Source organism: Drosophila navojoa, chromosome 5, assembly GCF_054131105.1.
Source record: "Drosophila navojoa isolate 15081-1374.11 chromosome 5, UAZ_NAV_1.0, whole genome shotgun sequence".
Lineage (NCBI taxonomy): Eukaryota > Metazoa > Arthropoda > Insecta > Diptera > Drosophilidae > Drosophila > Drosophila navojoa.
Genome location: NC_142893.1, coordinates 23,388,345 through 23,447,584, shown reverse-complemented (window position 1 = coordinate 23,447,584; position 59,240 = coordinate 23,388,345). Strand labels below are relative to the sequence as shown.

The 59,240-nt window shown below is 40.0% G+C and overlaps 5 protein-coding genes across 9 annotated transcripts; 4 read left to right on the top strand and 1 right to left on the bottom strand.

The window, feature by feature from the left end:
- Positions 1–1,376: 1,376 nt before the first annotated feature.
- Positions 1,377–3,961, bottom strand: LOC108655115 (E3 ubiquitin-protein ligase RNF25). Its single transcript, XM_018106829.3, has 3 exons — positions 3,811–3,961; positions 3,651–3,722; positions 1,377–3,583 (listed from the first exon to the last, which is right to left on the bottom strand). The coding sequence occupies exons 1-3, from the start codon at positions 3,816–3,818 to the stop codon at positions 2,494–2,496; spliced, it is 1,170 nt and encodes a 389-aa protein (XP_017962318.1). The 5' UTR covers positions 3,819–3,961; the 3' UTR covers positions 1,377–2,493.
- A 906-nt stretch (positions 3,962–4,867) lies between these two features.
- Positions 4,868–21,284, top strand: LOC108654788 (sodium-dependent neutral amino acid transporter B(0)AT3). 2 transcript variants are annotated; one of them, XM_018106331.3, is made up of 10 exons: positions 4,869–5,237; positions 12,110–12,429; positions 13,783–14,015; positions 14,079–14,656; positions 15,344–15,491; positions 16,184–16,545; positions 16,612–16,774; positions 16,843–17,046; positions 17,375–17,443; positions 17,581–18,544. In XM_018106331.3, exons 2-10 carry the CDS (start codon positions 12,162–12,164, stop codon positions 17,584–17,586), a joined length of 2,031 nt encoding a protein of 676 aa, XP_017961820.1. In that variant the 5' UTR covers positions 4,869–5,237; positions 12,110–12,161; the 3' UTR covers positions 17,587–18,544. The 2 variants fall into 2 exon arrangements, with proteins under 2 accessions (XP_017961818.1, XP_017961820.1); XM_018106329.3 differs by lacking the exons at positions 17,375–17,443; positions 17,581–18,544 and adding an exon at positions 18,627–21,284 and having other exon boundaries at positions 4,868–5,237.
- A 1,901-nt stretch (positions 21,285–23,185) lies between these two features.
- On the top strand, positions 23,186–34,831 carry LOC108654790 (Phosphoenolpyruvate carboxykinase 2). Of its 3 annotated transcripts, none has more exons than XM_018106332.3 (2): positions 23,186–23,550; positions 32,863–34,831. In XM_018106332.3, the coding sequence occupies exons 1-2, from the start codon at positions 23,516–23,518 to the stop codon at positions 34,745–34,747; spliced, it is 1,920 nt and encodes a 639-aa protein (XP_017961821.1). In that variant the 5' UTR covers positions 23,186–23,515; the 3' UTR covers positions 34,748–34,831. The 3 variants fall into 3 exon arrangements, with proteins under 3 accessions (XP_017961821.1, XP_089117549.1, XP_089117550.1); XM_089261423.1 differs by lacking the exon at positions 23,186–23,550 and adding an exon at positions 31,218–31,285; XM_089261424.1 differs by lacking the exon at positions 23,186–23,550 and adding an exon at positions 32,635–32,756.
- A 3,279-nt stretch (positions 34,832–38,110) lies between these two features.
- LOC108654991 (phosphoenolpyruvate carboxykinase [GTP]) lies at positions 38,111–41,230 on the top strand. Its single transcript, XM_018106630.3, has 2 exons — positions 38,111–38,477; positions 39,011–41,230. The coding sequence occupies exons 1-2, from the start codon at positions 38,446–38,448 to the stop codon at positions 40,920–40,922; spliced, it is 1,944 nt and encodes a 647-aa protein (XP_017962119.1). The 5' UTR covers positions 38,111–38,445; the 3' UTR covers positions 40,923–41,230.
- Positions 41,231–42,149: 919 nt separating this feature from the next.
- Rgk2 (Rad, Gem/Kir family member 2) lies at positions 42,150–56,411 on the top strand. Of its 2 annotated transcripts, none has more exons than XM_018106851.3 (7): positions 42,150–42,417; positions 49,176–49,434; positions 49,496–50,658; positions 51,084–51,485; positions 51,675–51,959; positions 52,754–52,854; positions 53,239–56,411. In XM_018106851.3, exons 2-7 carry the CDS (start codon positions 49,241–49,243, stop codon positions 53,395–53,397), a joined length of 2,304 nt encoding a protein of 767 aa, XP_017962340.2. In that variant the 5' UTR covers positions 42,150–42,417; positions 49,176–49,240; the 3' UTR covers positions 53,398–56,411. The 2 variants fall into 2 exon arrangements, with proteins under 2 accessions (XP_017962340.2, XP_017962341.1); XM_018106852.3 differs by having other exon boundaries at positions 51,669–51,959.
- The last annotated feature ends 2,829 nt before the right edge of the window (positions 56,412–59,240 follow it).

Here is a 59,240-nt window from a genome sequence, read left to right as displayed (position 1 = left end):
CATATTAAATTTGTTTTGTATATGCGAGTGGAACACATAACTAATATAATAGATTGAAACCGAAAAGATAAAAACCTGCAGAACCTTTATATAAATATTGTATAATACTAATACTAAATTATTTTGTTATACAAAACGAGAAAAATGCATTCAACGTTTTTTGTAATTCTATTAAAATAAAACAATTCAAACGTGAAATAAACATTTACAAAAAATATTAATAACAAAATATGATAGTTGTTTTCATAAGAGCCCTTTAAATTAAATTAATTACAGCCTTAAGCAAATATTTCTATAGATCAATCGGAGACGATAATTTGCATGTATCCAATAAAGGAAATATGTGCATATTTCACCAATTTCTTTTAAATTTATCGACCATCTGTTACCTGTTTTATTATACCCTGAGCTCATTTAAAATGGGAAATCAGGGTGTAAAGTTTTTGTGAAAAAGTATGTAAGAAGCAGAAGGAATCATCGCAGACCCCATAAAGTATATATATTCTTGATCAGCACGACGAGCTGAGTCGATATAGCGCAGTCCGTCCGTCCGTCCGTCCGTCCATCTGTCCGTATGAACGCCGAGATCTCAGAAGATATAAGAGCTAGAGAGCTGTGTATACTCGTGTATACCATACGCAGTACGAGTTTGCTTTATTTTTTCGATAACTCATCCGATAACTTTTTTATCGAGAATAATCGAAAAATTGATTTTGTTTTTTCAGCCTCATTTGAATAGATTTACTGTGTATATACGTATGATGAATACAAACATTTTGTAATCAACAGATTTGGGATACCACGCCCTCTTCGCACCCAATTTGTAAAAAACGTATTTAAAGTACTAGAGACTTGTGCTTTGGAATGTATACACATTTTGACCATATAATTACGCCCTGAAAATTTCATTAGGATCGTGTGTTTACAAAAGAAGTAATTCACCAAGTAAATTCTCATACACACACACTGCAGTGCAGCCCAAGCGCAGTCGCTGCTTACTGCGCAGTTAGCAGAGCGCGGGCGCGTGAGGGTGGGTGCATATGTATGTATGTGTGCGTGCATAAAAGAAGTGCAGAATGATAAGAATATCAGCTTGAAGGGTTCAGGGTATCTCCTAGTCGAGCAGTCTCGACTAGAGCCTTCTTACTTGTTTTTCTGTTGATTTCCGAAATCATTTGCAGCTTTCACTGAATAATTAATTAACTGATTTTTGTTTCTTCTGCTTCAATTGAATTTTTATGAAAAACGGCAAAATCGTCGGACTGAGAAATTTTTGATAGTTCTATTGAAGAGATAGGATTTTGTAAGCCCTATAAAAAACCAATCAGCGCATAAATTAATGAATGTCAATAAAATTAAATAAAGCACACAACATATTTATTATGGAACTGAATTTATTTTATTTCATTATGAGAGCTTTGTATTTGTATTTTTGTTTTTGACACATTGAATTTTGGTATTCGTAGTATTCGTTACATGAATTGCATGTTTTTCGATTTTGCCTTCTTGTTTTACACATAAACATTTAATTAATTAGACATTTAAATATATGAATGCAAACGTATACATCTATATGGTTGCTAGTTAGTGCTATGATTTGTAATTTCTCGGTTCTGTCATCTAAAGCTGACTAGAATGGCGCTGCTAATAGGAGGGCATGCCTACAACTACAGATATTGTGCCTGACGGCTGTCTTTTCATTTCAACATCGTCTTATTCTGTTGTCTTTTGTGCTGATTGCTGCCTCAGGAAATAATGAAAGATGGGGGAAGAGTTACGAGTTTAACATTTATGCTTAAGTTTCAAGTGCGAATTGCAGTTTATGCGTTGTAGTAAATATCAAAGTGTGTGTGTAAGTTTTTCTATGTGTGTGTGTTTGTATCTATGTGTGTGTGTGAGTGTACGTCAACGCCAGCGCTGCCAGTCGGTGCTGCTAATAATTATCACCCATTACAACAGAACCCCCTAATAATATCGCTAGCAATAATAATTGCAGCAAGTCTTTTGTAAGCCATTACAAGTACAAATATAGATATACATATCTAAGATAAAACTAAATACATAAATATACATATAGATTCGTAGATCAATTGAAATTCGCTAAACCACGCTTGCCATACAGCTAAACTAAACATAATTCAATTGATCAATCAATCAGGAGCTGACTCTGGCTCAGACAATCAATCAATAAAGTAATCAATCAGGAGTTGAGCCAAAGGTCTGGCTCAATCTTTCACAGAAATCGAGTGTTGCACAGAAAACCAAGATAATACAAAAATCAAACATTAAAATTGATGGACTAAAGCTTAGGAGCGGGACTTGAAGTATGGGGCGAAATGTTATGCATGTTGTTGTTGTATATTAGCAGCAGGGCGGCAGAAGGGTAAGCGGCAGCAGGGGCAACAGCCGTGGCACTGGCATTGTTAGCATCAGGGCTGCGTCCTTAGTTTCGTTTGGAATCCTTAGATGCAGCATCCAGGTGCTGCGCCACTGTCACCTGGCATGGCCGCTGCCGGCAGTTTGTGCCTTTGGCTGTTTGCCGCCTGCAGAGCTGGCGCCGCTGCCAGCTCCGCCAGGAGCAGCAGGTCCACCACTTCCACCTCCTCCAGTTCCGCCAGCTGCTGTGCCAGAGCCCTGAGCTGCCTCGCCTCGATGATGATGGTGGTGATGATGATTGTGATGATGATGCCGCCGACCGCCGCGATAATGTCGACGATTGTGATGCTGATAGTTGTTGTTTGTCGGCTCCGGCAGCACGCGCTGTGTGTCCTGCACTACAGGAGCAAAGCTGCTAACCACGGGCTTGGCCTGCGCTCCTGCGCCGTTTGCCGGGTCTGATGTGCCGGCCAGCTTCTTTGCTGCTTCGGCCTCTTCGCGACGTCGACGCCGACGCACATCCTCCTCCGTTTCGATGGCTATGACATTGCCAGCCTCAGCCTCGACGTCGATTATGGCGCCGCGGCTCTTCTGCTGCAGATAGAGCTGCGACATGTGCTGCTGCATTTGCCGCAGTTCTTGAGTGACTTCGAAATCGGGAGCATTTTCCAGCTCAGAAGGCGGCATCGCGCACTTCAAGCTATCTGATTCGTCGCGTATGTGCTCGCGACAGACGGGACACAGAGCCTGAAAGGGATCGGCAGTCTTTTGCTGCCAAGCGGGCAGCTTATCGAACTCCTCCTGGTAGGTGCGGCGCATCGCATTCAAATGCCGGGCCAAGCAATAGCTGTGTAGGTAATGGAAGCACTCGGTGCGTGTGAACTCGTCGCCCTCGCTGAAGCCATACAGGCAGATGACGCACTGACCACTGGGCAAATTGCTGCCGGTCAAGTGCTCGCGCACCACATCAATCAGATCGAACACAACGGGCTGACCGAGGGACTCCTTGATCTTTGCATCACACGCACTGCGTATGGCCTCTAGCCGAGCATCGTCCAATCCACGGGGACGCAGCAGCTTAAACTCAGGACTCACATCCGGATAGCCAGCTGGGGGCCGCACCTGGAGCGTCACACAAATATATTGCTGCTCATCCTCCTCGCCCGTGAGTGGTAGCACCGTTGTCTCGATCGCGTCCACAGCGCCACTAAACAATTACCAGTAGTATTAGTATATACAGCATATAGAGGAGCTTCAACAGTACGGAGACCTACCTGGCACCTCGCACAATGCGCACATCGTCCATGAGAATCGCCTCTAGCGACTCCAATTCCTCATCTAGCAAACTGCAAGTGAGAAGTGCAAAAGAAAATCAATCACGTTGTTTTCTCAAAAGTATGAGCATTACATTACTATGCTAGTGTGCCTGCTTACCTGTCCATATTCACTGTTTTTTGCCTATGCCTTTAAATGCTATTTTCCTTAAATATATAATAAAAAATCGATTGAGACAGAAATTTTGCGCCTGACAACAACAACTAGAATGAGGCAATCGCAGCGCAGCGTAAACACGAGGCCATTCTCTTCAAGCGTTGACATGAGCAGTGCCGCTCTGAGGTGCGCCATCTAGTGTGAAGTAGCTAACAGTATTGGGCCCATTAACAGTCTGTTTGAATAAGCTGTCTTTACAGAGCGATAGCTGTTAGGGCTGCATGCATGTTTAATAACGCGCCAAATTTAGAAATAAAGCGTACAGATTTAAAAATTTGCTAATTTGCAAAATATTCACGTAATAAATACATAAATACATCATGCTCAACATTAAAAAGGATCTATAAAAATGTATGCATATTCGTTTATGTTAGATAAAATTAAATGATATTAAAATGTTTAATAAACATTTGGAGATATATTTTTGCTTACAACTCACTTAATCATTATTTATGATCTAATGCCGTTGCGATTCTCTCAACCTGCAATTAATTATTAAAATAATAGTTACTCTGATTATTATTTAATATGAATTAACTATTATAATAGTTGTATAGAATAGTGCAATTACTATGAGGATTTCATACACTTATGCTCACTCGTTCTCTTTCCAGTTCGTGATTTCTCTTTCTTTTATGCTGCGCACTAATAAAGGACACTGGTGGCATTCCCTTGTGTTGCTTGCCCTCTAACACTCATACACATACACTCACAGTCACTTACACATGCACATCAAAAGCTAACCTCTGTCTATGTGTGTGCTTTTTTGGGCTTAAGCATTTTAATGCGCTACCCAATATAATTTTAGAACTGAAAAATTTCCATAGCAGAGTCCTACGCCGATTGTGTGCGTCAATTCCCATTTGTTAGGTGATGGTGGTGCTTGCGGTGGTGGGTCTGGTGGTTCTTGTGGTGACAATGTGTGCTCGCGCGCTTTTCACCACTCTCGGCTATCGAATGCGGGAATGGAAATGAAATCGAATGAAGTGCATATCGCACCCCAGAGCAGTCGCAATTAAATGGCACTGGCAGCATTTTCGGTACTCGGCGCCAAGCGAAAAATCAGTTTACAACGGAAAGCACAAAGCGACGGTCGTTAAAATTTACACAAACTACGGGAAAATAAATAAAAAATAAATAAATAAGTAAATTAAATAAAAATAAATGAAATCCCAAGCAAAAGAGAATTTAACGTAAATTTTGCTTGGTTACGAAAAAAGGTGTTGGAATTCCCCTGAGTGTGTTTGTTGTGTGCATTAAATTCCACGAGTTGCCAAAGAATTTGGCCAGCGAGGCTAATAAAGCGATACGTGTCCTGCGCGAGGCAAAATCCGCCCCAAAACCCAGAAGCTAAGCCAACCCAAAGTTTGGTACGTTGTCGCATGGAAAAAGAAGTGAAAGAATGAAGCACAGATGAAATAGCGCATAGCATTTCGAAGCACTCGTATCCTGACGTGTCCTGCGCACGCAGCACATGCGAGCAAAGACACGCATAGACACATACATTGACGTGTGTGTATATGTATGTTGATATAAGCAAAAGGGATGCACGTGCTTTGGTCGAATTGTCTTTGCTTTTACACTACGAGTATTTAAATATTTGCATACAAAGAGCTTCCAAAAATACAATTTGAGTAATCAGCAAATATTTGCATGCACGTCGCTGGTTTTTTCTTTCTATTTTATTTTATTTGTATTAATTTCGAAGCGAAACATTAAAAATCGAGTCAAGTTTATGTCTCAACGGTAACAGCACGTGTTGCAGCAGCTACGTCAATTTCATAAATGTCAACTTATACATCATATTTATTTATTTATCTAATCGCCATTTGAGTGGGCGTCAGTCGCCTTTTAAGTCATAAACATAAATATTTGCCATGCATGAAAATGCATTCGAATACTTTTCATTTTCATACCACAAGCTTTTCACGTCTGCTCATCCATTCACACCTCTCACATTCTCCCTTACCCAATCTGTTCCTCTCTTGCACCTTTTCTCTCTCTCTCTCTCATGCCTTCTCTCTTTCTCTCATTTGCGTGATGTGGTAAAGGGAAATTGCATTGAGGCTGGCAATGGCATTGGCTGGGGGTTGTTCTGCCCAAAAATGTGGAATATAAGTGAAAAGCTCACACTCACGACAAATCGCCCTTCCTCTTAGATACACAGCCTCAGCCGCATCCTCATGTTTGCCCCAGTCGATGCCAACAAAAATATCAAAGAAAAAAAAGAGCATACGAAAGTGAACTTTGTGCTTGGCTGATTGCATTTTAGACCTGGCTCCTCCTTCTCGCTCTCACTGCCTCTGACAGAGCGAGAGCGAAAGTGCCTGGCGCTATATAAGGCATTGGCTATTTAGTTTTTGGCATTTCCCAAGGCATTTGACGGTGTGATGAATCGCTTTTACTTACATATATCTCACCATAATTCTATTGATTAAGTTTCTTTTTACATAGCAGCCTTGTCTCGCATATATCAGCTGCTTTTGAGTGTCGGATAATGAAAGGTTTCCATGGAATCGCAGGAAATCGGTTTAAAACGAGAAACAGCTGAGCTTCATCCAACTTATGTTACCATTACTTCAATAGCTCAACGACTAGCTGTCTATTTGATATTTAATATCTCTTTAACATTTTAGTAGTTTGTCAGGCTCAACAAGCTTAGCTAATTGCTTATTCATGATGAGAAGTCGGCTTTAAATAAAACCTTTATTCTGAAAAATTAAGTTTCATATTTTTAGTACGTCGCTCTAATAATATTAAAAAGAAGCATCTATCTAATACTCGGTGAAAACTTTCCATGTTCCCAACAGCTGAGCCACAGCCACATCAGCTGCAAGTGTTTATATAAGAATTCTGACAAGGTTAGGATGTATAAACAATAATGAAATACAAAACCATTGAGTGAAGCAGCTAAAGCTAAACTCAAAGTAGTTTAAGCAGTGCCATGTGGCTCCAACCAGTCCAGTCCAGCACAGTCCAGCCCAGCCCAGTCCAGTCTATGGACAGACAGAGACTAACGCGGATTTCCAGGAAGCCAAATGTAACAATCAAGGCCAGAAACAGAAAGAGCGCAAGAGAGACGGCAGGCAGCAGCAGGAGGCAAGGTTAGGGATGCTGCACTTGAATTTTACCATCGACTATATATTATATGTATATATGTATATGGCGTAGATTTTCGGCGCCAAATGAATTACTTTCATTGTTAGACCAGAACAAGTGAAAACCTCTCATTGGGATGGAATACTCTTTTTATACATAGTAGGAGAAGGTTGTTAATTTTGTTATTGCTTACTTTTCAATTTAAACATAAACATTATTTGGAACATACTAAATTACTATAAATATAATCTAAAACAAAGTATTGTACATAGGAAAACGCTTAGAGCAGAACTCAGTTCGATTTCCTAGGTAAATAACTTATCAGATTAGACTATAGACGTATTCTAGCTAACAAATTTTGCCATATATAAATGGTAAGATTATATCTAAATCTAATTGAAATCTTAAGCGTGTAAAGCAAGCATTTCCCTTGACTTCTTTAGAGGTCATCTTAATAGAACTATACATATATAATAGAACTATACATATATATGTGCAATGCTCGACCGACTGCACAATCCCAGCAGAGTGAATATATTTTCAAGAGCAAAGGCCAAATGAAACGTTTTGCTACATTTGAGTGAAGCAATTTTGAAAAAGTGCCGCCAGCTAACCCGCGCAAATGCCAAAATATGTCGAATCCAAAAATAGCTCGGAAATGTGCAACTATTTACATGCATTGGCGGTGTTTACAAGTGCAACAGCGACGCAGCGACGCAGCGACGCCGCGGTGCGCGCTCTGGAAGCAATTACAAATTCGAAAAAAGCCATAAAAAATGCGCAAATCGATTGCATGAATTGAATGCATTTTATAGGCAATCAAACTACATGATTTATGTAAAATAGTTAAGACCCTAACACTGTCTCGCTCTCGCTATCTACCGCCGTCTCCCTCATGCTCATAGCCCTATCGGTTGCCTCAATTCACTTATCGATTTGCTCTGACAAACACGCCATGTCATATGCACTCAGGCTCCCCCGTGTGCCACATCTGACGTCCCTTCCTATCCAAAAATTTTTGATACATGTGTGTGTGTGAGAGAGAGTGTGTCTATCGGTGTGCTTTAAACCTGACGGAGCCAGCAACAATAGCATTAAAGCAACCCCGCGAGTGCCCTACGTGCTTTGAAAAGCTGAAAGAGGGTTGAAGTTTAAATACCCTGTAGTCAAGAAAATAATATGAGGAAAGTAGGTTTGTCATAGAAGGTAAAATATTTAGAATCATAATCAATATAAAATAAAAAAGAAATATAAATACAAATAAACTAATGATAATAATAATATATTTATTATATATTATTTATTTAATTATATTGCTGCATTTAATATATTTAATATACAAGCAAATAAATATGTTTTTGGTATTGAAATATTCTAGACTACTACTAGATATATAGACCACGAATAATTATTATAAGGTTTTAATCAGATATCCTTTCCTTTGAAAAGGTAGAAAATTTCGTACTGATATTTCTGTATGTTATCAAAAAAAAAAAAAAAAAAAAAAAAAAAAGTGGAAAGCATACTTCCTATGTGGGACTATTTATAAATAATACATTGAATAACTGTCTTTAAAATATAATATATTCAATATTAAGAGAGCTGTAATTCTATTTATTTATATTCCTTTTATTTTAATTCTTATAAAGAGGTTTATATTTCATTTACTTTTTTATGTTTACTATCTACAGGGCATCCGCTAGTCGAGCTTTACTTGTCAACAGCACGCTTTCTTGTTTTTAATATAATATTTGGCACGACGCAATTTCAAATCGTCCTTTATTCTGGTTTTCAAGTTGAGCCGCACCAAAAAAGACACCAACACAAATGCCAAATGGCAAGCTTTTTTTGCCCTGAGTGTGAGTGAGTGTGTGTGTGTATGTGTGTGTATGTGTGTGTAAAAGGTATACATAGGTATAGTTGTTTTAGGGGTTACACGCTGGTATATTTCCATTCATTTAAAATGTATTTCTGTCTTGGGGAAGAGCTCGCTGTGCTATTTGAGTTTGGTGAATCTGTTTGCATTTTGTTTGTTATATAATTGAACTTCAGCAGGATATCTGCATACTGATATATACAGCTTGATATGGAGTATATGAATGGAGTATATATATATATATATACATATATATATATATATTTATATATATATATATATGTATATGTATATGTATATATGTATATTTGAGTGTGCCTATTGCCAGGCTAGGCCCTCAGCCTGCCCGAGTGCCAATAAAAACGATTTGAGCCATAGTGTATTATTGAGCAATTTCCTATGAAAATTGTTTAAGCATTCTTTTGCACACCGCTTAGGGGCTAAAGCACATCCACACAGACACACATACACACACATATATATGTAGATAGCTGCATAGCTTGGCGGTGACAGGGCCAGGGCCAGACGTGTCCTGCGAATAGTAACTAGTTGACAGCTTAAGCTTTATTTAGAAAAAACGCCGGTCGGGCGTGCTCGAGGAGTGAGCCCGCTGCCAGGTGGCTTGAAAAAAAAAAACAAAAACAAACTGCGACGTAGAAATCTCAGCAAGCCAACGACAACAATAGCTAAATCAGTCAACAACAATGGCCAGCCTCGGCGCTCAGCGCTATTGCAGGACGTTTATTTTTGCGTTCAGCTTTACGTAACACAAGTGGGATTGTGTAACCAACAGAGAGTGAAAAGGATAGAAAGGCCGGGACAGAACAGACAGCGGGGCTTTAACAATAATAATGAGAACAACAAAAACAATAACAGCAGCTGTAATAACACTAACAACAACAACAACTGCTGTAACAACAGCATTTGTTTGCACTAGGTCAAGGGTGTTTGCTCAAAGCAAAGAAATCATTTTCAATGCAAAATCATCTTGACTTTGTTGTTATTTTGCGTTTGTTGTTTTTTTCTGCAGCACTTGATTTAAGCATTTACAATTATGAATAATTATAATTTATTACAATTAGGGGCAAGTCGTTCCTCTTTATGGGTCTATCGGAACCTCCTCCAAATACGCAATTGCTGCTGGTTGTTTGCTTAAGGCAGCCAAAGACGTCATAGCGCATTACGTATACGCAAAGTTGGACACAGCAAAGAAGTGCCAACACTTACACACTCACACGCACATACATTTATTTTATATACATATATACAGTCGCACACCCACACAGACACACAGAGCCCACATCTAGGCGCATTTGGCATCAATGAAGCGGCTGTCGCTGCAGGACGCCAAAATAAAAGCTTTTCGCTTAGCTTTCAACGTACTCTAGCTCGCTCGCTCTCATCAGTCCGTACCCTCCCTGTCTCTGTCTTTTGTGGTGAGTTTCTCTTTCATTTGTGCAGCAGTTGCGCCTGCTGCTTCTTGCTGCACAGCTGCTTACACACATATCCACGCTCACACCCACACCGTGTACGCTCTGCCACTCTCTTACGGCTGTTTGCCACCTTCTCCCTCTCTCTTTCTCGCTCTCTCGTTGTTTCTCTCTCTGTATCTTTCTTTGGTGCTTTTGCTTCCGCATGGCTTGGACTTCCGCTGGCGACAATTTTTACTACGTCAGCAGGCGAGACGAGCCTCCAAGTAAATAGCACACATTACATAGACACAGCTGTGGATATGTATGTTTGTATACATACATACATATACTCATGTACACATATAATTATATATATGTGTGTTTGTGTCTGTCTGTGTTTGTGTGTGTGTGTGTGCGTGTTCCCTTTGCTTTTTGTTTAATTAGCTACGACCTTCTGCCACAGTTTGTTTGGTTGAGTTTGGGGCTTATATGTTTTGAGTGCAGTTTTGGGCTAATGGCAGGGCATGAACTTGCAGCAGTGACTCTCAAACTGTGTCACAAGCACACACACACACACACAGCAACAGAGGTAATAGCACTGTATGTGTGCCAGTGCCGTTTAATTAGCTGTGACCTTTCCATGGAAAACTGTTGACATTTGAGCTTTGGCTGTAGACAATAAGAAATGTTTGCCAGCAAAAAAAGTTCCAGCTACTTAGCTTAACTAAGTTAGTTAATAAATTTAAGTACACAAGTTGGCGCATAAATTGCACAGCAAAAAGGAAATTTGCTTAATGGACTAGCAGTTGGGTCGCAAATTGAGTTAAGCGTCGGTAGGTAGAGACGCCCACGCGCCAGGCCACTTGAAAGCACAGCTCAAGGACGAACCAAAAAATGGCAAGCAATAACAGATTTCCATATAAAATTCATGAGTAACTAACACAGACACACACACACACACACAAACTAACTTATACACACGCACACTCTCAGAGAAAACTCTGGGTAACTTATTGATCAAACAGCCAGAATGTCCTCAAAGAGTTGCATGCTGTGTGTATGTTTGTGCCACAGTAAGAGACGGACAGTATGAGTGAGTTGGAGAGAGAGATAGAGAGAGAGAGAGAGAGCTATATGAGCGTATATGAATGTTAGAGGTATTGACTAGTCTATGCCCTGGCCAAAGCTGTCCAAGCTTATGTTATCTTCCTTATTTAATTACTTTATATATATACATTATTAAAGATGGTTTAAATAAATTCTGTAGGAATGCAGGATTTTATATGAATATATCAAAAATATTATATATATAAAAAAAAGTTCATAAGAATTTATTGTAATTAAGTAATGGTAATTGTTTTCTACGATGCATGATGCATGGGAGTTTAAAATATTCATTGAAATGCACTTCTTGCTAAAGCTTAAGATGCAGGTTAATACAGTTTAAGTAAGTAACCATCATCAGTTTACTAATTTCTTTTTAATTTTCAACATTAAATAATCCTTGTGCCAATAAAGATGAAGACACGCTTTGGCTTCAGAGTTTGAACAGGGTATGCATGGCATGCCCAGAGTTGATTGCATCTATTAAACAAATTTATGACAGGCACAAGCTTCTGCATAGCTTTATATTTTCCTGACTACAGGGTATAATAAGTGTGATTGGGCTCGACTCTTAGACTGTGGCACATGCAACAGCGCACTCGCCTGGCCATATGTCAAGCGGCACACAATTCTTTAGAGACTGAGCACTCGCGGTTTATTCCAGCTCAGCTGTGCGACCGTAAAGCACGTAAACTGGCAGCTTGCTACAGAGAGACTAATTGTATTGCTTTTCCCTTTGTTGTCCTTGCAGACGTCGGCGGTTCGTTGGAAAGGCCAAGACATAGAGTTAATTGCCAACGTTGATGGCTGCCACCAAAATCATTGATGCACCGCGAAACGGCCACGAAATGGCGCCACTGAACACGAGAGCGCGGGGCGACGGCACCCATGGGGTGACCATTGTCCTCACTGCACCGCAGCGCAATTCGGTGCAATCGGTGGATATACCTGGCGAGCCAGACCGCGCGGCCTGGAGTGGCAAGATGCAGTTCTTTCTCAGCATCATTGGCTATTCCGTGGGCCTGGGCAACATATGGCGCTTCCCGTACCTCTGCCAGCAGAACGGCGGCGGTGAGTAGTAGTACCTAATGCTCAAATTGAAGAGTCTATCGTATTACCCAGAAGTCTCTCTAATAACACTCGGTCGACGAACGACCAAAAATGTGCAACGCTTTTCACTAATAAAAAACGTGTGCCACTCAATGGGTGCACTTGGCAACCCGCTGATAGCGGACAAATACCTCGGGGAGTTCCAATTACAATCACAATCGCAGTTCCACTCCCAGCGAAAGCCAATCGTCACCTGTTCGCCGTTGATAAAGCTAATTACTTTCGCTGCAGCTGCTCGATATTGGGTGCAGTCGTTGGCCGCAGGAGCGGAGCAAAATTGTTCTGCCATTTGGCGCATGTTCCTTAAACACAAAGGCAAAGAGAGTACAGTAGAATCCGACTATATTGACTCCGCTTCAAGCGTCTGTACGATCATTGGGACGAAAATTCTGGGCCCCAGACAAACTTATCTTAGAAATCTTAATGGGCTTAGCGACTTCCGGGTATAATGACGTTAAAGTCGGATTCTACTGTAGCGGAATTGACTTAAAACTGTATTGTAAGCTTCAAAGTATTTCCGTCTACAAGGTTGAATTACGGCTTCCTATTCGTTACTGTTAATCGAGGCTTCCTATTACGAGAAATAAGAAATTGTATATAACTTGTGGATTGAGTAAAAGATACTTGAATTACTTTAAAGGTTTTCACTGCAAGTTAAACATTAATTGTTTTTTTTTTAGAAAATTCATAAAAATTTCTCAATCAGCATTTATCTACAGCTATTCCAAATAAAACCGCAAACCCATTTGAGCCCCCTCTCACAAATCAAATTAGTCTTTTGGGCCCTGGTCACTGCTAGCTCCGCTCCTGGCTGTTATTTACATACAAACCGATATCGTGTGTCTGCTAAGGCTAATCAAATGCGCAACAATAACATTATGAGATTTAATGCGAACTAATTGCAGAGCTTTCGAATGGGCGAATGAGTGGTTCGGCTGGGGCTCTGATGGGCTCTGATGGGGTTGAAGGGCAAGGGTTATTTGCATATAATTTGTGCGCCTGCCGGAAGAGCTTAATTGGGGGCTTTTCTTTTTTGTGAGGCGGGTTAGACCGGAGCGCCTCGTGCCAAACAACGCATTTTTATTGAAAGACACATTCCAAGCTTAAATCCCACACGCTTCTAATTCAATTACGAACGAGACAAAAGGCAAATGAAGCAACAAGTAAATGCAACGAATAGGAAATGCACTCACCTGAACCAGAGCCCGCAATATTTTCTACATATACCCAGCATATAAACAAAACAATAAATATCAATAAAATGCCAAATGTGAAATGTGAATCGATGAGCTCTTGTCTTTCCATATGTTGCAGGCGCATTTCTGATACCCTTTATGATCATGTTAGTATTGGAGGGCATACCGCTCTTCCTCATCGAGCTGGGCATGGGACAGCGCATGCGCCTGGGCGCTCTGGGCGTGTGGAATACCATACATCCCTGGCTGGGCGGCATCGGCATCTCCTCGTGCATTGTGACGCTGTTCGTGGCGTTGTACTACAACGTGATCATCACGTGGGTCTTCTATTATCTGTTTAATAGTTTTCGAGTGAGTCTCTAATCCAGTCTAGTCTATCTGCAGCTCTGTAATATTCTCTCCTTGCTTGCTTAGTATCCGCTGCCTTGGTCGACTTGTCCCACTAATGGCACTGGGTTTGAGCTGGAGGAGTGCGCGAAGTCTTCGGAGACCACATATTTCTGGTATAGAACCACCTTGGATGCGGCTCCCTCGATGGATGAGCCCGGCGGCCTGAAGTGGTGGATCGTCCTCTGCTTGCTGCTCTCGTGGACCATCGTCTTTTTCATTGTGATGAAGGGCATCCAGAGCTCCGGCAAAGTGGTCTACTTCACCTCGCTCTTCCCCTACATTGTGCTGACCATCTTCTTCATACGCGGCATCACGCTGCGCGGAGCCGGCGCCGGACTAATGCACATGTATACGCCGAAGGTGGAGAAACTGCTGGAGCCGACAGTCTGGCTCGACGCGGCCACGCAGGTATTTTACTCGTTTGGCTTAGCCTTCGGCTCGCTGATTGCCTTCGGCAGCTACAATACGCCCAAGAACAACTGCGTCCGAGACGTGCTGCTGGTGTCTGTCTGCAATGCAGTCACTGCCATCTACGCGAGTGTCGTCATCTTTGCTATTCTCGGCTTCAAGGCCACCGTCAACGTGGATCGCTGTGTGGCCAGGTGAGTGCATACAATTTGTACCCAATACAAAGTCCAGCACAATAGAGGGTATACAGCCATTAGCATTGTGTTTTTGATTACTGTAACCCCACATGATAATTTCAGTGAGAGTTCATACTTCGATATGCACTCGAAGCTTATGTCACAAGTGTAAGAGTTCACTTACATCTAATTTAAAGAGTAAAGAGTATCTTCTCTATTCTACTTCTACTTTATTGAGCTGGGGTCAGGTCATTGCAAGTTCAACAGCACGCTTCAACGATTCACATTGGGTGGGTCACACAGTTGATAATTCAGTCCATCAGCCAGCCAGTCAGTTAGTCAGTCAGTCAGTCAGTCAGTCTGTGTACTCGTTCATCAACCAGTTGTAACCGCATTGGATAGCGGCTTTGCCCATCATTCTCTTTGTTATTTATTCATTGATATACCAATCGATACGCGCTCGTCCGTCCGTTCGTCCAGCAGGTCCGTCTGTTTGTCAATTTGTTTCAATTAATGGGCGCTGCACAGGTTTTTGCATTGTGTCCCCGCCGCCAGCTTGCCCGTCCCTTGCATTATTGACAATTGCTCTTGAGCTATTTGCATGGCCCATTTGAGTAGGTGGCGCCCAGGTATCGAGCCATTGTCTACAATGCTGATTGTAACCGATTTGAGCTGGCTATCCAATAACTCGCTCTTTATTTATAGCAACACGGACATATTAGTTAAGCATGCGCTGTTGCCCTTCAAGAATGCCTCCAGCGAGGAATACGAGGCAGTCATGCAAAAGATCAATGGAACCGAACTCGATGCACTGCATCTCAGTGAGTGCAGCCTGTCCAAGGAGCTGGACAACGTAAGTACTTTAATAAAATATAATATAAATATATAATCTAGTATCACATGAGTAAATATTGCTATTTGAAGTTGAAGTCTCTTATTATGATCCATCACAAATTGAGCAATCAGTTTTTTTTTTTTCGAATCCATTAGCTTAATAAATCGGAAATTAGACAATAGAAGCATTTTCCATGCATAATTTATGTGTCAATATAAATTCTTATTTTTTTTCGATTCATTTGCCTTTATTACATACAAATCTATCATGATTATTTCTTAAGACGCGATTCCCACTGCGTTTTATCGATTATACTAAAAAGTCACCTACGTCCAAATTGTATTGTATATTCAATTATTTTTGATAACTCTATCAGTTGGTAAAATATATCTAATGAACATAGTATCATTAATTGCGATAGTGAAAATAATGATGATCTTTTGCATTGTAATAATGATGATGGTGATGATGAATGAAACAACGATAAAATAACAAAGTTATGTAAAAAGGTAATCAAAATAATTGTAGTAATAAAAGTGATGATAGCTATCGCTGATAATAATGCTAATGACAGTGATGAAGATAACAATGATTCAACAGACACTTTGATTTACATGTAAACTTAGTTATACGACTATCTGCTTTCATAAACCAATTCACTTTCCGATATTTATGTCTAGTTGAAATAAATTCAATTGCTAATTTCACAGGCCGCGGAAGGCACCGGCTTGGCATTCATTGTCTTCACTCAGGCTATTGTGGAGCTGCCGGGCGCACCGTTCTGGGCGGTGCTGTTCTTCACCATGCTACTGTCGCTTGGGCTGGGCTCACAGATTGGCATTCTTGAGGGGATGCTGTGCACGTTGTTCGACATAGACATCATCAAGCGGGTTAAGAAACAACATGTCACTGGTGTGGTATGTCTATTCTGCTTTATTGTCGGTTTCATCTTCTGCACAGGTGCCGGTGAATATTGGCTCAAGATGTTTGATTCTTTTGCCGGTACAATTGGCTTGGTTGTAGTCGCCCTAATGGAAATGATAGCAGTCATATTTATCTATGGCCATGAGCGGTACGCAATTCCTTATATAGCCCATACATATACACAGCTATAAAATATTCTTATATGTTTATACAGCTTCACCGAGGACATCTATCAGATGACAGGCTATAGACCCGGAGTTTACTGGCAGATGACCTGGCGCTATATTGGTCCGGTTATCATGGTCTGCATTTTGGTCTCCTCCATAGTCTTTATGGTCATTCGCAATCCGACATACGGTGCCTGGAATGCCGAAAAGGTATAAAGAGGCGCATCTGAGCATTTTTGTTGGCATACTAAATATGTTTGTTTTTTGGTCTTTGTTAGGGTATTGTTGAACAGAAGGATTATCCGAACTGGGTCATGGGCATTGCCCTCGCCATGATCTTGGCTGGTGTATTGCCCATGCCCATTGTGTTCCTCATGCGCAGCTTCCAGTGCCTCAAAGTGGATCTGGACATACACCAAGGCTCCATCAGGCGCAATGAGACAACCGCCTCAACTAAGGAAATGATTGACAACGATGACGACGTGAGTAGCAGCTGGTTGAATGTTTTGATTTTGAGAACCTCTTTAGTTTTGCAAAGTACTTGTATCTAACTTTTGGTCCAAGTTATTTGTTGTGTTTGTTTTGATAAGACCTTAAGCTAAGATAGTGTCTCTATCTAACTCTCTATCGTACTATAAATGTAACTAATTGTGTCTTTCTCTCACCAAACGACTCATCCCACACATTTACGCTTGTTTCTCTATCTGATTAATACCGCTTTTCCAAAAAAAAAAAAAAAAAAAAAAAAAATTAAATACAAAAAATGATCGAAAACAAACTTACATCCTTCACGCGCTTAATGTCGTTCAGAATTTGAGTCCGGATATGCCACCGCAAGATTTATTAGCGGCCACACGCTTCACAATTGGAGACTTTGAAGTAAGTTGTTCGTTTACCTATCCGCAAAACAATCTATCCAGTACAACACACGCTCCCCAACAATCTGCTAATCACACAATTCTCGACTCTGTTCTCTCTTTCTCTTTCTCCTCTGTGTCATATTGTATATTCTACAGAACTAGAAACTGAAGTACTAAACACATCCAACAAGATACCTAACCTTAAACTTAACTAACTCAAAAAGTAGCCTCCCACAAAAATAAAAAAATAAAAGAACTAAGATGAAAAGAATTGACAAACAGTAACGCCTGACACCCACGCTGTGAGGATAAATTTCACGCGCCGTCTGCCTGACTACAAATACCCTACAAAAACAAAAGCCGCACTCACATTACGTAACAATCCGAACCGATCCGCATTCGCCACTAAGTAAACTATGAATACTTTTAAAGACGCACAGCCAAAACTTAACAGTAGCAAAAGATAAATTAAAAAAAAAAAAGAAAAAAGAAAACAAAAACAATCGCAATGCCATTTAAATGTAATAGAGTTTGATAAACAACAAGCGATTAACTTCGATAACAAGTACTCGTCAGCGCCTTCTTTACAAAGAACAAAAACAAAACATAACTTCAAAATTGAAACCGAGAAAGAACAATTACAATTATTTACCAGCAAACTAGTTTAGTGCAATGTTTACGAATTAAGCTAAATATTTATAAACTAAAGTTTATACCCGTAACGCTCACCTAGAAGCTCAATGTTTAGACCTAGGGCTGTAGCATAAACAAAGAAACAATACTTTCGATTGGCTAGAAGACGGTTCTGAATTGCAATTCCAGAAGGTAAAGTAAATATCCAAGACAACAAAATAACTTGTTGTTACTATTACTTCAAAATTTGTTCTCTTGTTTTATTGTTGTTTTTGTATTTGTGTTGAATCAAGTGTGTAATATATATTTTTATTAAATTTCTGTTATGGTTTCTTAGCAACGAAAACTGTCGCTGTGGGCGCTGCATGCGGCGCCCTCTGTCGGTTGTTAACGAGAGCTTTTGCCGTCGGCTTGTAGCTTTGTGATATTGCGCATACGCCGCGTGTCCATCTGTTTTGTGTTTAATAACAAATAAGCTGAACATGAATATATTTGTTATTTATAGATATATTTTTATTATAGGATATGCTGTGGTTGACATATTTAATAATATATTGTCTTTGCAATAGGAGGACGAAGATGACGAGAATGACTTTAGTGGGCCCGCATTGGGCGGTCATGTGAAAACCCAGAGTGATTTCTCCGACGAAGACGAGGAGGATAAGCCCATGACTATGCGTATGATGATGATGCGCTCGACAACAATTAATGCAGCCACGCCCCTTAAAAAAATGGGCGGCAATCATCTAAATGTGCCAACTAGCAGAAAGCAAAACTACAAGAAGGACGCCTACGATGTGTAGATAAACAAGTGTGGCCAGGGTAAGCCGAACCTTTCAAGTGTAGGGTTCAAGTCAAAGAGATACCTATAAAAATATGCATATATAATATATGTATGCATATACATACATACATATGTGTATATTTTTTGGCAATATGCTAAAAATATATATGTATACTGCGAAGATAGCGCAAAAAACCATTTATATGTTTACACTAAGTATTTTAACAAAATTTATATTTAAAGAAACTTAGGATTAAGAGAAAGGTAACATAAGATAAAATATTATATAACAGTTTAAGAAATATGTAAACCCGAAATTGTTAAAACAATATTTTAATACCCACACTCACACACAAACACACTCTTACACACAACTAAACTATGTACAATGAGCTACAATTGAACTAAAAACGGGTTATTGAAGAGAGTAACAAAAAACACATATATAATCTTAATCCATTTCCGTTTCCGTAGCATTTAGTTGAAAACTGTTTTTAGGCGTTAACTGTTAACTTTATTAATCCCAAAATATATATTATATATACAATATATAACCCAGTTGTATACCCTGCCTAGCCTTGAGGACTTTTAATTGCTAAACGCTTTTCGTAGTGTAATCCCAAAGAAACTTTTAACCAATCGCATTTCCAAGAGTTTAACTCATTATCTTTTATTTACCTAGTAGCATTCAGTTTCAAGTTCAACTTATCATGCCCAATACTGAAAACAAGAAACAAACAATATATTCAGTTTAGCTCTACACGAATGAAATATACGAAGATTTACATGTATATGTATATATGCAAAAGTATTGTATTAATAATATGAATTCATTGAAATGTGAACGATAAGTTAATCAAGTTGAAATATTTATGAAAACACTAGTTCAGTTGTTGACTGCAAATAGAAAGAAATACTTAAAAGAAATACCAAATATATACTAAACATACTAACTGACAAGCAAAACAGAAAGTAAACCAAAAAACTAAAAAAAGAAAAAAATAATGAAGCATAGCATGTGTGATATTCTAAATAATATCCTCGAATGTTAGTCTACACTGTCTACAGCCACTTGCTTCTACTTAACCTCAATTTATTTAATTTTGAATATTTGCTGCCTACGCATTCATACATACACTGGAAGTATTTTCTTACATACAAAAAATAACTGCTGTGAATAGTTTTAGTCGTTGTAAAATTCTATTACAAGAGATCGAAGAATTACGAATGAAAAATAAACGTTATAAATAATTATATATGAATAATTTTAAGATGGTATTAAGCTCTCTGATCTGACCGGTTCAGATCTAATCAATCCCTCACCTAAGTTCACTCTAGCAGATCAAAAAAAAAAAAAAATAGAAAGCACACACACACACATAATCCTATTCCAAATTCGGTTTCCGCAAAACCACTGCAACAGGTTTTTATTACCAAACAATCCACAGAACCCATATAATCAAAAGGAAAATGATTAAAAAGAAGCGATTTCGGATCAAGCAACATAAGAATAATCAAAAATAGGAAGGAAGACACGGACATTTTCAGTACTCGTAAAAGGCAAACGTTGAAGACAATAAGCATACAAAATATAAAAATAGAGAATACTTATGATATGATGACGAACTGGACAGAACTGGACTTCGAAGGAAGCGCAACTTTTTACAGAGATTTTTTATGATTTACAATTTTTCGAAGAGAGATTTTTCAAAATTACATAAACCAAATAGAACAGTACACCAATTTCCTTTTGCAGTCTGTATAAATCGTAGCGGGATGGTAAAGCCATCTAAGAGTTCGATTAATGTACCTTTGCGAGTTAGTTGAGTTAGTTGATAAGCAAAGAACTAGAGCAGAGGAAGCATTCAGCTGAGTTAAGGAAAAGCTCATATATATCTAAATATAGATATGTATAGCTTAATATATGAAATTTGTTGACACACTTAGAGCCCAGAAATATCCAATTTGAATGATTTACAGATAAGGTACTCATAAGTGTTATAAACGTATAACGCTCCACAGCAAAAAAAAAAAAAAAAAAAAGAAAGATATGGAATACGAAATACAAATTATATTGAAGCAGTTAAGAGCCATCAGATCATATCCTCGCAAACCGTTAACCGAAACCAAATAGTTACCAAAATCTTATTGTATAGTTAATTCACAACTAATTCTTAACTCAAACATACTATAAATATATTATATAGACATATATACATATATTGTATATCAATTATTGTCGTAGTGCTTAAGGGGACTAAACCATATATATATATTTATACGTGCATATTGCATATACATATGTATGTGTATGTGTATATGTATGCATGCAAAGAACATGGACTCGTGTAAATTTGATTGTATTTAAAACGTAAAGTGAAATTACTTATGTGAAACATTATTATGATATACGCAGGTAATTATGATTAAATAAAGATATATATAAATAAATAAATAGTGCGTTAAGTTCAAGAAAAAGAGCAAAAACCAACAAGACTTTGAATTATTTTTCAATCAACGTTGAATTGGAGGGTATTATATATAATATACATATACATACATATATATATATATATATATTTGGTTATTCTGATCTGTTTTGTACACAGACATTACAAAATGTGAATTCGTTCTACTGGGTCATCATAATGTCTTTTATGGACATATTACGCTCCATTCGCTGCAATTAATTGTTTTTGTTTTTTATTATAATTTGTTTTTATAATTCTCACAAGCCAAAAGCTGAAAGAAATTCTCATGCGCAGATTAGGCTTATCGCCAGGGTTCAAGTTTCGGTTTGGCTGAGTTGGTTTTTTGCAGTGCTGCAAAATCAGCATTTGATAAGTCATGAGCAATCTACTTCTTCTCTTTCTCTTTTTGACTCTAACTGATTGCCTCTCTCTCCTTGCGTGTCTCTTTCTCTATGGCTCTCAGGTTAACAGCTCATTATACAAGTGCAGCGTGTGGGACCATAGTTCAGCCAATGGAGGCGCTCTCATGGTAGAAATTTTAATTAAAAACACCATTAAATGTGACATTGGGGCAGCCGAAGAATTCCATATTGCAAGCGAGAATAACAATAATAATCGTGTCGATACTGATCAATTGATAAGCTGGTCGTACGCCGACGGTAGGCAAATTATATATGTTAAATATCATGTAGACTAGCCCATGCCCTGTGCCTAACTTGTGGAACTCCATTTTTCTCATCGATGAGTTTTACAGAGAGCGAAAAGAAAAAAAAAAACAGCTAACTGATCATAAAAATAGTTAAGCCTGATTTTTAATGATATTTTAAATGTCTTAAACCTGCATATTAGAGGGTATATTGTTACGCTACCTTACGTCTGCAAACAAGGAAAATAAAAATTTGTAATATTCAACATATAAAACGGAATATCGCCAATAAATGTGCATTGATTATTTTAGTGAACGCTCAACAGGTTCTCTACATTTAATTTAAACAGTTGGAAACGATTCCAGCACAAACCGCTTTCATATGCTCTTAAAAATGAGAGACCAATATTCTTTTTGGGAAACTTCAAGTAACAAACTATAGGGTGTAAGGAATATGCCCTTTGTAAGTCGAACGCTGAATATAATAGTTAGATAAATCGTGTGGGTGCCAATTACTTCACAAAATTACTTTATTGTTTAGTTTTTGTTAGATAAAAAGATAGATACATCCTTTCATATAAATTGTATAAAGCATAATAGAATTTTTTTCGGTGGACACATCGTATCGCTGGGAGTTCTTTCATAAGCAGCTACAACAATATACCCTCTCTTTGACTCATTTTGCTGGGTATGCAAAATCAAAGCCACAAATAAAAGATAAGCTGCTCTGGCTGCGGCTGCTGCTGCTGGCACAGGCTCGGATGATGAATGATGTAAGCGGGACAGCCGCCTCTTGGGCCACAGGCCACATACATCGATAAGGAAACATTTAAATTTGGCGCAGGGGCAAGCGAGTTTGGCTGTCCGTGTGTGCTTGGCTGTGTCTGTGGGTGTGTGGCAACAGCTGAGCAGGTTGCAGTCATTTGGAAGGAGGAGGCGCGCCGTCTGGTGCATGCGGTGGGTGGCACGTACATGGCAATCGGCAGGCGATGTGGGCATGTCGCTTATCTTATCAGTCAGCGGGCGCTGCATAAAAAATACACAGAGAAAGAGAGAGAGAGAGAGCGAAATAAACTCAATCACACAGACACAGAGAAATGGTCGACTAAAATGTATGTACAAATACTCTGAATAATGTGTTGTACATATGTTACTTAAGCGCGCAGCCTGACGCAGAGTTTCAGTTTCGTTTGTTGTGTGAAGGCAGCAACAAGTGCCCCGACAGCAGCAGCAGCAGCAACAGTTGTTGAAGCGCAACAAGTGCCACGCGTAGACCGAGACCGAGAAAGGGAGAGAGGAAAAGAGTGAGAGAGCGAAGGGAGCTGAGAAAAATTGCCAGAGCTAAAAGCCCGCCACGTCTCTTCAATTAGCTCTGCTGCAGTTTTATTTAAATATAAATTCGCATTAAGGCATCCGCAAATTGATCAAATTAAACAACGAAATAAATTCATTAAACGCAATTCAATTGGCAGCCGCAACAGCTGAGCGAAAGAAAGCAAGGAAACGTGTAAAAAGTAAAAGGCGACAAGGAAAAAGGGAAAACCACAATACGTGCAAATGCTGTTCAAAGGCGTACAACTGCTGCGCGGCGGGTGAGTCTCAACAGTTTCCATGTAGAAAACTAGTTATAAATATGTCTATGTAGAGCTTTAAGCGTGTCAGTGTCGTGTGGTGGGTAATGGTACCCTCCAGGTAGCCTCTGTCATTGGCCAGCCTACTTAACTTACCTGTACGTTTTCTCACGTAAGCTGCAGATAACCTACCTCAATTTTAGGCTATATTACACTACTAAACAAGTGCTGCTTATCGCCGTGATCAAACAAAATGATTCATTATTGTAATTCATACATTCATACAGTTGAGGAAAGGAAAAATTCCATATTGAGCGTATGTATAGAGCAGATTACACTCGCAGATTTACTCCCATGAGAGAGCCTCAATGTTAATGTCGCAGATAGTCTATGGATCAATGCACTCGCTGTGGGGATGACAATAAGCACAGCAACTGCAGCTACAACAATAACAACTGCAATAATAAGCAAGAGTAACAACTGCAATAGCATCAAAGACCACAAAGCAAGCCACAACAGTTCTTAGTAGTCAGTCGCCCTCTCTCTCTCGCTCTCGCTCTCGCTCTCCCTCTATCTCTCAGTTTTTCATTCTCTATTTTACAAACACTTTACACACTTGTAGTTTGTTTATAAACAACTTTTTACGCGCGCTGCCACCCCCTTTTCACCCCTTTCCAATCACGTTTTATCAATGAATTTGCCCGCCCTAGTTGAGGTTTTTCTAAGGCGCTTGAAAGAAGGCAACACTTTTAAGATTTCCACATTGCGGTTGCCTAAGCAAAAGCTATGCGAGCAGTTTATGTAGTCTTTGAATGGGTTTCTTAGTATATTAAGTATAAAAAAACTACACATATTTATTAAAATTTTTTTTTTTTTTTTACTTTTATGGCTTAAGAAACTCTAGACGACAATAATTTTCATAAGAGAGTGGCGAAATAAAAAAGGCTATCTAACCTATACTTAGCTCTGAGTAAGCGTTCAAATAATATTGAGTAGACAATTACAACAATAGAGTCTACTGTTGTGGAAAATTTAAGTAAAGTTTGGAGACATTTTTCTTTTGCTCGAACAAATTAATTATTTTTTATACTTTGATATACTAAAGTTTTTAAAATCTAGTATATAAATGTTCCATCTCATTCTTAATGTTACATCTCATTCTTAAGTTTACCGAAAGCATAAGATTAATAAATAATAAATTAATAAATTTCACTGTTCACATTAGATTTGATTCAACTCTTATCTTGTTTTTGAAATTTTGATTTTAGCCTTGACTCGTTCAACAAAACAAATAGAATTCATGATATTTCTAAGCTTTCAATTGCCTCTTCCAACACAACCTAAGCAATTCTAACTGAACTTTTGATTTTATTTCCAAAGCATTAGTCCATTTAGCAATTTGCTATCAAGATTTGTGTCAAAGTTTTCCACTTGAGCAAATAACCTTATCTCTCAATGGCAATTAATGTCAGCCGAAGTCAATCTGTACAAGAAAGTGAAGCATACTTTTCAGCTGATCACAAAATGTCTCTCATTGTCTGCATACCATCACAACGAATTTGTATTGCATACTTTTGTGGGCGTAAAAGCTTTCGACGCGTCGAGCCGTTTCTTTGTTTTGCTTTGTGCCTTGTTTCTTTGTTAGCTTTCAGTCGGCGCCGCTGCACGTCCCTCGCTGTATTTCAACCGACACTGCGCACTGTTTTTGTGTTTTTGTTTTGGTTCCAGTTTTTTTTGCGCTGCTATCGGCGCTATCTGTGTGAGCAAGCAAGCGAGCACGATCTGTGCGCGAAGAGCGCCGCTGCAGTTGACCGACAAGTTTGGCTGCCTTCCCCCACGCACTCGTTGTCTGATTTGAAAGCCTGTGTGCGTGCATGTGTGTATGCGTGTGTGTGTGCGTGCGTAAATAAACACAAAGTGCGGTTTGCATTGGTGTGCTACCTTTGCTGTTGCTTTTGGGGCACTTAGCAACAGCGCCGGACACTGGAAATCAGAAAAACCAACATGAAAAAGAGAATTAAGAATAAGAGGAAAAAAGCACAATAAACTCTTTGGCTTTTAGCAGGCTTGTTTGGCTTGCTGTTGCCTTTTGTTTTGATAGCCGCTTTTTTGGTGTGTGGCGTGTTTTGGATCGGTCAACAACGTGTCACACGCTGACCATTTCGTATACCCTATGAATATTAATAAAGTGCGAGTATGATAGGAGTAAGGGACAACTTACCAAAATGTATATTTTGGTCAGCATTGAAATACAAGTTGATTTAAACTTGTTTTCCTCTCTGTTTATTTTCTTATGCCCCCGACTTTTATAGATATTACATGAATACAATCTTTATATACATATAAGTAAATTTGTCGACAGACAACTGTCTACAGGGTACTTCCAAGTCAATCAACTTTGACAACAGCCCTCTATAATTTTTGCACATGACTTGCATGGGTTTCCTCTTGGCGTCTACCTCTTTTCCAAGAGCTACAGTTATATACATATCTGTCAGATACAAAGCGTGGCAGACATTGTTGTGCTTGTGCAATCCACAGACAGGCAACAGACAACAGCCAACGACAACATCAGCATCAACAGCAGCAACTGTCAGTCTGTCTCTCTCTCTCTCTCTCTCTAACTGTGTCTGAATGATAACCTCAGACACCCCGAGCAACCGATAACAACAATAAGATTGTATTTATTGACGTCTCGCATTGGCATTTAGTTCGCTAGGCGAGCCCCCCAATCGAGCGAAACGGAACAGAAATAGAAATGCGACAAACAAAAAACACAATATTCGAAAATACAATAATATTTTTTGCATCCTAGGCAATTGAATGAATAACAACAATATTTGAATGGCATGTGTGTAGATGAATAATATTTTCCAGTTAACTGGAAAAGTCTCGAATTTCGATTACTCAATGAAAACAATTTGAAGCGCAGCAGATATACTCACGAAAATTTCACCTGCTAATTACGCTTTACCGTAATGTTTAGAGCTTATCATTTAATTGTTTGTTTACTACACTCGCAATAATTATCATACCAATTTCAAATTTCGATTCGGTTTCAAAGAATTCCTCGTTGCTGATAAGATTAGATAGCTAATGGCTGTATATATGCTTAATTTCGATAGTTGCGAGTAAACACATGTTTTATATGCGCCATCGATGGTATTTTCGATGACGTGAAATATATTTTATATGCACTGCGAGAAACGCGAGCTTAAAAGGTGAAAAAACTGCAAAATATATTTATTAAAGAGCCAGCTTAAGGTGGCCTCTTTTTCTCACTGTTTACTCTTCTTCTCTGGAGAAATATTAAGACAGAGAAAGAGTGTTTGAATATAACGTATTTGAATATATTTCATTACAACTCTTTCTTTAAAGTATTTTCAGATATAAGATTAATTAATTAAGAAATCACATGATTAAATTAAATGCGTCCGATCATTTTACTGGCTATCCTTCAATATTCTTGTCTCCATTCTCCCGCTATCCCCTTCACTCAGTTGCTTAACTGCGCCACAGAACGAGACTTTGCACCCACTGCATCCGAGTGCGCCTGCATAGACATCGCTTGGGGCGTTGTTTTATGTATATATGTATGTAAGTATATTACCTTCCACGTCACTTACATATATACATACATGTATATACATGAAATGCTCTACAATCTACGCAGACAGACAACTTATATACGCCTACATTATGTAGAAGTCCACGCTTATCAGCTGGCAAACACACACACTCTCACATATCGAGTCGATGTTTCTGGTTGTCGCTTGGACTTTGATATGCAATAAAGCCTCATTAAATTTAATAAAGCGATACGAAAAAACTTTTTGAGTTCTCTAAAACAAACTAACGTATTAGTATTATTAGTTGGAACTTAGTTCTTGTGGAGCAACATTCAACAACACTGTCGACCTTGGCACTGAGCTAGTGGCATATTTTGTTGAGTGGGTCTCGCCTCAGACAACAGTATTGGAGCTTATTGGAGTTATTAGTGTGAGCAATAAATGTTATACTACTTATAGCCTATCAACACATATTCAATGCTGTATAAGTCCTAGATTGTACTCAGAATACGTTTAATCGTATAAACAGCGAATTTACCAAAGATCGACTATTGAATTTATATGTTTTAATTAGAGAGAAATACTTCATAAATTATACTATTTATAATTTATGAAGTATTTCTCTCTATGTTATTATAGTGTTATCTTGCGCAGCACCAACTAAAAAAGAGTTATTCTAAACTAGTTCACACTGGAAATTTTAAAGTCGAGTATAATCTATTCTGATTGATCTTGATCTTATTTGAAATTAGGACAATTGATAAAAGTGCTGTCTGCAATAAATATTGATTATAAATACCTTACGAAATATTTTAATGACTAATATTTAGGTAAAATTTTATTTACAATAAAATAAATAGATAAGTAAAAATTATGGATTTTTTGTTTTGCATAGGAAAGCTTAGCATCAAGCAACTATAGTATAACTTAGATTATTATAATTTTAAAAATACTATAGAGACTTACGCCAATGAATTTCGAACCCGGATCTTAGTTGACTTATTATTAGTGAAATCTAATTGTATTCCAAAGTTTTCCTGTTATATACATGTGTAGATGAATAATATACATACATGCATATAGATTAATAATATGTGACGTCAAGTCGCCTATGGAAAAACCTTTCATAGCATTTGCGACTCAAATTACTCCTAACTATAAAACCAGTTCATGGCTGATTTCTTTATGTAGGGCACATATAGAGAAGTTCCCAAAAAATATATAAAAACCTAATATAATATATACAAATGTTTATGCTCAAATAGAATTTTTCTCTTGTATACGACCAGCTAGTGATTTTCCCTAACGTCATAATTAAATTACTGATTATTGCATTATATGGTATAGGTTATGACGTTCATAACTGTAAATGAACTGCCCAACAGCTGAGCGATTTTTATTAATAACTGTAAACGATTGACACATATTCGATTTGAATAGATCTTTTACCTTGTAACAAAACAAAATAATAATAATAATAATAATTAGTAATTAATAAATATTTTTTCGACTTTTAACATTTTTACCCATACGTCGTTATCAATTTTGATTTTAATTTGCTCAATTTTTGGTATGGGGGCAACTGGTTCAAACCGGAGCTGGTCGAACTGGTTTGATTTAAAGTGCTTGCTCTGATGGCCAGCTGATAAGAGTGAAAAGGGACGCCCAATACCTATGGATGGCTGGTGGTTCCCTTAAGCGTCTGTGTGATTGTGCTTTGTCTGGCGCTGAAACTAGGGCCATGGCTAGTTGTCTCGGTTGATGAACTTGTTCAAAGCCAACTTATTAACTGAAAGAAAGGCCCAGCCTTTGAACGAACGAATTCATTAGAAAATTAACCGCGGAAATCAGCTGAAAATTTAATTTTCATTTATTGTTGCCACGTATCCAAAAATAAAAATGCCACGTCAAAATGTATATACACCCAACTACATATAGTTGTCGCTATAAATTTTCCATATATACAAATAAATATATATGTGTATAATGTGTATATATGTATATGTGCTCTTTATACATATAAGTAGAAAAACACGCGCTTGGTAATTTTCTGCGTATTCCTTTTCGCAACGAGTAAAAAAGTCAATAAAAATAAAAATAAATATGCTACACGAAAATAAAATGTGCCAAAGAGCAGCTGGCGGCATGCGTCGCGGCATGCCCACAAAAATGGGCGTCAGAGACAAATATACCCTATACTAAGTGTAAGATATTTGATGCGCGCATGCAAAAAGATCATTCAATTCTCTTGTGATCTAATTGGACAAAACTAGGGTATTCTTTAGTCTATATAATCCTTTGTCTTTGTTTTTGATAAAGTAAGAATTCACAGTATACTCAACAAAAGAAAATCTGAAAAGATTGTGTAAATAAAGTAGATCCATTAATGCTTCACAAAAGGTCTTTGTGTATAGGAATTCACAGGAATTACAGGGTATATTGTGTAAACATACCAGTTTGGATCCATAAGAAAGCATTCAACTTTATGGTCTCGGTTTCGTCTAGGTTTTATAAATTGAATAGTTATGCATACATAATAAAAGAAGGGTATCTTAAGGGCTGCCTTTTCATAATCATTTCAAAAATTCTTATAAATAAGACAAGGAAGGATAATGATAGCCATGCTATATCACAGTTATTGGGTAGTTACAGGGTATTCTTGAGCACGTCTATTGCCTTTACCCAAACAATTAGACCTGCTCGTAGCATTAAAACGCATTGCCATTTGCAAAATGCCAAGAGAACTAACGCACTGCAGCGCGTGCCAAGCTAAATAATGTCGATCCCATTTCGAATTCCCACTCCAATCCTCATTCCTGCTCCCATTCCCATTCCCATTCCCATTCCCATTCCCATTACCATTTCCAATACCTATTACGTTTCACATGTGCTATCTTGTGCTCTTCTAATCAGCTGAATTTGAACTCTTCGTTTGCTCTGTGCGCGTGGCTGCCATCAAATATTGTCGAGTCGTCTGTACAGAATAATTAGCTAGAAGCGTCATACATAGCTGATAATGAGAGTCTCGCAGTTGAATTTTTGAGCATTCGCCGTGATTTAACTATGGTCAGTTCTTATCATTAGCGAGCTCATGGCACATCAAAATGACATAAATAAAAAAAATAAATGTTCAAAATAAATACATTTAAGAGGAGTATTAAAAGCGAATCCAGCCAAACGGTAGCAGCAGAAATAATAGTAAATATTTGATCTGGGCGGGGTTTGGGCTTCGCTTTGCGGACTGCAAATGCCAGCTCAAGAAGTTAGCAAATCTTGAAAAAGATAAACAATAGAGCTCCCGCGTATCTCCATAAATGCTGTCAATTTGATAAAACAACACAAACATTTATTAAATATTCATTCGCTTTGAATTAGCAGGCAAATTAATTAGCGCCTCGCGATTCGGTTCGACGCAAATGAAGAAAGGTTAGCTTGAGATCGAAAAAATATTTATAACATATAGAAAATAATATGGAAACTGGAGAAATTGATGAAAAAGAGAATTAGTATTGGCATTCTACATATAAGACACAATCGGAGCTCAAATTGGGCATGTGCAATACATATATGAGGTGTGCGAAATAAGTAACTAGCACTACGTTTTATACAAAAGTTTATGATTATAGTAAATGTTGCCATAAAATCATTTATTTTGTTTTATACCCCAGAATACATCGACACATAATTTTTTGTTAAATATTATTAAGTTTGAAAAAATTCTATAAAACATTGTTATGCGCATAAATATATTAAATAACTGTTTTACATAGTTTTTTCCCCGAAATTTTATAATCTCTAAATATGCATGGCACATACACTACATTTTATATTTTCTATATATATGAAAAAATCTAATAATTTAATATTTATTAATGGCAATTAAAAGTTGATATATGTACATATATTATATGACACCTCGCAATAGGGTTAACCAACATACATAACACTTCAGCATTTATTTATTTAACATTCATGTTTCTCGCATATCTATGTTCACGGTGTCTTTGCTAATGATCGCAGATATTTATATGAAAAAAAAATGTATATATATGATAATAAAAGAGAATATAAAACAAAACATACTAAATGTTATTTAAGCAGTTGTCAATAGATAAGCTCTCTTAGTCAACGTCTCCTTCTGCTACACTAAACACAATGAGGGGCCCCAGGCGAATGCTGCATTTCATGTAATAGATTTCGTATAATTACACTTTTCATTTAATCTACGCTTAGAGAGAGGGAGCATTATTTCATTTGCCTGCAAATTAGTTTGATGACATTTCGGGTACAGCAACGAGTATATTTTATCATGTGCCAAGCTGTGTGCATATACATACATATATGTATGTATGTATATATGTATGTAGTATAGTTAATGTATGTTAATAACTCGAACCGGGACACTGACAATCAGACATACAGACCACGCACAAGCACAAGCATATAGTATTTTATATACATATATACATATGTATTGTCTATATATGTATGTGTGTAAGTACATATGTATGGGCATATGCATAGAGTATTTGAGTAGCTAAACGCGACACTAGAAAATGCGCAGTTTCCGAAAAAATTCGTCGTCTGACCGAAACAAAATTAGATTACATAAATGTGTGACGTCACTGAACGACACAGAACTATGGCGTGAATAGTCAATGGACTTTGGACCCAGGAGACAATGTAACTGGAACTACACGATTGTGCCCCAGATAAATGCTATGCGAGCTGATTTATGTGATAAACAGTGCCGATAAGTTGATATTGCCGATGAGATTACAGATAGCAATCTCTGAAGAGCGTCTGCTTTGATAAACTGAGATGCGAAATGTTGGCCATGTTAACAGTTACAGCCAGGGTCAACAAGGGGGACAGTGAGAGAGAGAGATAGAGAGAGATTATCTCTCAGAATAACCATAACAGAGAACACAGCGATAGCTGCAGACCCAGCTGTTGGCTGATGAAATATTGCATCATACAATTGCGGTCGGCCGGTTCAGCGAAACGAAAGTGAGGCAGTCATGACGCCTTCACATTACTCTCTCTCTTTCTCTCGGATTCGCCCTCTCTCTTTCTTTCTCTTGGCTATGTTGTCGCTGACAATTGAAGGTTGTCTCTCTGTCTCGCTGTGGCTGCTGCTTCGGATTCCCCAGCCAAACGCGCTGTGCAAAAGTCGAAGCAAGTTTTTCATGAATTAACAAGCAGCAAACCGAAATCATTAACAACAAAATATTGAACAACTATCAGATACTCTGTAGGAATTACATATGTTATATTCTAATAAATAAAGATCTCTCATTCTACTTTTCTTGCTCGAAAAGCAGCTAAAGATTGTTGCTTTGGTCTAGCTGGAAGGAATCCAGAGATCAGTCTTAGCCGGGGATAAGAAAAGTCCCAGAGACATAGGGTAAATGCTGTTAGTCTCTGTCAGCCTGCCTCCATTGGCAAATATACCCATTTATAGCAGCCGACTTAGGGGGTATTGTCAGAAACCTGCACAACCAGCCAACAGCTGATTAGCCAGTTTTTGTTTTACAATTGTGTGTGGGACAAATGCGACGGGCGACGGCAACTCAACTCTTTTTTTCCAACATACTTAGAATACTAATTGAGGTACAGTTGTGCACAAAACATGCAGATAAAGCGTGCTGCGGCCAGGTAAAATTGGTAAGCCCTAAAAGCAGCTGCGTTAGGATTTCAACATGTACCTGAACAGGTAGCTCACCGTACCCTACTTATCGGAGATAACCGTTTTTCTTTTCAGATTGGCCTCTCCGCCCAAGTGCTACAATTTTCGGCTCGTCTGCCGTTCGCTGTCCGTGCAATATGGCGACGTGAAGACACTGACGCCCGCTGTCCGGGAGTATGTGGACAAGTGTGTGAATCTGTGCCAACCGGACCGGGTGCACATCTGCGATGGCAGCGCCGCGGAGAGCAAGCTGCTGCAAGGCTTGATGCTGAAGCAGGGCACAATCCTGCCACTGCCCAAGTACACGAACTGCTGGCTGGCACGCACCAACCCAGCCGATGTGGCTCGCGTGGAATCCAAGACGTTCATCAGCACGGAACGCAAGGAGGAGACGGTGCCAGTTACGCCAAACGCCACGCCCGGAACCCTTGGCAATTGGATCTCTGATGCGGATCTGAAGGCCGCCATTGCCGAGCGTTTCCCTGGCAGCATGAAAGGTCGTACCATGTACGTCATACCCTTTAGCATGGGGCCCGTGGGCTCGCCTCTCTCCAAAATAGGCATTGAGATCACCGACTCTCCCTACGTGGTAGAGTCCATGAAGATTATGACGCGTGCAGGCGCTCCAGTGCTGGACGTGCTGCAGCAGGGCGACGGCCAGTTCGTCAAGTGCCTACACTCAGTTGGCACTCCAGCCAGTGGCGTGCAGGCTCAGGCCTCGTGGCCATGTGATCCAGAACGCACCATAATCCTCCATAAGCCAGCCGAGAACGAGATCGTTTCCTATGGCTCCGGCTATGGAGGCAACTCGCTGCTGGGCAAGAAGTGCTTTGCTCTGCGCATCGGCAGCACCATTGCCAAGCGCGAGGGCTGGCTGGCCGAGCATATGTTGATTCTGGGCATCACCAATCCGCAGGGCAAAAAGATCTACGTGGCAGCCGCTTTCCCTTCGGCTTGCGGCAAGACCAATCTGGCCATGATGACGCCCACTCTGCCGGGCTACAAGGTGGAGTGCGTGGGCGACGACATCGCCTGGATGAAGTTCGACTCGCAGGGTGTGCTGCGAGCCATCAATCCCGAGAACGGCTTCTTCGGCGTGGCCCCTGGCACCTCGCGTGCCACCAATCCCATTGCCATGGACACCATCTTCCGCAACACGGTATTCACCAACGTGGCCTCCACGTCGGATGGCGGCGTCTACTGGGAGGGCATGGACGCCTCTCAGTTGGGCAATGTCACGGTCACCGACTGGCTGGGCAAACTCTGGTCGGCGGAGTCGGGCAAGCCGGCTGCGCATCCCAACTCTCGCTTCTGCACGCCTGCTGCTCAGTGCCCAATCATTGATCCCGCCTGGGAGGACAGCGCAGGAGTTCCCATATCAGCGATTCTGTTCGGCGGTCGCCGACCCGCTGGCGTTCCCTTGGTCTACGAGGCGCGCGACTGGGCACATGGCGTCTTTATAGGGGCTGCCATGCGCAGCGAGGCAACTGCTGCCGCCGAGCACAAGGCCAAGGTGATCATGCACGATCCCTTCGCGATGCGTCCTTTCTTTGGCTACAATTTCGGCAACTATCTCGCCCACTGGTTGAGCATGGAGCAGCGCGGAAAGGTGCCCAAGATCTTCCACGTGAACTGGTTCCGCAAGAGCGATGAGGGAAAATTCTTGTGGCCAGGATTTGGTGATAATTCCCGAGTGCTGGACTGGATCTTCCGACGTGTGGAAGGCGAGAAATGCTACGAGGAGTCGCCAATCGGGCTGCTCCCTAGTCAGGGTGCACTGAATGTTGAGGGCGTGGAGGGCAATGTGGATCTCAAGCAGTTGTTCGATCTGCCCAAAGACTTTTGGCAGCAGGAGGCCAGAGAGATCGAGCAGTACTTCCAGGACCAAGTGGGTGACTATTTGCCACGCCCCGTCGCAGACCAGCTGACAGAACTGAAGAAGCGTGTGGCCAACATGTGATGTGGATAATCGCTCCATTCTGTGCGGTTTCATAGGTTATTCCTAATCTTAGTTTAATAAACTCTCATAAAAACCAGCAAAAAAGATTTTGTTGTATCACATTCTATGGGCATGGGCGTGGCTTCTCGGGCACGCGAAACGAGAGCAGGCAGCGCCAGAAAGTGGGAGAGAGGCCCGTCCAAAAAATTGGCGTAAACAAGCATATAAATTCATAATCGCGTTAACCTCTCTGCACCACTGCGAATTATCAAGATCGCTGGAAAAAACGAGCAAATATTATGGAATATTATGAAAAAAGACCAAAAACCTGGAGCTCAAAAACGTGCCGCAGTTGTTAAGGTCTGATTAAAGACCTGGTCATGGTGGTGTGACTCGACATGCAGCCAATTAGAGAAGAAGCAAGCCTCAACACGGCACTGATAACGCATTGAGTGTGCCCGAAAAAGGGGTTCCGTTAGATCCGGTTAGATGATCATAAACAATTATAAATAACGACTAAGAGCTAGTATGTGTATATACATATAATATACGTGAAAGAACGGGCAAATACATGTCTGTATTGTATTTGAATGTAGATTATTGGGTAATTATTAAGTACGATTCAGATACAATAATCATGTATTAGCACAGTAAGTAAAGAGCCTAGTCTCATTAACTCAAAGTCATTATTTAAGATCCAATTCAAATAGATGAAAGTAAATATATTGCCTTATTCGAGTCTATAGGTTTAACGAAAAGTCAAAAATGTTTTTCCTTGTTCACCTTTGACTATACTAAGATATTTATTTTTAGACTTAATGATAAGATCTATTGGAGCAATTGGGCTACTTTATAGTGTGTAGCTCTGTTATATCGCAGAATTTAATCAAAATTTGGCTGACTTTATGGCATTTGGCATTATTAGGTCTTATTAAGTCTAAGGTCTGTGGGATTACCTGGTCTATCACATTAGCAAGCATAGTGAAGCCTAGAACCTGCTGCTCTAACATCCGAATTTCTTTCGTCAGCTATTACAACAATTTGCAGTTAAAAACAGAGCTTGAGTCTATATTTAGAATAAAATATTTTCCATTGCATCGAGACTCCAGGGGCTCGTTTGTGCAAGCTGATAAGGCCCGTTACAATATATATTTAGCTATATGTATATTGATTTTCATTATTACTTATTGATCCGCCAACTCATTGACGTAAATTCAAAAATTGAGTCAAGTCATCAAACGCGCTTTGGTAATATAGCTCGGCGATCTTTGCACGGCGCGGGGCTGAGACAAGGGGCATATGGATCGAGGAAGTTGGGGGCTGAGGAGGAGGTTGGCAGGCAGGCAGGGTAGCACAGGCAGACAGTTGATAATGATGATGATGATGCTGCTTATCAAGCTCAACTAGAAAAACAAGTCCACGGTTTAAAAATAAATACACCAAAAAAAGCATTCCGCAAATTTGTGTTGAATATTTTTTATGCTTTTTCATTTGCCATTAAAAGAGGCGCGTGGAGGTTGGCTGCTAAAATAATCTTGAACGGAACTTTTCAAGGATTTCAAGGTTACGAGCTGCTCCCTTTAAGGTGAACTACACGATCAAAATGCCATTTACTTTTGAGTACAGAGATCACTCGCATCCCCATAAAATGGTTGAGAACCTTCATTTCTCCTTCGAAGAGCACATGATGATTCCATGCGGCTATGCGCGTCATGTCATGTGAAATTCACTATGTCCATTCATGGCCTCCAAGTCGGTTGGCTGATGGCCATGGCCAACATTATAATAGAACAGCGTAGAATTTTGCTAGATCATCGAATCATCTTCCCCGTCACCATTTTCGCCAATAAGCGAAAGTGGCCAAACAAAATATTTATACATATGTATATGTATATATATGTGTTCTGGCAACGTGACAACAGATCGCAAAGGCCATGTGATTCTGTATCGTGACAGAAGGCGTAGGTGGGCGCGTGTGTGTCAGCCTTAGGGGGGAGTGGAGGAATTATTACTATAGGCTTATGTGCGAAAAATTAGCTGTATCAATTTTGAAAGGGAAGAGCTAAAAGGAACAGGTGAGAGTGAGTGAGAAGATTTGCCTTTGTGTAAACATATAGAATTCATATGGACTCTTATGTAGATATAACAACAATGAATGTGAACTTGAATGTTGATAAGGCAAATTAAGTAGGTAATTGGGGTGTACTTGGCTTGATCATTATCTTAACTGGCATATGATTGACTGTAGATAAGTCAACTGTATAATGTTCGGATATAGAAAGAGCGTATATGTATTTTTGTAACACTAATAGTATGTATATCATACATACACATATTTACATAGATAAGAACTATAAAATAAGCTCAAAGATCATATACTCACTTATGATCAAATATACATATACATACATATGTATGTTTGTATGCATTTATAGATCATAAGAAGAATTACAATACAACGACCCATATTTATCATGTGTAAGCCATTATTGTAAATTAGATACCACAGCAGGTGGCACATATTACTGGAAAGAAGACTCCTTTACTGAATGATGGAAATGATTGACACACATTAGCTACCTATTAACAGGAATTGAATTATTAATAGCTCCATGTTCAAGATTATGTATATTGATTGTGTATTCCTATATTTATATCAACAATATGAATCAATATATACAAATATTTATATTACTCAATCTTGAATTCTGTGAATTTTCGATTGGGTAAGCATAGACCAACAGACATCCCATGTTACGATAATTGTACGTAGGAGGAACTTATTGATACGTAACTGACTGCATACATATAATAACTGAGCTATTTACGCACTGGAACGATATAGAGTGGAAAACATAAATAAACAAAGTAATTAAATTAGCAGCAGCTGACAGAGCGAAAAACCAAATAACGCCGAGTGGAACGTAAATAGCGCTAAATGATTCTTATCAATCGCGAATAGACGCACTATCAAAACAACAGCAAAAACGAATCCAAGAGCGGCGAGTCGACGAAACAAAAACACTCAAAATAAATGAGAAACAAAAATAAACTATAACATGCTACAGCGGCACTAACAACATGGCTTGTTGTCAAGCGACACAAGCAGCCCACCCCTTTCGCCCACTCTCCTCGCTCACCCAGAAGCTCAGTGAAAAACCAAAACAATTGCCGAGCCTCCGACCCAACAGCCAATCAGCTGGCCCGAAGTTTGACCTGAGGCGCGCGCTACTCATAAAAAGACAGAAACAAATACAAGCGAGCCGAACCCGAATGGCAGCCGAAGCCGAGTGGCAGCCGATCGCGCGGCCCCCGTTAATCATGTTCTAGTCGCATCGGGCAGTCGGCCGGCAGGCAGCGCAGCGTATAAAAGGCCGACTGTAGCAAGCAGCTGGCATCAGTTACTCGTGGACTGAGTAAATGGAAAGATCAAGTGAAACATTCAATTTCAGTGATCTGAAAATCAAATTGATATTTGACAAAAAACTCTGGAAAAACATACGAAACTACAAGAGCGCATCAGCAGAAGCCCAATAAAGAGCAAAAGCAACAAAAAAGTTGAAATTGTGATAATTCAAATTGTGATACTTAAATTTTTTTGCCCAAAACAAAAGCAAACAAATCGAACCGTTAATTAGTGCGCCATATTCCAAAGTCTTTTAAAGAATATTAATTTCTAATACAAATCTAAAGCCAAAAAAAAAAAAAAAACTAACAAAATGCCTGAGCTCATTGAACAAAGCAAAATTATGTAAGTACGAGTTGTTTCCCCAACAAAAAAGAACAAGTCATGAAAAGCGAGCATATGCATCACCACACCCAGAAACCTCTAGCATGTTGCATGCCCCATAATGTATTTTTAAATGAAAAAGAAAAAACATTAGTGCGTTTTGCCAAAGAAAAAAAAACTAAAACATTAAAAAAATTGTTCAAAAATAGTTTCCAAATTATCGTGTCTCAAATAATTTTGTTGCAAAAATAAATCCTTTGAATATAGAACGTGACTTTGAACATTTATTTAAATATTTCGCATACAATTTTTTAATAAATTTGAAAATGTTCGATTTGGTAAAAATTATTCATGTATAAAATATATTTAAAAATTAAAGCAAGAACATATTCATATCCATTCGTATATACAATATATATGTATGAATATATTTATTCTTGCATATTCGAATAAAAAAAGATCTATGTATATTCTGCTACTCTTTTCATAAACTGACCCAGTCTCTCTCTTTAATACAACTTTAAATTATAAATTCTCTTCTCTTCTCTCTTCAGTGCCGCCAACGGCTGTGCTCTGCCCCAGCTGAACAAGCTCCGCCAGGACAACTGCGGCCTGTACAGCCACATTCGTGGCATTCCCACCTCGTATGGCGATGTCAACTCCTTGACTGCCGGTGTGCGCAGCTTCGTGGAGGAGGCAGTTGCTCTGTGCCAGCCCGACCAGGTGCACATATGCGATGGCTCCGAGCAGGAGAACAAGATGCTCATCAAGGTGCTGCTGGAGTCGGGCACCATTGTGGCGCTGCCCAAGTACGAGAACTGCTGGCTGGCACGCACCAACCCGGCTGATGTTGCCCGGGTGGAGTCCAAGACCTTCATCTGCACCGATAAGCGGGAGGAAACAATTCCCACGCCCAAGGATGGCGTCAAGGGCACTTTGGGCAACTGGATTTCGCCTGTTGACATGGAGGCTGCCATTCAGCAGCGCTTCCCTGGCTGCATGAAGGGTCGCACCATGTATGTGGTGCCCTTTAGCATGGGTCCAGTGGGATCCCCGCTGTCGAAGATTGGCATTGAGATCACCGACTCGGCCTATGTCGTCGCCTCCATGCGCATCATGACCCGCATGGGCGCTGCTGTGCTGCAGCAGTTGGCTAAGAAGGAGGAGTTTGTGCGCGCCCTCCATTCCGTGGGCACTCCAGCTAACGGCGTTGTTGAGCAGCCATCCTGGCCATGCGATCCAGAGCGCACCATCATCCTGCACAAGCCCGCTGAGAACCTGATTGTGTCCTATGGCTCCGGCTATGGAGGCAACTCGTTGCTGGGCAAGAAGTGCTTTGCTCTGCGCATCGGCAGCACCATTGCCAAGCGCGAGGGCTGGCTGGCCGAGCACATGCTGATTCTGGGCATCACCGATCCCAAGGGCGTCAAGAAGTACATCACTGCCGCGTTCCCCTCGGCATGTGGCAAGACCAACCTGGCCATGTTGAACCCCTCGCTAGCCAACTACAAGGTGGAGTGCGTGGGCGATGATATCGCCTGGATGAAGTTCGACTCGCAGGGTCTGCTGCGCGCCATCAATCCCGAGAACGGCTTCTTCGGCGTTGCACCTGGCACATCGAAGGAGACCAATCCTATTGCCATGAGCACGGTCTTTAAGAACACCATCTTCACCAACGTGGCCTCCACCTCCGATGGCGGCGTCTACTGGGAGGGCATGGAGAGCAGCCTGGCACCCAATGTGCAGATCACCGATTGGCTGGGCAACCCGTGGACCAAGGAGTCGGGCAAGCCAGCCGCTCATCCCAACTCCCGCTTCTGCACACCTGCAGCCCAGTGCCCCATCATCGACAGCGCCTGGGAGGATCCAGCTGGCGTGCCCATCTCTGCGATGCTCTTCGGCGGTCGTCGCCCAGCTGGCGTGCCCCTCATCTACGAGGCTCGCGACTGGACCCACGGTGTCTTCATTGGCGCCGCTATGCGCAGCGAGGCAACTGCCGCGGCCGAGCACAAGGGCAAGGTGATCATGCACGATCCCTTCGCGATGCGTCCCTTCTTTGGCTACAACTTCGGCGACTATGTGGCCCACTGGCTGAGCATGGAGAAGCGTGGCAAGGTTCCCAAGATCTTCCATGTCAACTGGTTCCGCAAGAGCGATCAGGGCAAATTCATGTGGCCCGGATACGGCGAGAACTCCCGTGTGCTCGAGTGGATTCTGCGCCGTGTGAATGGTGAGTCCTGCTATGTTGACTCTGCCATTGGCCACATACCCGCTGAGGGTGAACTCAACCTGGCCGGCATGAAGGAGCAGATCGATGTGAAGCAACTGTTCTCGCTGCCCAAAGACTTCTGGACTCAGGAGGTGGAGGACATCCGCAACTACTTCGAGTCGCAGGTGGGCGCCGATTTGCCCGCTAGCATCTATGCCGAGCTGGACAAGCTGAAAGCTCGTATTGCCCAACTGTAAGAGGACTCCAGGGGGCAACAGAATTTATCACAAACATACATCTTTACCCGCCTTGCACCACCTATAAGCCTAAGCAACCCTGTACCCCAGTACCAAAAATGCATATAGCCTATAGTCCCGCCCGCGCACACAACCATATATACTCTATATAACTAACGAAGACTATACTAACAATACAACTTTTTCACTTAGTCGTTTCTCTAGAGTTTAAGCCGCAGACTTCCAAAACTATTTATTCTATAAGTGTTTATAATTAAGCCTAGACCTAAGATCTGTATAAAGAAACCAACAAAAAATTTTAAAATAAACCAACAAAATAATTAAAGTTTAAATAAAACTAAAAAGATTTTATCAAACAAAAATGATCATGTTTTGATTTTGTTAGTCTTAGAGGAAATTAATGAATGAAACATTAGAAACTTTAAAATAAGCAAACCCTGGAGGTACAGTGCTTATATGTAAAAGTAGTAAGGTAGATCCCAAGAAGTCTACGGAGCCGCATCAAAATATATTATACAAAAAGTAAACAACATGTAAAAAGAGACGCAAAAGACAAGAAGACATACATACTCATCATACTTTAGGGATTTCTTAATTAAATAATCTTAATTTTAAATAGTCTTGGACCTCGTTTAAAAGCTTCTATCTACACGATCAAACAAGTCTAGTATAATATATTATCATATAAAAAATGGTTTTCTAATAGTACAGCTAAGATATATCTTTTGGCATACGAGAACTTTCATTTCTAGACTAGTTTAGTAATATTAAATGCATGCATAGCAATCAGAAATAAGTTAAATACCCATTTTTCTGTATTTTTAAATATATATGAATATGAAAACTAAAACAACAAAATTTTAGGTAACAATGATACTACGAAAATTCGGGTTTCTTGCATGCTGAAATTATACGCTGAATCTTTTTTAAGCACATCAAACTTAACAAGAAAACGATAAAACTTTTCTGAATCAAGGGAAATCTAAATCAACTAAGATAAGAAAGTTTTCATAAAGAAAAAACGCTGAAAAAAAAACACAAGCCAGCATCTTTAAGCCACAAAAATAAAAAGCAACAGAACATTTAACCGCAAATTAGAAGCAAAACTTAAATGAAATAAAGCCGAATTTGGAGAAGAAAGCGCTCTCAGTCGGAGGACTTCCAGGCTGGAAGCGGGAGCTTTTAAAGCTTCGGCTGGGCAGTCTCAACAAAAATGCAGTCGAGTCGTGTGGCATGCCACAGTTCAGCTCGAGCTGCGTGCGCGCTCGGTCGGGCCATATTGAGCGGCAGCTAGCGGCAGTTGCAGCACCAGCGCGTCTAAGCGAAAACGGAAGTGCAACACATACAAAAAAAAAAAAAAAAAAAAAAAAAAACTGAAAGTGAAACGAAAAATAACTGTACAAACTGTTGCTGAAAAACAATTAGCGAACAAAAAGTGAAGTTCAAAGGTGGAAAAACTGCAGGAAATTTTCGCGCACCGTAAACCAAAATAATGGTAAAGCTAAAATATATAATTTCTAGCAACAATTATGCGAGCTGCGATGCGAGTGTATATGTGTATGTGTGTGTGTGTGTCTTGCTGTTGGCTATGTGTCTCTGTATGCGTGTTAGCCGTCTGTTGTAAAGCTGCGATTTGGCATGTTGATTTATGCGCTGCCTCTCACTCACTCACTCATACAACTGCCAGCCTCTGTCTCTGTATACGTTTGTATGACTGTGTGCGTGTGTATGCTTATGCGATGTGTATGTGTGTATAAGTCGCTGGGATTATGCGTGTGCTTTTTGGCACTTGTTGCGCTTGTTACCTCGCGTACACTCACACAGGACATTCGCTTAATTGCTAGTCCTCGCACCCCAATCACTCCGACGCCCCCGGATGCGTCTAATTACACGTAAGTTGCCACAAAACGCTGCCACCTGCCACTGAAACTAGCCCCGAACGTTGGCAAATGACGCATTTAAAGGCAAATTGGCCGCCAAAAGCAACTGCTGCCCCACTTAATATGCCATCAACATGAGATTTGCCCAAATGCCGCCCGTCAAAGGAATTATGTGTGGCAATAAAATCGATGGCTTAGCCAGGGCAGCGGGGCTGTGGCAGTAGATGGGCTTCCTCTATTAACTAAGTTGCCGAACGTGACTTTTGGCCCACAATTCTAATTCTGAACTGAGCAGTTGACCAGCTGAATGCTCCTCCAGCCACCGCACCGCACCACCAACGCCAACCTCACCGAGCGCTGCTAAATAGGCAACGTTTTTGCTGACGTTCCTCGTATATTGTTTGATCCTAAGTGTTTTATGGACTTTTCTTGTTTATGCTTCGGCAATACACTCCTCACACACAGACAGACACCCACACACACACACACACACACACATGCGCATACACATTCATTTATTTTTACAACAGACGCTAATTCTGCAGCCAAGTGCTGGTCAATGCCGAGCATTGAGTGCAGAGGCGTCCTCTATAAGGGCGTCTAGCGGGGGGTCGATTGCTGAGAAAATATTTATGTTTACTCATAGCATACATGCATGTCTGTGTGTGTGTGTGTTAAATATGTGTTTAACGGGTGCGGGCATGTAATTAAGCAAAGTTTACTAAAAGGGTTGTCCGGGAAAGGGACATAATAAAAAAGAGTTAAGCAAGCTCCTTAACTTGAGAAAGGGGCTCACAGTGCACTGTGAAGAAAACAAAATTGGCTTTCTCTGAGAAATATACAGAGCTACTAACACATACATAATAATTATTCAAGAAATATTTAAAACATTTCGTTAATATGTAAATTTGTAAAAATAAAAAAATAAAACATATATTCGACTTAAATTAATAACTTACATTTACAAATTTCAAAGGACCATATTATTTTTTAGAAGATGTTTTCACAACTTATCCTTTCAATTTGAGAGATTTATTCATATTCTGAAAATGGGAGTTCCATTCAGCTATAGTCTAGGATTCTTATGGGAAATTAATCTTTGATTTGAGGATTGGCTTAACACATAATATAAGGGCTAATATTTGATTAGAGTCCTTACAAAAAAAATTAAGTGAAATTTGAAATAAATAGACAGATATATAAAGAATGATTTAATTGTAAGTCTATCAAAAAATGTTATATAACTAACTTTTCGCAAACTAAAAAGTTCGGAAACTCTGCCCTCTTTTCTCTGGGTGCAAAGCAAGCCACAACTTAATGGCTGTGGGAAATGCACTTGAGTTCATTATACTCCGTGACGCTAATAGGGGCTGGCGTTGGATTAGGGTTACAATTGGAAGCAACAGACGTCAAACTTGTCTTTTTTTCTGCCACAGGTCAGAGACATTTGAACTTTTTGCTCTTCTTTATTTCTTATGACTGCTGGGCAACTATTTTTCTTATTTTTTCTCGGCATGCGTAATACTCAAACAAATTACATTGTCAATTCAGTTGAGTTTTTCCCAAATATGCAAATCCTTTTTTCCTCTTTTCAGTGGCACTCGCCCACACACACACACGCACACACTTACACAAGCACAAAAAGTAAATCCAATGCTAAATCAAATCAGTTTCAGTTGGTTTGACTCGCAGATTTGTTCGATCAAATGCATGCATAGCTCGTAAATACAGTGAAACTGTAATACAAAGAACAGCTGGACTGGATGCTATTAATATGGAAATAAGTTTTTGCTAAGTTTACGGTTATTGCAAGCTAGAGTAGAATAACTTAAAGTATATTAGAATACTGCATTCAAGTCAGCCTTCTCTGTTATAGAGCGTTATAGGAAAGTTCGCCTGTATAGCATTCCGGCAAAAACAAATGAATTTGCATAGTACACAAGTTCGGATAAGCGAGGTTTGAATATATTATGTTTTTTATACCAACGACTTATTTATTGAAAAAATCCACAATAAAAAATTCATCAATTCAGCATTCAATATTTAAATTCCGCATTCGGTTCATAACTTGGTTAACTTTCGATCATAAATACTTTTGTACTTTTTTACTGTCAATGAAATTTCCTATTGACTGATGAGTCAATGGTAGAGCATGTAGCAAAAAATGGTTACAACACTTTGCGAAAATCCAGCCAGATACCATTTCTGGTTTAAATTCTCTCGACACACAAGCGCATTAGCAATGGAATAGGCATGGCAATGACAAAGCTGGGAAGGGGCGTTCGGGTTTCGCTTTCAGATTTATCAGTCATGCATAGACAATAAACATAATGCCAATAGAAACTCGAATTGAAGACCAGTTGAATGAGAGCTGACACACAACTCCCTTAGACACATGGCTCGGAGCGTTGGGTAGGTTGAGTTGCTCGGGCTGCTTCTCTTTTTCATCCCATTGAGCTTATTGTTGTTGTCCATGTCCATGGCTGGCCTTGAACGCATCTGAAATGTTCTCTATTCAACATTTTTATGATTATTCCATCCATGTCACAATTGTGACCCTCTCCTTGCTCTACTCCGTCCATTTGGGCCTTTGGTTACGGTGGCAACGGGACAGGTTTCACGTTACCCTAGCGCAATTAGGTGGATACAAAAAGAAGGTGAACTACTGTAAGATACCCTCTACGTTAAAAGGAAACTGATAGGAGATTGAAAATCAAGGAGAGAGCTTCTATGTCTAACTGTCTTTCAACAAGTAATAGAGTCATAAGTATCATACAATAAACTGTATTCAAGTTGAATGAATTACCTTAATTCTATTTATTTTTCTAATGTTTCCCCTTGCACATTTAAAATTCATGTAACTACAAATTACACTGAAAGAAGCTTGGAAAAAGTATGTATAAAGGTTTTATATAAGTAGATTTAAATTAAATTATTAATCTTATGAAAGCAGTGGAAAATCTGCAAATCGCCATACGATTTTGAAGAAAGTAGCTCAGTGACAAGAGTAGATTAATGTTCTCTCCTCCCAAATATATTTTGCCATCCTTTATTGGCTAAGCACTCTTTGGATATTTCTGAAAATAGCTGACGACTAAATATCTACGAAAAACAATTTGGATATAGCTGAAAACAGCGCTAGATTGGAGATTTAAAGAGTTCTTTTCGAACACACTAAATTGTAAGCAATTTAAATTTGGTATATAACGCGGCTTAGGTTCTATTCAAGCGGCATTATTATAAAATTTTTATATATAAACTGATAAAAACAAAGAAAGAAATTCGATGAAGAAGGCGACAAGAATGCTCGTCTAGAAATTCATGAAAATTGTTCAGCAATGATTAATATAAAATTCTACATTCTTCTATTACTATTCTTAGTTTTTAAATTTGTTTATACGTTAAGCAATCTGAATGAAGCTTGACAGAGAATTGATAAACTTTGTCTTAGCCATTTTCAGTTAAGTTGAATGAATGTTTCCCTCGTTTCAGCTGTTCGCTATTTAATTTCCCACAGCTCGCACAGCTGCCAAAACTTATCCAATCGTAATATACTCCACACCGACACCAGCTTGGGGCCTTATAAACGACCAACAGGTAGCACATAAGTACACATTTGTACATGTGTATTTTATCTGTGCGCGCATTCATATTATTTGCTTTACATTATGAACACGTATACACGCTTTGTGTCCGGCCGTGGAGAGTGCGGCGGGTGTCCGGCTGTTTGTATAGGGCTCGTACAATAGATAAGTTATTTAGCCAGCGGGTCAGGTGGCTGCACAAGCACAGTTAGAGGCGCAAAACACAGGCGACAGACGACGGACAGGCGGACGGACGACGGACAACAGTTGGGATTTACGTTACGAGCTATGCGGACAGAAGCTAGAGCAGCTAGAGACGCACAATAGAATGCGACAGACACTAGGTTGGCGCATGTAAGTGACGAGGGCGATTTTATGGCTGGATTATTAGAACATACATATAGGCGTACATATACAAATGTATATATGCAATATTTAATACCCTCAAAAATAGTTGGGGACGAAAAAGAGTTGATTAGCTGCTGCACGCTTAGATAAATGCAGCTCAACGCGATTTTATGGAATTTAATGTATAAATCAAATATATTCTCTTTAATATAGATCTAGAGTATTAAGAAGAAAATACGAAATATTTCCATTAATACACGCCTAGAGTATGAAGAATATTTAATAAACTTCGTAATTTATTATTATTATATTTATTATTATTGTAAAATATAATATTTTCTCTTTGAAATACAGAGATTTGAATTTAGGATTGCATACATTATCATCAGTTCAACAGGGTATCTTAAAGCTTACTCCTTTAATGTACGCCATTCTGGCTGACTTCAATTGACGTCGGGGAGCAGACAGTCATAAAAACTATAGCACAAATAGTTTGTATGAGCTGCTTGGCTGCAACAATCAGAATAAAGTCAGGCGACAGCTGTCCCGGGAACTTTCTGAGCTGAGACTGCAAAGCGCTCAACACATTTGCCAGCTAATGCCGCTGCCAACTGGGCAACTTATTACACTTGAGTCAACGGCAAGAGCAGCAGCAGCAACAACCTCAGACAGAGAGGCAGCCACAACTACCACCACAGACTTCGAATTCAAGTTCGAGTCAGTCGCAGACCTGGTTGAAGTTAAGTAAGTGCAGCAAAGTGCTTCACGACAACTTCGGGCACAAATCTTTTGTGGCCAATGCACAAAAGTTTGTGCAAGGCGCGAGGGTGCGACTGCTGTGTGTGTGAGTGCGTACATATACACACACATACATATAAGTATATGAGAGCGATTGTTTGGTTTTGTGCGTGTGTAGAAGGTCTGGCATCTTGCAGAGAAAAAGGCAGCCAAGATATAATAGAGTGCCCGCGATGGCTATATGCATACTCTACCTCCAAATATATTGTAAAGGATTAAACATAGACATAATGGGATTATGTGAAAAGGAATACTGTACGCATTTATTTTGTAAATCTCTTTAGCTTTAACTTTAAATAAGTAGATACAGAATTAAAGTCTATATACACTTAAAGCAGATTTATTATATTAATTGATTTAAAAATGTCAACCAAAATTACAAAAAAACAGAGAGACAGAGAAACAAATAGAGATAGAGAGAGAAGGAGAGACAGAGAAACAAAGAGACAAAATAGAGAGAGAGAGCAAGAGAGAGAAACTATCAATTCAATCAGGTTTAATGATAATAAATGTATAAATAAAATTATATAAATTGGTCATATTTAATTTAATATAATATGGATTGTCATGGTGGAATATATCAAGAAATATATATAAGTATGAATATATGTTTACAAGAGCAAACATGATATTATTAATTCAATGAAATTCAAATATATTAAGTTGAATAACTATTTATAAAATTTTTATTGATATTGTTTAATGATAGAGCTATGTTTTGATCAAGCTTTACAAGTTACAATCCATAAATAAACAAAAAAATGCAAAAAAAAAAAAAAAAAAAAAAAAACATTGAACAATATATAAAAAATGTGCGAATCAATGGCGAAAAATTATTTGATCTAGAATATTGCAACATTAAAGAGATTAAATTATTTTAAAAATAAATTTTCATATAGAATCACCAGTTAGGTCTGTATAATTTCCATGTCAACCCATGCACATACCCCGCTGTACGATATTAGACTAAAATGCAAGCTCTAAGCTGGATATTCTTTGTCTCACTCTGTCTATCGTCGCCTCTGCCCTTACAATCTAACAATATTAGCTTCTTAGCCCATTTACAATGTGGCAACAGGGTATAACAAGCATTCATTTTTAACGCATGGCAAAAGCCAACTGTTGCATGCAACAATGACTGTGGTGGCATGCGTGCAACGCTAACCGAAAGAGAGAGAGAGGGAGAGAGAGAGAGAGAGAGAGTGAGAAGAGAGCAAGTTGAGAAGCTGCTGATATGTGTGGAGTCTCAGCCAGGACCAGAGCTATGGCCACGGCCACTTGGGCTGTCAACTTAAAGCGGGCTGAACGCACATTTCACAATAATTTGCTGACACACGCAGCACACATACACACGCATACACCCACGCACACACAGGCCCGCATACAGAGAAGCTGCCCGCGGGCAACATTTAATGCTGGATGTTGGGTGTTGGATGTAGACATGGAAGTCAGCGTAGCCGTTTTATGAGTTTTGGTTTTATTGTAGTTTGCATTATTTTATTAAATAAAGATAAAACCATAAATTATGTGTGCACAGTGTGTGCGAGTGTGTTTGAGTGAGTGTGTGCGTGTGTTGAGTAATGACCCATGATATTTACACATGAGTGGCATTCAACTTACAGGAGCAGCAGCAACAGCATCAGCATCAGCAGCTGGAGCATTAAATCTACTCGACCGTCCGCCGAATCCCCGTCAGTATTTGGTAAGCATGGCACAGCAGCAGCACAGCTGGGATGGCGGCGATGCGTCCTCCAACTATGGCACACACGGACACCCACACACACAGACAAACGCCCACGGCCACGGCCACGCCCACGCGCACGCCCATGGCGGGCACAAGACGCCAGCGCGTGCTGCGAGCAATCCGCTGCCCTACAAAGGCGCCACGCCCAAGTCGCCCAGGTGAGTCGGCAGAGGCCACACTCGATTCGTTCAATTCAAAAATAGGCCTCGCCCCAAGCAGAAGCTACTACGCGGCGCCGCCCTCCGTCTATGCCACGCCCACGCAGTCGAGCAGCAGCTACGGCTATGGCAACTACGATCAGCCGCCGCGCAGTCCGAAAATAACGACGACCTATGCCAACGACAGCTGTGACGAGGCCAGCAGCTCGACGCCCTCGTCCTACTATCAGACGCCCCCGTCGGGCTCCATTGACGACTCCGTCTCGCTGCTGACCCACAGCCCCAAGTCGCCGTGCAAATTCGTCTTCGACGCAGTCAGCCCAGCGGGCGGCATGGATCAGGCAGCGCTGGGCAAGAAGTTTGAGTACTATGAGCCCATCTCCCCGGACGACGGCTCGCTCTACTATGAGCCGCCCAGCTCTCCCAGGCGCCAGGGCTCCAAGAAGCTGATTCGTGGCCACGCGACGCAGCTGGAGCAGGTGCCGCAGCTAACCACAACGGGTGTGGCCGGCAAGCGACGGCGCGATGAATGGGAGCTGCCCATCATAACGAAGGTCGATGCGCGCTCTCTGAGTGCAGCAGCAGCGGCTGCAGCAGGAGGCGGAGCAAGTACTCAGTCATCTGGCGGTTACTCCACACCCGGATACTATGGCCTAAAGCGCGACTCCTGCGTCACGGAGTGCACTCAGCTGTCCAACGAGTCGGCTGAGACGGCGACCCAGCACACGACCACCACCACCACGAGCTTCAGCTACACGGACACGGATGGTCAGCCACAAGAGCAGCCTCAGCAGCAGCAGCAGCAGCAGCAGCACCAGCAGCAGCAGCGCCGCCAGCGTCGGCATGCCATCAACATCACCTCGAACCCGGGCTACCAGGTGCTCCACAGCTCCCACTCCACCTTGGATCGCACCTGCTCGGACAGCGTTGTGTCGCTGCGCTATCGCAAGTCGACCAGCGACTTGACCCAGGACGCCGAGCACGAGCTGAGCGGCTGCAAGCCATCCAAGCCCAAGCGAGATGCCGTCGAGTACAAGCCAAGACGCCGTGGCAGCTCCAAGGGCGGCCTGGCCTACCTGGCCAGTCGACGCAGCTCGCGCGAATCCATGAAGAGCGCCTGCTCGAATGCTTCCATATTCTCCAACGACGACATCGGTCCGTTGGCCTTCCAGAGCTCCAATCGCGGCCGACAGCGGCGCACTTCCAACTTTTTGGAGCTACCAGGTGGGTGACACACATCCACATGTGTATAAAATTATTTATTGTAATTTATTATTATTTATTAGTTATTATTTATAAATCAGAGTTTTCAAAAAGAACTCTCAATATGTAAAAATATCCAAGAATAGAGACTTGACGTGGTCTAACTTAGCACGGGTATTTTAATTATCAGATATTCTGTTACGAACATTATTTATTGAAGTGCAGTCGGTATAAGATGAAACGATGCAGTCTTCGTTAGATTTGTATGTATGTGCAAATAATTATAGTGATGTGAAATGAATCATGTTTTAAGCGTAAAGAGTCAATCATAAAATACACATCAGCTGTACTCATTGTCTATCCGATAAGTCAGATATCACACCTATTAGAGCACACTTCTTATCAGTTGGGCCTCTATTAGATTAATTAATTCACTTTCTCAACAGTTCCGGATCATGTACGCCCACGCGTCTGTTCGCTGCCCGAGCGTCCGTACAACCCACGGGCCAGCGACGATCTCTATCGGTTGCGCCACTTCTCGATCAGCAAAGGCAACGTGGTGAACTGTGGGGATTCGATCATATCGCGACGATCGCGCAGCAACACAAGCGTCAATTCGACGAATAGTCGCGCCAGTGAGCGATCACCCTTCGAGGGCAGCTGCTGCGGTGCGGGCTATGCGAATGTGGACTCGCTGCCCGCCTCGCCCGACGATTCGGAGAGCATGGATCCGCCGCCCCCGGCACGATATCGGGTCGTAATGCTGGGCGATGCGGGCGTCGGCAAAACGGCCTTGGTCAATCAGTTCATGACATCGGAGTATATGCACACGTACGATGCAAGTCTAGGTAAGTTGACAAATCTCTCTCTCTCTCTCTCTCTCCCCCCCTCTGGATGTGTGGGTGTTGAGTATGCAGAGTGAGTAGCGATTGATGTCCTTAAATGAAACCTATGCGTGTCGTATGATCCTCTGTCGATCCCGATTGCCGCTGGTTTCTGCCTGCGTCTATAGAGTTTAATTCTGATCTGAGTTTTAGACGATGAGTTCGGCGAGAAGACGGTCAGCGTCCTGCTCGACGACGAGGAGTCCGACATGGTCTTCATCGACCATCCCAGCGTTGAGATGAGCGTCGAGAATTCCCTATCCACCTACGAACCGCACGGCTGTGTCGTGGTCTTCTCTGTGGTGGACAAAGGCTCGTTTCGCATCGCCGAGGAGATTATCAACTATCTGTGGCAAGAGAATTACACCAAGGACAAGGCAGTCATACTTGTGGGCAATAAAGCGGACTTGGCGCGCGCAAGGCTTATCACGTCACAGGGTGAGTAATGGGCTCGGACAGAGCGGGAGGTTATAAATAGAGATGGGTGCGACTCGCAACGATAAGAAGGTACCTTTTACGCTGAGCAACCTGAAATGAACTCGACGAAATAATCGAAACGAATTGCTCCTGCGATGAGAACTAATGAGTTGAATGAGTATAAATGAAAGAAGTTGAAGGTTATTAAAGAGTTTCCAAGGGTTCATAGAGAGCTCTTCAAATATACTCATATCTAAGGTTCATAGAAAAAAATTCATAGATGAGTATCTGAGTACGAATATATTTATAAATATTATTTATAAAAAAATTATTAAATATTTAAAATTAATGAAGAAGTAGAAGCATCGATTATTTTTTGCTTAAATTGAATCCAATTAAAATAATAAATAAAAAAAAAAACTACCAGAGATGGTATCGGTATATTATGAGTCTGAGCATAGAAAAAATCTACAGATTATAATAGACCAATGATGATCATTTTGGGTGTAGATAGAGTATACATTGTGAGATATGCCAAATAATGAGTGTATTGAAAATTATCAAATATTATCCCCAATGAATATCCGATGAATTTAATACTGTCTACTAGATAATTCAATTCAATATATATACAATACTAAGCCTTGACCCGCTCTTTGTGCTGACTAATAGAAATGAATCCTTCACGCTTCCTCCTCTTGTTAAAAGAAGAGAGACGCCTACCCGGATGTAACCTGTCTTAATTATGATTTCTCATTTCTCAACTCTCGTTTTACATTTCATATTTCATGTTTCACGCCTTGACGCACACACAGAGGGCAAAACGCTGGCTGCCTCACGCGATGCCAAATTTATTGAGACCTCCAGCGGCATACAACACAATGTCGATGAGCTGCTCGTTGGGATACTGAAACAGGTAAGCCAGACAGAGTAGGAGCAGTAGCAGTAGCAGGCGGAGGAGCAGGAGCAGGAGCAGCAGTAGCTTTCGTTCCGGTTGGGGCTTGGAGCGTAGTCCTGGCGGGGGTCGGGCTGACTGAGGGGTGATTTAGGTTTAGGTGCGAAATACACGCAACTCATTGATGCATGCGAAAATTGTGCAGGAAATAACTTAAATGGATTTGTGGTACGTTCGGTTGTGGGCATTAGCCTTTCACATCGTTTCACTAATTAATGAAAATTGAGCTGAGCCGCGTCAGTCGGACTGCTGAACGGTATTAAAAGTGGGCCAGCTACAGGGCATAGAATTTTCCGAGTTTTGCTGCCATACAAATTTGCCGTGTAACTCACATTACATTTGCAGATGCGGCTAAAGGAGACGCGCGAGAAGAAGGCTACCTCATCGAAGATGAAGACCTCACGCACTCACATCTCGCTGCATCTGGCCAAGGAAATACTGCAAAAAATATGCCTTAGCGATATTTCCAAGTCGAAAAGCTGTGAAAATCTTCACGTGCTGTAAGAGCAATGCAAAAATAGAGCAAGCAAAACAAAGCAAAAATTCCCCCAAAGCAAAAATCAATAGCCAAAAGAGAATGGAGAAAGGAATGCAAGTGAAAAACAAAACAGTGCTAAACAAAGATTATTTTGCTAGCATTTTAGAGCCATATAAAATCCGTATATAAAACATACATATATATATTCATATATTTATATATTATATAGTCAATGCTCAGCTTGCATTAAAACTGTTTTGATGTTCTCTTTTTAAAGGCATTTTTACGAGTATTATAAACATATACAAATTATTATGGATGTTGAGCTGAAAAATTCCAAATTTCGAAAGGAAAAGAGGAAAAAAAAATGCAAATTATATAAAATATGTTACAGCCAATTTGTGTACGCTATGGACCTATAAAGTATTTGTGTGTATATGTGAGGACGGTTTCTCATAACAGCTAAGAGCAGGTGCTGAGCCTCGAATTGTTCACAAATTTGTGTCTTTCACAAAGCCATTTGGGCTCGTTACTCAACCTCTTGCCAAAGTTAACAACTGCCTTTAGCAGGTGCTGCAATAGATTGCGTCTGCTTATTTTCTTATTAGCTCTGGATTGAGCAAGTAAGCGAATTTAACTTTCTAAACTTTGTGCTAATAACATCGCAATGCTACGAATGGGCATTAGGTGAACAGACCCAAAGCCGAACAACTGGCATTAGCTGTGACAGTTGAAAATGGGAAGTGCAGACATTACTTTCAAGTATTTCGAAGTGCTGAAAAACTGTTCCGTAATAAGCAAAAACTTTGACAGTAATGAAATATGTATGGCTGTCACAGATGATTTTAACATATTAACTAACCAAGATTCATTTAGATAGAAGAAACATATTGGCTCAAATGGGAGATGTCAGTTGAAGCTAGTGATGGCACGATACACAATAGTCGATTAATCGACACCATAATCGATCTTTCAAAAAAGTAATCGCGTCGGTCTCCCGATTTTCTAGCATTTTTGTGGATAAGCACCAGACACTTTAGTGCCAGTAGAACTCTTCCTCTATAGCGGGTGATACGGTTACGAAAAAGTGGTACAGATTGACCACTACAGATTTTGCGAAAATGTTTCCAAATTCTAAACTCAATCAGTTTATCAATCAACAATTATATGTTTTAAATATCAGAGAAACTCATTCCATAATCGAATAATAAATTTGTTTGTCATCACTAGTTGGAGCTGAAGATCAAAACCGAAATCTACTTAGCTTAGACATATGCTTTTACCAGCAATGAATTAGGAAGTCGCTATTCAATTTGTACATCAGTAGAAAAGATGGTCTTTATCTCAGTCATTTGGGGTATTTTCAAATCTACTTTAACTCAAGATGATCCTTGACAAAGGATGGGCTAAATCGTAGCAATTGAAACCACTGCTGAATTTTCAATCAACTTCAAGCCACGCCTCGCTTTGCCGGCGACCTGGCTCAAGGGATAAACTAAAACCGCCCAAGTTTTTGTTAGCTAAAATTAATTATAAAAGAAATACAAACTGAGAGCAGCCACAATTTATTATCAACTTACATGAACGGAGACTTGGCAAGTCTGACTTCAGGCAACATGGGCGTTGACAGCAACGCATCCCCGGAATCCACGTAGATTAGGCAAGGCGAACTTGAGGCTAATTTAAATTGTGGAACATCAACTACGTGCTCACCTCTTATAAACTTGCTAGAGACGCACTGCTCACATGTGTTCCAGTCGTTGGCGTTTTGGGCCGCGCGGTCAGGCCCCCGACTCGAGTTGCGATTGTGGCGCTTTGTTTATGGCGGATGTTTTGATTGGATTGCCTGCTAGACCCAGACAGCAGCGAGGCAGCGCGGCAGCATTTATCGCCAGTTCGAGCGTCTGGCCTTGGCATAGCCCAAAGGCAAACCCAATTTTGCTTTTTTTTTTCGTTTTTTGAGGCTGATAACAGCGTTAAGCAGACGCGTGGCAGTTGGAATTAGCTGAGAGATAGGCTCACATATACATATACAAACAGCATTATATTTCTATGTGTTCCAAAAACAAATTTAAATTCAACTCAATTCAACAACGTGCTGTCAATTTTTTTCCAAAAAATATGAAGACATATGCTTAAAGTATATAATCCAGCAGAACTAACATAAACATATTAAAGTATTTAAATAGATGAATGTGTTTTAATATATTTATATTTTTAAGTGTGTATTTAACTAAGCTCCTTTGAGTAACTAGATATATATTTTCCAAATGAGCGCCAACTATATCAAAAAAACAAATCAAAAACATAAACAAAAACAAAAACAAAAGAAAAACTAATAACTTTAGATTTGGCAAACAAACTAAAAAATCTCTTCCAAGACACAAAAAATGCAAATGAAACTCATATCGGAATGACTGTTAAATGTTGACTGTTGTTATTAACTAAGCCTAAAATGTTACTGAATTTAGTAAATCTCTATATAAATATACTATATATAAATATCTATGTATACATTGCATATATTTATGTAACTCTCTTTTAGAATATCTAAAGCGAAATGTTTAAGAACAAATATTTACACTGCGGTTGCCTACTGTCTTTTCTATTTATCTATCTATCTAACTAGCTCTGGCGCTTCTATAGTCAAATAAGGCAGGGCTATTTACCAGGTACTTCATCTATCATACACACACACACACATGCACATACACACCCACTTAACTATTTTCACATGCGCAAATTGTAATTGGAGCTCGCGAGCAGCTGCCTGCCGCAGTCCTGGCCAGGACTTTGGCTTTGTTTAACCTTCACTCGCAGATTTCTCAAGTGCACTTTATCATTTGGCAGACAATCACATATACACGCGCGCACACATGCACACGTAATACATGAATACATACCAGCACGGGCCGAACTTGAATGTTGATTCGACTGCAGCTGAAATATAAAAGTAAAAAAAAAAAATCTGATTCGCTTGGTCCAACTTTTAATTTGCGGCAGTTTGTAAAGTGCGCAACATAAAGCAACAACAACAACATTAACAACAAACAAAATACACACACATATACACACACACAGAAGTAGCGCTAACTTTTACCAAGCCCTTAACAAAAGTAAATAAAATAAATATATATGTAAAACATGGCGTATACGCAATCTGCATCGCGCATACGCTGCGTGTGACGTCCCAAGCGACGACTTTAAATTTGATTTACGCCAAAAGAATAACAACATAAAAAGCTGAAAAAGAGAAAACTTTCGCTAAACATAAATTCAAATCAAAGCTAACTAAATGCCCACCGAATTTATTGTGTACTCTATGAAACGTAAACAAGTGAAATATATATAAATATATATATGCATATGTGTTAAACTGTAAAAGAAAAACTTTTCAACATTTGTCTAAGCATTTAACTAATCATCAAGAATTTATTGTGCTATCAAAAGAGGCTTAATGCTGAAGGACGAAACGGCAGCGAGAAGCGTGCGGGTATGAAGAAGAAGTTGAGCCGTGAGCGGGTAAATTGTTGAAGAAGTATTTGCCGAGAAGTTAACAAAGAGAGGACCGTGATAAGCAATATTGAGAATTATAACGTGAGAGCACAAGGGCATTAAGGAAAATGTATTCGAAAAATTAAAAACATATAACTAAAGCAGAGGTGATAGAAAAATTGGAATACAGAAAGAAGAGAAGAGAAGGGAAGAGAGAGATATGAATAGTGAAATCAAAGGAAAGCGGGTCGTCCCAAAAGTAAATAAAATAAGATTATTAAGAGGAGCAGAAGGAGAGAGAAGTTAAGTGCCGCATCACATAGTAAAGATAATGCTCCCAATTCTAAATGCTCAGAGATGTGGAAGACCATCTCAGAATAATATTTGTACATAGAAAAGTCTAATAAGAAAGTGGAAAGAGAGAGAAGAAGACAGATGTCTAAAAAAAATTAACTCAGGAAAAAAATTAAATTTTTTTTTTGCAAATTGCGCTTAGGTCGAATGGATAATGAATGGAATCTAACTTAAAGGGTAGTCAAACAAATACCTACTCACTATCGCTTGACAAATCACTTTGAGCTTCGCTCTGCGCTTCTCGCTGCCCAACTGATATCAGCTAAGGGCATAACTGTACATACATATATATTTTTCCACTGCTATCTATGCAAGAAATGAACTCTTCAACAATTTGCATAGCTAACTCAATTTCTGAAGTGACCTACATAACTTGCAACGAAACTGTTGCATGTGTTTGAAAAACAAAAGCAAAAACAAATATAAATGAAAATATGGCAGAACCATTAATTATTCATGCCGATATCGCGTTGATAAGCAGCAGCATGAAAAAAACTATTCGTAGCCAACTAGGCATTGAGATAAAATGCAAATTGTAATAGTTGTTCTAGACCTCTGTCTCTGTCTCTATCACTCTGTCTCTGTCATACACACACACATACAAAGACAAAAGTATGAATATTATATAAACGACAAAGCCACTAAAAATACCGAAATTGGCGTTTTAATTGTTGGGCGATTGGGAATCAAAAATGTTTTCTACTTCATTTTATTTGTTTTATTTTTATTATATTTTGTTTGTTATTACCAAGTGCTGAATCCATATAATTAACAATAGAATTCATGAATTGCAATAAAAAAAAAAAGCATGAAAGAATATTTTGATTTTCTCATGAATCTGAGATGAAGTTTTGTAATTTCTATTATTTTAGGTACTATAGACTTTTAAATTGCACGCAAAAGAAGTAGCCCAAAAGCCAATATCTTGGACTTGTATTGCCGAGAAAAAAGTAATAAGCGAAAAGAACCTTTCGAAAGAGGCAGCAAATGTTCTTGACTTTTTCTTGGAAACAGTGAACAATAACAAGTAAGGTTTTTACAGACGGCTGGGAGTTGTTTTGATGCCCTTAAAGAGGCGTACAATTTATTTTTGGGTCATCGGTTTGTAAAGGTCAGCAGAAATTCAACTTTCGAGCTTTTAAGCTCCTGGCTATGAATATAACAGATACAGTTTTACCTGATTTTCTACCGAGTAACGGAAAAATCTTAACACCTTTTAAGAGGAGAGCACCCATGAGATTTAATTGGACAGACGGAAAGATGGACTGACGGAGAGAGAGCGGATATTGCACAAGTCGTTTCCTTACGTGAATGTGCGAATTATATTTATATACTTGTAACAAAAGTTGGTAATATCCTTGGCTGAGTCTTATAGACTTGCACAGACTTAAATCCATATATAGAGAAATATGGATTTGTTTCCTTGTTATTCAAGCTCACTTGAGATGCTTCAGGAATGAGGATTCCCTCACAGATGATTAGAAATCTTTTTCTGTTAACTTTTAGCTTAGGAACTTGAACTACTTCTGAATTTTATTATAACACGATAAAAGCTGTCGGCAGCCAGCAGTTAGCAGCCAGCAGTTGGCAGTTGGCAGGCATTATTTCTGCTTTAATTTGATTTACTCGCAAAGTTGTCAACATATAGTTTGGGCCAAATTGTGTTTGTGTGGCACGTGGCAGAGGGACGAATTCACATGCTGTCAACTCATGCGGCGACGGCAGCTGCTCGGCTCGGTTCAGCTCTGCTCAACTGTTGCGCACTTGCGGCTCATTAACGTCGGCCGCAGGGCGCAGTGGTGGGCGTGGCGTGGAGGTGTAGGGCTCAACTAACGTAAAGTTTGTGTCCACTTTGGGGCGACACAGAAATGCGTTAAGTGCCTGATGTCAATCAGAGCCAGCCGTGGGGCAGGCAACACGACCGGATTACACGCTTCGCTGCATCAGCGAGTGAATCTTTCACTGATTTCTTGAATATCCCGCAATGCCTCGGTCGCTCTCTCTCTCTTTCGCTCTCACT

What these genes read in the sequence shown, in the direction of transcription:
- LOC108655115 (XM_018106829.3), bottom strand. An exon ending in CGCATTGTGCGAGGTGCCAG is followed by an intron (nt 3,584 to 3,650) that starts GTAGGTCTCCGT and finishes GTAATTGTTTAG; the next exon opens with TGGCGCTGTGGACGCGATCG.
- LOC108654788 (XM_018106329.3), top strand. Translation starts at nt 12,162, where the DNA reads ATGGCTGCCACCAAAATCATTGATGCACCGCGAAACGGCCACGAAATG. An exon ending in TGTCCAAGGAGCTGGACAAC is followed by an intron (nt 15,492 to 16,183) that starts GTAAGTACTTTA and finishes CTAATTTCACAG; the next exon opens with GCCGCGGAAGGCACCGGCTT. An exon ending in TGATTGACAACGATGACGAC is followed by an intron (nt 17,047 to 18,626) that starts GTGAGTAGCAGC and finishes TCTTTGCAATAG; the next exon opens with GAGGACGAAGATGACGAGAA.
- LOC108654790 (XM_018106332.3), top strand. Translation starts at nt 23,516, where the DNA reads ATGCTGTTCAAAGGCGTACAACTGCTGCGCGGCGG. An exon ending in GTACAACTGCTGCGCGGCGG is followed by an intron (nt 23,551 to 32,862) that starts GTGAGTCTCAAC and finishes TTTTCTTTTCAG; the next exon opens with ATTGGCCTCTCCGCCCAAGT.
- LOC108654991 (XM_018106630.3), top strand. Translation starts at nt 38,446, where the DNA reads ATGCCTGAGCTCATTGAACAAAGCAAAATTAT. An exon ending in ATTGAACAAAGCAAAATTAT is followed by an intron (nt 38,478 to 39,010) that starts GTAAGTACGAGT and finishes TTCTCTCTTCAG; the next exon opens with TGCCGCCAACGGCTGTGCTC.
- Rgk2 (XM_018106852.3), top strand. Translation starts at nt 49,241, where the DNA reads ATGGCACAGCAGCAGCACAGCTGGGATGGCGGCGATGCGTCCTCCAAC. An exon ending in GCCACGCCCAAGTCGCCCAG is followed by an intron (nt 49,435 to 49,495) that starts GTGAGTCGGCAG and finishes CGCCCCAAGCAG; the next exon opens with AAGCTACTACGCGGCGCCGC. An exon ending in CAACTTTTTGGAGCTACCAG is followed by an intron (nt 50,659 to 51,083) that starts GTGGGTGACACA and finishes CTTTCTCAACAG; the next exon opens with TTCCGGATCATGTACGCCCA.